The sequence below is a fragment of the Chenopodium quinoa genome, unplaced genomic scaffold (genome assembly GCF_001683475.1).
Source record: "Chenopodium quinoa cultivar QQ74 unplaced genomic scaffold, ASM168347v1, whole genome shotgun sequence".
In the NCBI taxonomy this organism is placed as follows: domain Eukaryota; kingdom Viridiplantae; phylum Streptophyta; class Magnoliopsida; order Caryophyllales; family Amaranthaceae; genus Chenopodium; species Chenopodium quinoa.
In genome coordinates, this window is record NW_018742798.1 from 3892452 (window position 1) to 3964540 (window position 72089).

General features: G+C 34.5%; 1 protein-coding gene across 1 annotated transcript; it reads left to right on the forward strand.

Moving 5' to 3' along the window:
- Positions 1-13536: 13536 nt before the first annotated feature.
- Positions 13537-38370, forward strand: LOC110724981 (WAT1-related protein At1g68170-like). The gene is made up of 8 exons (XM_021904463.1): positions 13537-14294; positions 14562-14576; positions 21583-21636; positions 22259-22375; positions 25515-25761; positions 26245-26403; positions 37630-37781; positions 37998-38370. The coding sequence occupies exons 1-8, from the start codon at positions 14101-14103 to the stop codon at positions 38218-38220; spliced, it is 1161 nt and encodes a 386-aa protein (XP_021760155.1). The 5' UTR covers positions 13537-14100; the 3' UTR covers positions 38221-38370.
- Positions 38371-72089: the final 33719 nt, after the last annotated feature.

Below are 72089 nucleotides of genomic sequence, written 5' to 3' on the forward strand. Positions count from 1 at the left end.
CACCCACGTTTTTCAACCCGAATGGCATTACCGTATAGCAATATGTACCCCATTGTGTAATGAATGTGGTTTACTCCATGTCTTCTTCGGCCATTAGTACTTGATTATATCTAGCGTAGCCATCCATGAAGGATAGTAGAGCATGGTTTGTTGTGTTGTCGAACAGAATGTCAATGTGAGGTAGAGGGAACCCATCCTTTGGGCTTGCCTTGTTGAGATCCATGTAATCAACATACATTCTGACCCTTCCATCTTTCTTTGGAACTGGAACCACATTGGCTATCTACTCTAGATTCTTGGAAACTTTGATGAAACCTGCAGCCAATTGTTTTCTGGTTTCTTCCTTGATTTTGAGACCCACATCCGGTTTCATACGACGTAGCTTTTGTTTGACAGGCTTCATACCTGGAATGAGTGGTATTGTATGCTGAGCTATATCCCTGTCAATACCTGGCATATCTTGGTATGAACAAGCAAATATATCAACAAATTCACAAATTCATCGAACCCGATTTTTTTTCTTTCTTTGAAACTATTTTTTTTTTCATTGAGCAACCTTCAATTAGAACACTTGATCATTGAAATATTTTTTTCATCTTTTGCTCTTTTTTTTCTTTTTATCTCACCTTGGAATTTTTTTCCAACTTTTGAACACTTTTTCAACTTTTTTCAATCAACATATAAGAACAAATAACTCTTCATATCCACCCACATTGTGCAAATTATGTGCACACTGCAACTCCCTCACCTCACTAACTATTAGCTTCCCCAAGCCAAGCTTGGGACTAGTAACCAATGGGGCTCAAATAGGCTTGTAATATGGCTAAATAAACAATAAATAGTCAAGGAAACAACATGGGTAGCAAGAAGGGAACAAAATATATCTATTATCATCTGAAGGCCACCTAAAGAATAAACGCCTTCGTCCTCCTCAATGTGCATAATAATGAGTCATACAAACATTACTCAAAGTTAAAAATCAATACTCAACTTCATTGACATACCAGTAACTAACATACATTCCTCACCAAATCAATTAGTCAAGCACTATATTCACGTGGTAGAGGTTCATCCATAGATTTGATGAGTAGTGACGAATCAAAGGAGATTTCATCTCCAGTGACAGCTAAAGCATCAGAAAGAGGACATGTTTGAATATTGGGCTTCTTGCCCCCAGAGGGGCAGGAAGCTTGTTAGCATCAATCAAGTCTTGGATCGCATCCTTTAACCTCCAGCATTTCGCAATAGTTTGACCTTTGCCTTGGTCAAACTTGCAATGAGCATTAGGGTCATAGCTAGTAGTTATGTTCTCTGGTATGGGTTCTGCAAACGGCCCAATAGGCATGATCAATCCTTGACTGTAAAGGCAATCAAAAGCAGCGTCATAGCTCATTTTCAAAGGCATGTAAACCCTCCTTTACCTTTGGAATCTTTGAGTAGAAGCACTAAGAGCCAACACATCATTAAGGTTAACGTTGTTAGTAGCATTATTGGGCTTGGAAGACAAAGAAGAAGGATTGTTGTTCTTCTTGTTTTTCCAAGTGTTGTTGTTGTTGTTGTTGCTACCAACAGTCTTCATCAACTCATCCTCGATATTGATCCCAATATCGTACACAGCTTCAAAGGTGTTCAAAGGCATAAAATTAAAATGCTGCTTGTACGTATGAGTCAGATTTTAAATAAAGAGGAAAACCATCTCCTTCTCTTTGGAAGGATCCACCAAGAGTGTAGTTGTTTCTCTCCACTTGTTCAGATTTATAGTGAAGCCTTCATTCTCCTTCTGTTTGAGAATGGAGAGTTCACGTTAGAGGTCTTAGCTTAGATTTTACACTTGTAATGAATCATAAAACTTTCAATAACATCCTCCCAAGTCGTAGTATGCTTGGAATCCAAAGAGTAAAACCATTGTTGACAAGCGTCCTCCAAGGAAAAAGGGAACACAATATGGAAGAGTGCTACATCTACTCCCTTGAGAGCCTTAGTTGCATAAAAATTCTTTAAGTGAAACATAGGGTTATCAGTAGGCTTAAATTTTAGGATGTCAGCAGTGGAAAACTTCTTAGGAAGCTTGTCCTTGACAGCCAATGAAGTGGCAGGTTTCTCCACGTAGGTGAAATTTTCAAAAATTTTGCTCACTTGTTCCTTGATCTTGTCCATCGCAGTCTTATTGACATTAGTTTGCTCCATGGTGTAGACCTTAGTGGTGAGCGTTTGTACCATAGCACCGAGTGCTTCAATGGTCTTGTTGAGGCCCTCGACGTCTTCCTTAATGGCCATTGGAATGAATTTAAAATGAACTGGAGATGAAGGTGAATTATGTGGAGAAGATCGCGGTTTTTTTCTTATAAGCCTCTTAGGTTTAAGAGGTTATTGGGGTTGTGAATCGAATCGTAACAATCTACCTCTGCTTCTCGACCAAGTGTTGTAACATTGAAACAAACACACCTTTAGTGACTAGACTTAACCTTGACCCATCCGTAAAAGAAAAGGCAAGAAATTTTTTCGAATTTTTATTTTAGAAAAATAAAAGTATGTATAAGAGGATACCTTCCGACTTACTCCTAAAAAAAGGGAAAAAGACGACACAAGACCATCCTAAAGTATGGTTATAAATGACATGGTGCGTTACTCAAGAGGTGTTTGGACTCAATCATGACTTGTGAGTGATTAAGTGAGGTTATAGACGCATTTTATAACCGTATAGCTAGACATGAAACCAAACCGGACATACGAACCACATAAGAACACACAAAGACCAAAAGTTGACTGACAGTAAACTTTTCCTAGGCATCGTGTCACGATGCTGACTGTCGTGACACGGTGCAATATACCGTCAGACAGTACAAAGCATTGTGTCACGGCACTGCACACCGTGGCACGACAGAGCTGTCGTGACACAGTGCACAGTTCCAGGTCTTGTTTTGTGAATTTTCCAGATTTTATTTAAGTCTGTACAAATTAATATGTTGAAATAAAAACCCTCGGTCTTCGGTTAGTCCGAAAAAAAAATGAACACACACATGTGGGGTTAGCACCAAATAAACTACATAGCACTTAGTCAAGATGATACAAAAAAGTTTGCAACCTAAGGTCAAGCTAAGATCTATGTTCAACTATGGTCAAGCTTTTTGGTGTCAAAGGGTACCATAGCAAGGGTACCTCCCTTGAGGGTGTATGCCAACAGGCGGCTCCGCGAGTTCGTGATGAAATCAAACTTGAATCCATGGTTTGGGTGGATTTAATAACTCGAAGAACCCTTATTTCCATGAGTTTTTTTGGGTTAATAGAGCTTAAATCCCCCGGGGATAAGACGTATGTAGAACACACATGTTTTTTTCAAAAAAATCAAAGGAATGAAGCTGACTGTTAGAAGGGAAATAAAGCCACCGGAAAGATTTCAAGACTTCCGCAACACAGAAGAATATACCGTTTCATGGTGCTAAACACCCCGTGACGGTGTCCTGTGCCATGACACGGTAGGCTCTGGCGAGGCGTGGCAGCCAGGATATTTGATTGGTGCCTCTAATTTCTTTGTTCACGACTAGGTTATCCAATTTTTTCCTACTGGACGGAACTGAAATACGACACTAAAACGTCTATGCATATGCAAAAATGCTAATTTAATCACGGGAATAATTTCATGAATCTTTCAAGTCTCATCAACTCATCTTAATTAAATACCGATTACTCAAATCGATAAATAACCAAGAATCCTCCCCAGTGGAGTCGCCTAATTGTAGGCGTCGTTTGAAGTGCGCCTACGTTAAAGCATGTGTGAATATTCCTGGCACTCATAGGATGTGGGAATTGACATAAACAATAGGGACAAGGAAAATAGGGAGCCGCCAACAAGTTATTAAGGAACTTGTAAATCATTCACGGATTATAAAAGGCAACCACGATAAAGGGACAACGAAGGAAACAAAGATTGACCCGTGGAGTTTACACCCCATTCATAATCCATGAGATTACTAACTCCATTTGGTTTGGAACCATGAAAGGAGGATCGAGGATGATTGTACAAAGTGAGTCATGGAGTCACATTCGCTTGTATTGGCCTCTACTCGATTCTTATTGTAAAAAGTGATTCCTGCGATCTCAAAGGCACACAAAAAAAAAATTATTCAATTGCTTCAAACTATCATTAGGATAAATTGGTTGAGTACTAATGCAACATATAATTCTACAAAAATTTGATCACTTGATTCAATAACAAGATTAAAAAGGAACCTAAACCGGTTGTCTAAATTATCTTATTAGGCGTGATTTTCAATGACATATTCCCTTTAAACATGCAAAATGGTGATCATAATAACAATAGACTTATCATTAATAGTGGAAGCAATTTAACAATAATCCAACAATATAAAATCGTTAGAAAAATAATAGAAATAAAAGGAACATGATTCCTTGCTTTGATTTTGCTTGCTTGCAAATATAAAATAATAAACAAGTTAGTAACTTCAAGGAAATAATTAAAACAATAATTAAAATTAAATTAAATAGAGTTGATTTGGGGCAAAACCCTCAAATAGTTCTACCTTTCATGCCTTGGTTTAAGGACAGAATCTCGGGTAAAGTACGGACTCCTTGGAGTGCTTAAAGTATTTTTAGAGAATAAGGTAGGCTAGTGTTTAGGCTGCTAGAGCATAGAAGAGAAAATTAATTGATGCCCCGAATTGCAGAAATGAGGGGGTATTTATGGGGAAAATGGGTAGAGGGAACACACGGGACCTTAAAAAGATAAAACCCTAAAAATAAATGTCGCGACACGGCAAAATATGCCATGACACGGGAGAATTTAGTGTGACGCGGGAAAGAAGCATCCATAAAAAGGATAACACGCATTCAGGTTTACGCAAAGAAAACACGGGAAATTCCCGTGTCGCGGCATGTGTATCGTGACACGACAAACTGTGCCATGTTGCTTGAAATTCCACCATGGCGCGGCACATGATGCCGTGACACGGTGGACTTTTTTCCATTTTTACGTCCAAATTCATTTTAACCCTAATTACGCTCAGCATTTTCTATGTGATGTTTCATAATTTTGGGCTATTTAGGTTTATTATTTATTAATTAGACTAAAATAATAAATAATATGAAATAAATGAAAAAAAGGTTTGGGCCGAAATATAAATTGGACTATGCTTTGACTAAACATTAGGACTGATCCGTTGACCATTTTACGAATTGAGTTTGATCGAATACGAATTTTAAGCACACCCGGGATTAAATACTCAACCTGACCAATAATGGTGGTGAAAGGTTTTCATCATCAGGTTTGGTTTCGGGGAGACATTTTTAGGTGTCAATAGTGATGGAAAAACTCAGCAGGTTGGCATTGATTGAGGTGAGACTTTTAGTCTGGTGGTGAAATCGGCTATGATCCGCACGGTTCTCAGTCTTTCTCTCTCTAAGGCATGACCAATTCATCAACTGGATGTCAAAAATGTCTTCCTTCATGGTGAATTACAGGAGATGGTTTATATGCATCAACACTTGGGGTACAGGGATCATGACCATCCTAATTATGTTTGTCTTTTGCAAAGTCCTTATACAGGCTTAAGCAAGCACCCCATGCTTGATATAAGCCTTTTAATGATTATGTTCTTTCTATTGGTTTTACTAATTGCAGGAGTGAGGATTCTTTGTTCATTTTCCGTAAGATATGGCTTACATTTTATTATTTGTTGATGACATTATACTCACAGCTTCTTTGGATACTCTGCGACGTTCTATAATGGAAAGTCATAGCTCTGAATTTGCTATGAATGATCTTGGCCTTCTTGTAGACACCTAAAAATTTCTCCCCAAAACCAAACCCGATGATGAACAACCTTTCACCGCCATTATTGGTTGGGTTGAGTATTTAATCTTTGGAGTTCTTAAATCCATATATACATTTCATAAACAAACCAATTCCTAGCCCATTTCCCCAAACCGTCACTTAATTTCCTCTTTTCATGCCTTTAAACCCAAAATAATTCATTTCGAGTCCCATAAAATCATTCATTTCGTGTCCTTTTTATAAAAACGTTTAGTCTAGTTTATTTTGGTCCATAATCTGGGTCCAATGATTGAATAACTGGATGGGGCTTTAAAATATATTTCCGACGATATATTATAAGCCCAAATCCGAGTTATAACGAATAAGTTATGACCAAAATATTAAACTGAGCCCAAACCGAACCTAAGCCCACCTTACCTACGACCCATTGATCATGTGGAGGGTCCAAATTATTAATCCCATTCCTAAATCAATTTGGATTAATTGGAGGCTTCTATAAGTTTCTAAAAGATCTTAATTATCCTTTTTAAAAAGATAAGATTAAAGAGTTTGAAATTGAATAAAACTCCTCTTTTTGAAAGTCCTAATTCTATCCGAATTGAAAGACGTTCAAAGATAGAAAGATATTATTTTTGTGCCTCATAGTTTTTATCCAAATTTTATATGGTTGGATATCCCTTGAAATTATATTTTCAATGATATATTATAATATCAATTCCGAGCTAGAACGGAAAAGATATGAATAAAATATCAAACTCTATCCAAAACTGACACTGTCCCACTATTTCTGCCATATCTTTTATTCTACAAAATATTTTAATCTTATTAAAATTGGGATAGAAAGTAGATTTCAAGATCTTTTCAACGACATATTATTTATCTTATTCCGATTTCTGAATCAAAAGATATGATAAAAACAATAACCGCAAAAACTGCAGTCTATCGAGTTTTATCCGATTCGAATTCTTATCTTTTCTTGATTATTCGACCCTTCTTTTTACTCCATAAATAGAGGTCATATCTCCCCTTTTTCAATCATCAACAAGCTTGATCATCAAATCATTCTCTCTTCCTCTCTTTTACACCAAAAATCATTCTCTTCTCTCTCTCTCATATTCTAAGCCTTAAACCTATATTCCTAATTACATCATACTTCCCTTAAGCACTCCAAAGAGTTCATACTTAACCCGATGTTCCGTCCTTAAACCAAGGCGTGAAAGGTATAATTAACTGATGGTTTGGACCAAATCAACTCTAATTTTATTTAATTTAATTGTTTCAATTTTATATTTTTATTGAAGTTACTAACAGTTTATTCATGATGTAGCAATTCAAGGAAAAGCGAAAAGTGAGTAATTAATCACTTTATTACTCTTATTTTTATTCATATTGCTAGTATCATGATTAGGTCATTTTATATTTGATTTGACTAACAATTTATTGTTGAATTGCTTCCAATATTAATATTTGTCCTATTATTATTTATTGATCACCATATTGCATGTTAAAGGGAATATGTAATTGAAAATCACACCTAATAAGATAATTTGGACAACCGGTTTAGGTTCCTTTTTAATCTTGTTGTTTAATCAAGTGATCACAAATATTTTAGAATGATTTGTTGCATTAATATTAAACCAATTTAGACTATTAATAGTTTTGAGCGAATTGAATCTCTGTTTGTATGCCTTTGAGATCGCAGAAATTACTTTTCACTATAAGAATCGTAGAGGCCAATACGGGTGAATATAACTCCATGACTCACTTCGTACCATCATCCTCGATCCTCCTTTCGTGGTTTTGAACCATATGGAGTTATTAATCTCATTGATTATGAATGGGGTGTAACCTTCACGGGTCAATCGTTGTTGCCTATCGTTGTCCCTTATTCGTGGTTTCCTTTTATGATCCGTGAACGGTTTACAAGTTCCTTAAAAACTTGTTTGTGGCTCCCTACTTTCCTTGTCCTTAATCGTATTATGTCAATTCCCACTTCCTATGAGTGCCAAGCATATTCACCACATGCTTTAATGTAGGCGCACTTCAATTGACGCCTACACTTCTCAATTATTTTCTTGGCATTGATGTGCCTCGACATAAAGGTGGTATGTTTCTTTCCCAACATAAATATGCCGAAAAAATCATTGAGCGTGCAAGCATGTCATCTTATAAATTGTCACCTACACCCGTTGATACTAAATTAAAGGTTGGTGCTAACTTTGGTACTACTTTTGATGATCCTACTCTTTATAGGAGCCTTGCGCGGGCTCTGCTATATCTTATGTTTACTAGGGCGGACAAATCTTATATTGTCCAATAGGTGTGTCTTCATATGCACGATCCGAGATTTGCTCATATGTCTTCTCTCAAACGTGTTATTCGGTTCTAAATTTTGGGGGTTGTTTATAATTTTTAATCCCAAATAGGTCAACAAAAGTCAATGACCTATTATATCAAGTCACTTGTCACGTGTTAAGCCTTGATTTGTCTAAAAAAATATAAAAAATAACAAAAACAAGAAAACATCAGCCCCTCCTCCCCCACCGGTGCATCCTAACCCCCATTCCTACTGCCTAACCTGTCGCTTTCTCTCGCAAGCCCTCCGCTCTTCTCGACTGGTTCGTCAGTCTTCTCTCGCCGTCGTTTTTCCCCATCCCCTAACACAACCACCACTGAAATCCCTTCTAACTCCTTAAAACCCCAAATCACTCATTTCCCACCTCAAAAACTTAGCGGCTAGGGTTTTCAATGGTGGGGAAGAATTGTTTAGGATGTTTTGAAGCGGGGGAGGTTGTTTTAAAGGAGTTTCGAGTGGTGGTGATGACTGGAGTTAGCACGGTTTTAATGGGAGTTTGAGTGGTGATTTTAATTTCTAGCAAGAGTACGTAGCTTGTGGTTTTGTTTGAGGTGCACAGTTTTAGTGGAGTTTCGAGTGGTGGCCTATTTATTGGCGTCACTAGGCTTGTTGCATGGCTGCATCAGCTAGGGCTACAGGAATTGGGCTTCGGTCTGCGTTGTAGTGGTTGGTTGCTATAACGGCAGTGACGTGGCTGGGAGCAGCCAGTCACGTACCCCTGTTTTTTTTGTAAAAAAAAAGTTTTTAATTACTTTTTAGTTTAAACTTAAAATTTAGTAATAGATAATTATTTTTGAATTTTGGTTTATTTTTTACAAAAAAAAAATTAACACCTTTAACTAGTCATCGGTAATTGATATTGAACAAAGTAAGCAGCTCCCAAAGTTTGGATTATTCTACAATAATCCAAAATTAAAAAGAAAATATAGCAAAGTTGGGATTATTATTTACAATTTTTCCAACTATATATTTATAAATATTATTGGATTAGAGTAAGAAAAGTAGAGCCTAAGGGTCTGTTTTGATTGACTGAAATTAGCTGAACTAAACTTAATAGAATGAACTTATTGGAGTTGAACTTAACTGAATTGAACTAAACTGAACTGAATATTTTACGAGCGAAGGAAATTAAGAAGTGAACTGAACTGAATTGAACATATTGAAACTAAACTTAACTGAAAATAATCTGAAGAGAACTGACCCTAAGGCCCTGTTTTGTTCACCTTAAAAAAATATTAAGTAAAAATAATTTATGTTCAGTAAAAATAAGTTCAGTGCTGTAAAATTAATTTCAGTTCAGTAAAAATAATTTCAGTGTAGTAAAAATAAATTCAGTAAAAATACTTTTACTTCAGCAAAAATAATTTCAGTTCAGCAAAAATAATTTCAGTTCAATAAAAATAATTTCAGTTCAGTGAAAATAATTTCAGTTCAGCAAAAATAATTTCAGTTCAGGAAAAAAATAATTTCAGAAAAGTTAAGTAGGATTATTTTTAAGTAGGATTTTTTATGTAAATTAAATTTTCCATATATTGCAAAATATTGTCATACAAATGTTTTTTATATACTTCACACACACACACATATATATGTATTTTTTATTTTTTTTTTGTCCACACCATTATCATTAATAGGGAATGAAGACTACAAGCGATGTATAATTATATTGTACGAGTAGTTTAGTATGGAGTAGCATTATATATATATATATATATATATATATATATATATATATATATATATATATATATATATATACATACATATATATATATATAAAGAAAAAAAAAAGATAAGCATACAACGTCAAAAGAAATATAACGAAATTATTATTATATATATATATATATATATATATATATATATATATATATATATATATATATATATGTAAAGAAAAAAAAAGATAAACATACAACGTCAAAAGAAATATAACGAAATTATTTTATTCAAATTATTACGAAGGACCAAAGTTTTTATTAAAATAAACACTCATTTATTGAAGCATAAACATAAGGCATAATAATCTCCACCACATTATTTTTTGTCCTCATCATTTATTTCATCATCAAATTGGGGAGTATAATAGTCTCCAGGAAATTGTATACCCCTTGACTTCAACCAAAGCAATTTCTGATGATTAGTAGCAAGTGCCATGAAAAATTCCCTATTGTGATCTTGAGTTAAGTACTCTAAAACATGGATATAAAAATCATCAGTGTAATCTTTCATTTGAGGGATCTCTTTAAGAGTTGCAGCAAGGAGATTGAACTTTTCTTGTACTGAATTGCTTTGTACCTTTGATGACTGAGCCTGAATGTTGATTTCACAACCTCCATACTCTTATCAATGTCATTCATCCTTTTTTTATTAATTTTACTAGTTTCCCCCAAACTCTTACGCTTTCCTAAAAGAGGTGATATTGTAGAAGGCTCCTTCTCAAGATTTATATTGTTATCCTCGGGGGTTAAGTTTAAATTTAAATTAAATGATCATCTTGCTCATCATCATTGTCTCCTGTGGGTTCTTGATCTTCATAATAAAAAAATAGTGATGCATTTTTTCCATTGAGGGGGAGATAGCCAATTTACTGGTTGCAAATGTGGCCTTGAATAAGCATGCATCAGATCTTCATTAGCTAATGGCCTCTTCAAGAATTGTATGGGTCTTCCTTTATATTTCCGTATTACCAGATAATTACATTAACTAAAATTACTACCATACATCATTAATATAATTTGAATAATAGATGACAAGAAACAATTTTTTCCCAATCTAGCTTTGAGTTTCCATCGATTTTGTGTTGGAGAAGAATCTCCAAAAAATTTCTAGTAGTGTCATTGGTGAATTTGATTCTTGAACCCATGAAGTTTTGAAGGCTACGAGCTCAACTTGGATGAACTAGAGCTATGAAAAAGAGGTTTTTATAGGCACTATAGAGTACTTTGACATATAATTTATGATCTTTATTTTTCCAAAAAAAAAATATATATAAAATATTGTGAAATCATACACACATTATTCTTACCATATATATATGTACTCATTTATTTCATCATCCATATTAAGGAACAAAATATTAACATTTCTTAATACGAGTGTTATTTTTTGTAAACACTATTTTTCTTCTGGTATATACTTTGTCATACATGTAATTTTACCAGATATGTATTTGATGAAAATGTTATATAAGTAAATTTTACAATATATATAACCAAGGTAAATATATATGTTTCCTAATAAAAAAAAGTTAAATATATATGATATATACGAGATATTGGAAAAGATATGGGCAAATCAATCTCTTGTCTCTTTCCTTTGCATTATTTGTATATATGGTAAAACAAATAATACCCTTGTATTGCATGTAGTTTTATATATATATTTATATATATACACACGAGATATTGGAAAATATATGGGCAAATAAATCTCTTATCTCTTTCTTTTGCGTTCTTTGTATATATGGTAAAACAAATAATACCCTTGTATTGCATGTAATTTTATATATACCTACTTGGGTGGGACGAATTGGAAAATCATAAAATTTGAGATCTCACTTCTTGTTGTTGCTTTTATATTGTAGAATGGACAATGAGTTGCTTCAGAAATGCATACTTTTTTTTGGTACTATATGAATTGTTGAGACTCCTTACCCCAATTCATCGCTTACCTTTAAGGATCGGGGGTGAAAGTGGATCAGCATATATAACAAGGTTGTCAACAGTTGATCCTGGTTTGTTTAAAGAGCAGCTAAGATTAGATAGAGATATGTTTGTGAGATTAGTCCAATTGATGATAGAAAAAAATTTATTATCGGACGGAAGGTTTGTAAAAGTGGCTGAACAAATAGGAATTGGTCTATTTATTTTGGCAAGAGGGGCATCTCAACGCCAAGCTGCTGACATATTTAATCACTCAATATCAACAATTAGCATATATTTCAGAAGGGTGTTGTGATCATTGACAAGATTGTCATGTAATTTAATACATCCTTATCAGGATTTGGCCGATACACCACAGAAGTACAACAAAACTCATTATATTGGCCTTTTTTTTAAGGTTAGTATGTTATTTAATTTTTATATAAATGCATTTATAAAAGCATAATTTAATAAAAAAAATAATTTTCATGTGTTAGGATTGTGTTGGTGCTTTAGATGGAACTCATATTGATGTAGTTGTGTCCGATGTTGAGGGTCAACCGTTTCAAGGACGTAAAGGAACTAAAACTTTGAATGTACTAGCCTCATGCTCTTTTAATAGGTTATTCACATTTGTCAATGTTGGATATCAAGGAAGTGCTCATGATATAACGGTGTGGAGAAATTGCTTAACTGATCCTAAATTTGAATTTCCACACCCTCCTCTAGGTATGTAGGTCATTCTTTATTATAATTTTCTTTTCGCAGGAAAATTTATTCTAATGAATTTTTTATTTTCTTATCAGGAAAATATTATTTAGTGGATTCAGGTTACCCTAACACACTCGGTTATTTGAGTCCAATTAAAAACAAGTAAGTAAGGTATCATATGCCGGAATTTCACAATGGTCCACCTCAATGAATGCAGGAACATTACAATTATCGTCATTCATTGCGTACTACGATTGAAAGGTGCTTTTGCAATGTTAAGGGGCAATGGAAAATTTTAAAAAACATGCCACAAATGTCTCAAACATATCAATTATCAATCATCATATCAACGTTTACGCTTCATAATTTTATCCGCTTGTACACATTAGGGATACCAATTTCAGAAAGAGTTGCAAATGTTGAGCCTAGAGCGGAATACTCCATATTTGATGAAGGTAGGAAAGCTCAAATGAATGTAGTGCAAAATGAGATAGCAGAGGAAATTTGGCAATCAGCTAGGGACATCGAGGAAGAAGATCATCAAATGAACACTGATTAATAAACTCAAATAGTCATATGCAATAAGAAGCAATCCTTGTAACAATTTATGATTATAATAAAGCTATGATTTTTTTATTATTATTTTTAATATTAATACTATTATTATTATATAAGCTCTATTGGTTTGGTATGTTTGGCAGTAAAATTAGGCAACAAAAGGCATTTTAATTACTACTATGGCCGGCCAGTAGGATAGAAAAGATGCCTAGACTTTAAATACGTAATATAATATACAAGTATATGTAAATATATCATGTATATCAAATGAAATTATATATGCCAACTATATAAATTACAAAAAAAGATTATTTTACCTAATATATCTATACATTAAATCAGTAGATATATTATGTAAATCAGTAAAAATAAGTTCTGATCAATAAAATAATAAGTTCTGATCAGTAAAAATAAGTTTTGTTCAGTAAAAATAAGTTCAATTCAGTAAAAATAAGTTCAGTTCAGTAAAATTAAGTTCAGTTTAGTAAAAATCATTTCAGTTCAGCAAAATTAAGGTGAATGAAATCGAGCCTAAGTCTACAATAATGAAATTTACATATTATAAAATGGGGTGTACTATATACAAGCATCCTTTAGAAATCTTGATTTACCCAAAAAAAAAAAACATTAGTTGGACCAGTACACAAAGTGTTTCATGATTTACCCAAAAAAAAAAATCATTAGTTGGACCAGTACTATATACAAGCATCCTTTGACATACCGTATGGCTTGACTTCCAAGCCACAAAGTGTTTCACTTAACATTTGGACATCAACCTTAGTAGTTATATACCTTTTTTTTTTAAGGGAACCTCAATTATATATTTACATACGACTTGAATTGGGGGTATCCCAAGAAGAAAAACAAAAACACTCTTCTTAAATTTCCATGCTCATAAATACACTCTAATATCAAGCTTCAATTCTGTTGCACTGCAAACACAAAACAAGCAAAAAAAAGGAATAAGAAAAAAAAAATCTTCTTTAACTTTGGGGGAATAGAAGTACAACTTTCCTCATTGTTTAGGGTTTGTTTTTAAAATGGTTGAGTTTTGGCAATTCATGAATGACATAAAATCAATAATTATGATGGTAACTGTTCAAGTTTCATTTGCTGTTGTCAACATTTTATACAAGCTTGCTGCAGTTGATGGCATGAACCTCAGGGTCTTAGTGGCATATCGCCTTCTTTTCGCGGCCGCCTTCATCGTCCCAGTCGCTTACTTTGTTGAAAGGTTCTTTCCCTTTTCTCTCTCTTTTTTGGCAACGACAATCATAACATTCGATAATGGTAATGAATTTGTATGCAAGTTTGTATAAAAATTGAAAAATCATTCTAACGAAAACTAGTTTGTCCTCCCAAAAGGCCTTAGAAATTTATTTTCTTTTTTTTTTATTGGTAAATGGTAATGAATCGTCCTAATAGGGTAGTATTACTATACTGAGTACAATTAACTTGTCATTTTAGATTCTTAATTTTTTTAACGGAGGAAGAGAATGAGCAATCTCACCTCAAAGTATACGGCCTAATAATTAATTAATGGGATTTGAACCCAACACCTCAAACCTTTTTTTTTTAAAGAAATCTAACACCTCAAATCTAATTGATTGGCATTCACCTCAAAATGTCTATTACCGTGCAAAATTGGTAATCGTTGTTTTTCATATACTACTTCCGTTGATTTTATATGCATATTTGGGATATTATATATTATTAGTAAGATAATTTTAAGGTTTCTTATAACAATTAATAGAATTAATACAATAGTATAATCTTAGATTTATCTGTAATTATATTTTTTTTTGAGAAAAACTTTATTACTATAATAATAAGGGTAATGCTATATGCAGCCCTTAGGGCTGCATATAACCATTTAATATACTTTATTTTTTAGTACTAATATGGGAATTTATCAACAATTCACGAGTAAATCGGTGTAATAAATGATAAAATCATGTTTATTCTTTGCACTTTTAGCTTCTTGTGTGCAGCCCTAAGGGCTGCATATATTTTTTCCCTAATAAATAATTATAAGTAGTAGTAGTAGTAGTAATAAAAATAATAATAATAATAATAATTATTATTATTATTATTATTATTACTATTATTATTATTATTTTATTATTATTATTATTAGGAATTTTTTGTTTTTTGGAAAATTAAATTATCAAATCTTTTTCTTTTTGTTTTTTTTTTTTTTTTGAAAAACTACTTTATATAGTACCTATGGCATGCCGCATTCTAGTAGTTTGATTATTTTTGGGTATTGACTTTTCATTTATTGTCTTTTAACTTTTTAATTAACTTCATCAATCCGACCTTGCCTATTTTCCGGCAATTGTTGTTTTCATACCTGAAATTTTTACTTATAAAGGAGATAATAAAATTCAAAGTAGAAAGCATAAAAATATGGAGAGTGTACTATTTTAGTATTTTTCTCCACCATAAAAATATTACTAGTAGGAAAAAAAAAACTCGTTCGAAAAATGCATGCATGCATGCAAGGTTGCTTGCTTTGGAAATAAATGAGCCAATATCTTAAGAATGGTATTTCAAAATGAAACATTAAATACCATTCAATTGCATTATAAACTCAAATAATTACGTGACTCAACCAAATTTGTGTTGAAGACCAAAATCTTTACAGCTGTTGGGAATTGGGATGATTCAGCAATTATGTTCTTATTATCACGAGTCCCAACACACACAAGTGACACAACAGCGAAATTGAAGTAGCAAAGTCGTAATTCTATTTGTTTTTTTTATTATAGTAGAATTAAATTAAAATTGTAACTAAATGCATTAAATGTGTGACGTTTATTTAATTATTATTGTTCGTGTCAAGAATTCCATTAAGGAGAAAAAAAATTTCATTTAGCATTGGTGTAAATTTTCCTCGCGTAAAGTAATCAAATGGGCTCAAAATTATACGTAGTATTGTTGGAAAATGGTACCCCATATAAATCTAGTGCGTGTCAATGTGTCATAATGAACGATGTTCCAAATTGTATTCTGAATGATTTTGGTTGGATAGACATGTGTTTATTGGAAAATGTTATACATAGTCGTTAGGGATATACATAAATATTAAGTTTACACTTGAAAATTGTAAAAAGTTAAGAAGTTATCAAATATAAACACTAATTACATTGATTTACGCGTGTTTTGTCATGAATTCCTAATTTTACACAAATTTCTATAGCGTATTTAATGCTTATATTTAGCCCTTAAGGCTATATATAGCATTAACCTTATTTATTTATTGACTGTATTATTTTCTAACTTTCTTAAATAGATAAAGTTGGAAATGTATGAAAAATTCACGGACATATCGTGTTATACGGAGTACTACACAATGATTATTAAAAACAAAACATAATTATAAAAAAAAAACAACTAAAATTACTTGCACAATACTTAATTTGTTTGCAAAAATATTACTCCGTACATCGATGAACATTATCAAATACTCCCTTCATTTCTCCACCACTATTTATTACGTAGTATTTCTCGCTTCACGATCATTTTTACGAATTTTTCACCAAATACCATTGAGTTTTAACATAATTCACCAAATACCACCAACATTTTTCAAATTCACTATATAACATTCAGTTTAACAAAAATGTCACAACATGCCATTTTCGTTAACTCAGTAAGTCATTAATATTAATTACGCCACGTGGCAGCTTTTAATTGGTTTTTATTAAAAAAAAATTGAAACAATTAATAATTTCATTTATTTAATTAACTTTAGAGAAATTAGTTTAAATTTTAAAAAAAATCCACTAACTTAGCCATCACCGCCACAACCCCAGCCCCGACCTCCACCTCCGGCAGGCCGGCGACCAACCCCCCCTCCTGCGCCGGCTACATTTTCGACCCCAGCCACCACCTACAAATTCTCCTCTCCCTGTCGAATTCCCCAGACCACCTGCGAACTCCCCTTTCCCTCCTATAATTTCCAGCCACTACCTTTGTCGGTAGGCCAAACCCTCTCTCACATCGTCCCCGCCCAATTTGCTGAAAACAACCACCCGAAACCCTAAAACACCAAAATTGAAACCCTAGATTTTGGTTTTAGGGTTTCGACGTACGTGGTGGTTTAGTTGGGGTGGAGATGACACCAAGAGGGGTGAAATCAGTTCGCCAATGCGGGGGAGGTGGGTTTGGACACCTACTGGTGGTTAGGGAGGGTTTTTCGAGGGTGATAGGTTGTTTCGCGGCTGGTGGTTCGGTTGATTAATTTCGTGGACACCGTATTTCAAGGGAAAAGGAGTAACGCCGACGGGGGTTCTGGTCAAATTTCGGGCCGGTACGGGGGTGCTGGTCGGATTTAGTGCCGGCGTAAGGGTTCTGGTCGAGTTTCGTCGGCCGGTGGTGGCTGGCTGGAGAGACATGGGTGGTTGGTTTTTTTTCTTTTTTTTTAAATTTTTGATAATTAATTAAATAATTGTTTTTAAATTAAATAATTTTAAAAAGGGAACCAATTATATGTTGCCACGTGGCTTTATTAACCTTTATGACTAACGGTGTTAACGTCTGTTAGTCATTAATGGCATATTGTGACATTTTTATAAAACTGAAGAGTATATGGTGAATTTGAAAAATGTTGGTGTTATTTGGTGAATTATGTTAAAACTCAATGGTATTTGGTGAAAAATCTGTCATTTTTATTATGATCATCATTATTCTTTAATTCTGTTGGTTGATTTTTCCCCTTTTTTTTATTGGTCAAACCTCTTTTTTATAATTTTTTTCTTTTATCTAAATCATTTTTTTCCCTGAAAATTAATTTTCGATTTTTGGAAAATTAGTTTGTAATTTTCATAGTTATTTAATTAAAATCAGTTTTTATTAAAATTAAAAAATAAAATTAAACTAAAAAGTAAAAGTTCTTCATTGTTCCTCAAAGTTTAAAATAATCTTCATTCATGGATAAAATTAACCGCCACTTAATGATTCTTGTCACATAAATACACTCTCACATCGATGAAGTTTAAAATTATGCCCCGATCAACAGTATATACGAAATTTTAAGATTTGATTTCGAAAATCGTGTTTCTAATGATTCTAGATTTTTTTTTTTAAATCTAGCAAATCTGGATTGGTAGCCTCAAACTTGAAAATCCGTAGAAATTTGGGGAAGAATTGAAAAAACATTGAAGATAATAAGACAAATTCAACCACCAAATTCCCCAAAGGGTAAAATTAAATTGTTTCAAATTTTTTAATATGAACCTAGAAAACCCTAGAAATTGGGGATAATTAAGGATGAGAAAGAGAAAAAATTAACTGAAGAACTTTAGATGGTTGAAAATTTGAGACACCTTACGAAGGAAAGAAGAATCAGGTAATGATTTCCCACCAATGTAACATAAATAAACACTGTACAGAGCTCGGATTTCAAGGAAATGACGGAGAAAAATCATCTTTAATGGAGGAATGAATGTTGAAGAATGATGAACAGTTTTTTTTTTTATTTTGATTATAATTTAATCTGATTTTTCTTTTAAATTTTAGTAAAAACCGATTTTAATAAAATTATTATAAAATCAGAAATTGATTTTCCAAAAATCAGAAATTAATTTTTGAAAAAATCAAATGAATTAAAAAAAAAAAGAAATAAATAGAAAGAAAGAAATTTTGACCAATTAAGCATTAAAAAAAAAGAATAATCAACCAATCAGATTAAAGAATGGAAGAATGACCATAGTAGAATTTTTATCCAACTAACCCCACTTGATGAAATATTAGAGTTTTATTTTTCTCTTTATAACCCTATTTAGGCCTTGTTCTTTTCATCTTGAAATAATAATATTTAGTAATTAATTTCGTCAAAAATATGTTTAATGTAACAAAAAAATAATTTCAACCAAGTAAAATTAATTTTTAATAAATAAGAATCGATAAATTTTAAGAACTAATATAATAAAGAATCAGTAAAATAAGTTTTGATCAGTAAATAAGTTCTTGCACAAAATAGGGTAAAGAGAACAAGGTCTTACACAGTTACACTACCTTTTTATTATTTCCCTCTCCGACTAACTATACGTTATATTTTAGAAAATGTCACTTCCTAAAATTCTCATACAACACTATGCAACGTCTAGTATTGTGATTATTCTGAAATATAGGGAGTAATAAGATAGGTTTAAGAAATTGTCATCACTAGTCAAATTCTCTACCTTCCATGTATAAAAATATATTATTATTAGTCGGTTATAAACGCATGATTTATCTAGTCAAGATGACAAGACTTTTAATTCACATTTAAGTGATTTTGAGTTCAAACCTTTTGGTAAGCATTTTATTAGATGATGCTCATAGTTGAAAGATGATGTAAGGTGGAGTGGAAAAATTATTTTTAGGAAGACTGTCTACATCACATGAGTAGATTGAAAAATTTTATCCATTTAAATTAATGAAAAGGTTTTATGTGAATGTTGTAAAATAGAATACTAAAATATTCTTTGTGGTTGGAGGGAATGCAACCAGCGGTGTGACCGGTGTCAATATTTGTTTATGATTTGTATATAAAACTAAAGATGTGATTAAAATAATGTTGTTTAATGGAGAACATGCAAATATGTAAATAACAAAATTTTTAAAGACCAAAAAAGTAAAGCACACATTTTTTAAATGGAAAAATGGAAACTAAAAATCTAACCTTTGCCCGGTTTTTTCTTAAAAATCCAACATTTCATTAATCTCATAAAAATCTAACCTTTATACCCCACGTTCTTCAACAGATCCATTACCTGTTGATGACCGACTTTTGTAAGTTATATGCCACGGGTAAGCTAATAAAAGGTCAATTACCTTTTTTAATTATTAAAAAACAAATATAATTTTTTAAAAAAATCAGAAACCCCTTTTCCACCACCACCACCACCTTCCCCTGCCACCACTCCCTCTCCCCCTCCCATCGGAACCCAATGCACCTGCCACTAACAAAACCGCACAGCCACCGGAACCCAACGCACATCACCACCACCTTCCCCTCTCACCAACATACATGCCCAGCCACCAACTCCATTTCCTAGCCACCAACTCCAAACCCAAACCCTCCCAAACCGCCCAGCCACCAACTACAAACGGAAACCTTCCTCGACCTGCTTGAAACACAACCACCATTAGGGGATTTGCAATTATTTCTAATTTCTTGGATTCGCAAGCTCAATGTCACCGAGGGTTGATCCATGGAGGAGGAGGTGAGAGAGAGATGGAGAGGGAGAATGAGAGTGAGGAGGGGTTAGTTGTGGCAGAGGTGGTGGTGGCGGCGGAGGTGCGTGCTGCCTTAAGGAGAGAGGAGTGAGAAGGGAAAGTGAGAGATTAAAAATAAATAAATAAGAAATTTAACTTGTTTAACGTGTTATAGGTCAAATGGATATGTTGGAGAACGTAGAGTATAAAATTTGGATTTTTATGAGATTAATGGAATGTTGGATTTTTAAGAGAAGACCGGACTAATGTTGGAATTTTAGTTTTCATTTTTCCTTTCTAAATTGGTAACTTTAAATTGTTAGACAATTATCTACTTGTTGATCTTTGTAATTTATCTTTGTAATACTCTCTTGTTGTCATTGACATATATATACTTGCATTGTATGTTTCATCAAAGGAAAAAAAAAAACATATACTAGCTTTACGTAGTAAACTTTGTTTGGATTGATAAAAATTGTGGGAAATGAAAGGAAGAGAAATAAAGGGAGGTAATCATTTTGGATAACAAATGAGGAAGGAAAGGAATTGAAGAGTAGATAAATTGAGAGATAAAATTGTAAGAAATTGATTTCTCCTACCACGGAGAAATTTAAAAGGAAAACTCATCTTTCTTCTCTTCCCTCCCTTATTCTTCCCTCCCCTTCTTTTCTTTCCTATTTCATTGTCCAAAAAAATCATAAATGTTTTAATTACTTGTGCGAGTCTTTTAATGATCATAAATAATTATTATATTTTAGGCCTTACTCACTTTAATCACTGTTAAAAAATACTTAGAGTCATATCATCAATCCAAAACCAATTAATTACAAAAAAAATCAAGTTATGAGTAAAATATATTCAATATGGGTAGATATTTTTGAAACGCCCAAAATAGTATATGGGACTAACATTATGAATTGGAGGGAGTAATTAAGTTCCATAAAAAATAATTATATTTTTTTCATCAAAAAAATAAAAAACATTATATTTCATCAAATATACTTTAAATTCTGTACAAATAAGTACTCCTTACTTCATTTTAATCAATAGAGAACAATTATAGTTAATCAAAATTTAGTTCATTAGTAAATATAATTTAAGTTAATTAAATCATGTCCGACGGGTAATTTATCCATCTTTTTTTATTACTCCGTAGCAATCTTCATTGAGCCAAAATGTACGTGTAATTTACCCATTAAATTCCCCCCCCCTCTCTCTCTCTTATTTTTTTTTTTTTTTTTTTTTGACATGTTACAAAATGTAATAACCTGCTAATTACCATGTGTATTTTTGGTTGTCTTTCTTAGGAAAACCAGACCAAAGTTAACATGGACGGTTCTCGGCCAAGCTTTTCTGTGTGGACTATTCGGGTTAGTTGTTTCTTGACACCCAATATTTTGGATCTTTTAATCAGACTTCTGTTTATATAGAATTAATTAATTAAGAAATTTCTTGTATTTCTACTTTTAGGTCCTCTAACATGTAAATATGATCAATGAATAACTAACCCCCCCCCCCTCTTTTAATCATAAATGATGCTAAAACAAAATACTAAGTAGTAGAAAATTTTGTTAGAACCTACTCTGATCCATACTACAACTATTGTAAAAATTTACGTCTTATATTTTTTTTAGGGCTTTTCAACATAGTGCTCCTATGTTATTGACTTTTTCAAGTTATGTCCATTGTTTTTCCACATTACACACCGTAGCCCTTAGTTATAATTTTTTAACAAACCATGCATGTCCTTGCCTGGTTAACCTGACGCTAAGTAGTTCTGTTAGTTTTCAGTTATTCCTTTAGGTTTTGAAAATAATTTGCTAGTATGTAATCAAACCAAAATTTGCACAACTCGACTTAAGACAAGTAGACAACACAGTAAAAGACTTCTAATTCTAAACCTACATAATTCAAAATTTTCATGGTAATTTAATTACTCATATGTTCAACTTGCGTTAACTTTCTAATACAACCCTTAATAAATTAATGCAGGGGAACATTGGTTTATAATCTATTTTTGGAGAGCCTTGTATTAACCTCTGCCACCTTTGCTGCTGCTATGTTAAATCTTATCCCTGCTATTACCTTCATTCTTGCTGTTTTTTTCAGGTATTTTACTATATATTCTCAATTATTACGTCATTAGCTTATTTCTTCCGTTTTTCTGTTACAAGTAGTTGTCTTTGTATAAATATATATATACATATACATACATACATACATACATACATACATACATACATACATATATATATATATATATATATATATATATATATAATTTTTTTTTGTGTTTATTTAAATTTTTTATTTCATGTTGTAAAAATAAAAAACATTCAACGTTTTTAAGAGAAAATTAAAGTTAGGCCCTATTCACTTCACCTTAAAATATGATACTTCCTCCATTCTTTTTTTATTGCAACATATAGGTTTAGTACAAGATTTTTTGTAGTGGAAAAAAGGACGAGAGAGAAAGGTAAAAATACAAGATTGCCCATGTGATAGTATACATAAACAGAAAAATGAAGTATGAAAAAGCAAGGTTATATTTGGTATTTGTAGTGTGAACACAAATATTTCTTTTCCTAAAATAGAAATGGTGCAATATTTGTGATATTTCCTAAAAAGGTTAGTGGTGCAATATTTTAAAAACGAAGAAAGTATTAAGTAAAAATATGTGCAATAAAAATAAGTTTAGTTTAGTAAAATAAGATTAGTTTAGTAAAGATTTGTCCATTTCACTAAAATTTAGTAATTTTATAAATAAATTATGAGGGTTTCTAAAAAACAGAAAAAGGAAGAATTATAAGGCTCTTTTGACTACCTCACTTTAAAAAAATAATACTCTATCCGTTTTTTTTATTTGCACCACTTTCCTTTTATGGGTGGTTTTTTTTAATGCGCAACTTTTACATTTGGTAACTTTATACTATATTTTATTATTTTTCTCTCTTATTTTAACCCCATTCAAATTTTTTTTATCATTTCTCTTTCTTCCACGGTCTCCATTTAAATAATAAAAATATCTGTCATATCTAGGGGTGTACAAAAACTGACCCGGACCTGAAAACCGACCTAAACCGAACCTGTTTGGACCAGACTAGTGAATTTAGGTCCAATCTTGGTCCTTAGAAATCTAAGATTTTGGGTTTCAAGTTCGGACCTAAAATCGGTAAAGCTACGTTTTTTATTTAATAATCCTAAACAGGCCTAAATAAGTCCATAAATAGGTGTACAGGTCCATAAACAGGTCTAAACAACAAGTTTATAAATAGGTGCAGCAGTTTTATTTTATTTAAAAAAAAAAACCAAAATTCAATTAATAGGTCTATTCATGTCCAAATCCGGATCATACCTGATTTTTCAGGTATGGAGCGGAACCGAACCTATTGATTCAGGTTTGATCTCCGGTCCTTAAATATCAATAATTCAAGTCCCGATTCAATCAGGCCTAGGTCAAATCCGGTCCGGTTTTGGACCAGTGTATGGCCCTAATCATATCTCACATACTTTCTCTTTCATGGTTCGATCCCCATAGCACTTTTAATGTAATAATTGATTCACCCAGTCCAATATTATAGTATTACTTTCCTAAAACTATGTAGACTCCTAAATGCTGAAAAAAAAGGAGGGAGTATTAAGTAAATATAATTTCAATTCAGTAAAAATAAGTTCAGTATTGTAAAAATAGTTTTAGGCCCCGTTCTCTTCACCTTATTTTTGCTGAACTGAAATTATTTTTATTGAAACAAAATTATATTTTTCGATATTAAATTATTTTTACTGAACTGAAATTATTTTTGCTGAACTGAAATTATTTTTACTTATTTTCTATTATAATTCTTCTGTAAGAAAACTGAATTTTACTAAAATGAACTTATTTTTACTGAACTGAAATTATTTTTATTGAACTGAACTTAATTTTACTGAATTGAATTTATTTTTACTGAACTGAAATTATTTTTACTTAATATAATTTTTGTAAGGTGAAGAGAACACGGCCTAATAATATTCAGCAAAAAAATTCAATTTAGTAATATTCAATAATTTTAAAGAAGATATATAAAAGAAAATCAGTACAAATAATTTTATTTCAGCAAAAATAATTTCAGTTCAGTTAAATTAATTTCAGTTTAGTAAAAATTATTTTAATTCTACAAAAATAACTTCATTCCTGTCAAAATAATTTATATTCAACAAAAATAAGGTAAACTGAATGGAGCCTAATAGAAATTCACTAAAAATAATTTCATTTCAGCAAAAATAATTTCAATTCAATAAAATCAGGCTCTGTTTACTTCACTTTAAACAAATTAATTTTAAATAAAAACAATTTCAATCAGTATAAATAAGTTCAATTTAGTTAAAATGATTTCATTTTAGTTCAATAAAATTTGGTATCTTTAAAGAAAAATTATATAAGTAAAAATAATTAAGTTCAGCAAAAATCATTTCAGTTCAGTAAAATTAATTTTAATTCAGGAAAAATGATTTCAGATTGGTAAAAATAATTTCAGTTCAGTAAAAATATGGTGAAATGAACCGGGCCTTAATTTCAATTTAATAAAAGTTTAGCAAAAATAGTTTCAGTTTAGGAAAAAAAAGATGAAGTCAACGGGACTTTAGATTAAGTCTAATTGACATTGTTAGTAAATCAAGGGGCACACTTGGTGCAAATATTTACAAGAATACAACATAATATGGCAAGTTTGGCATATAAGCTTGATTTATGAGAGTCTCTTCCATTTTTAATCACTCGAATTTAGTAAAAAAAATTATTATATTACTAGAAACATAAAATTAAGATTTAGTGGGGGCACGTAGGGTCTGTCTATTTCATTTTATCTATTTGAATTTACTTATCTAAATTTTTTATTTTAACTAATATATTTTTTTTGGTTTAAGCTTTTTTTTTATTTTATTATATATCTATCATAACTATTTTTATTTGACTTATTTATTTTGTCATTTTTTTTTACATTTTTTGAACTTATCATGTCTAAATTTATTTTGATTCGTGAAATTAGTATAGCTAATTTTGTTTCTTAAATCGGATAAAATAAGTTTAATTAAGATGAAAAATAATTATTAGAAGTAAAGCTACTCCAAAAAGTGACATAATAGATAATACTTCCTTAGTCTCAGCTAAAAACAAAAAATAATTATTTAATTAACTCATTCAAAAATCCCTTGAATAATGCTTGAATAAATCTTAATTGATGAAGTTAAGATAATTCGATTTTCATAGGTTGGAGAAGGTAACACTAAAAACATTTCCGGGAAGAGCAAAGGTTATGGGAACTATAGTTGGGATTTTAGGTGCAATGATGCTTACATTTTATAAAGGTGCTGAAATTAAGATAGGGTCACCAAAGGCTCACCTAATGAAAGACGCAGCTCATGGACCAGTAATGCATGATGCGCGAGAATGTCTAATTGGGTCCGTACTTGCGCTTGGTGGTTGTTGTTCATATGCTTCTTGGTTGATTGTGCAGGTAATCATTATTTAGAGAAAGTTCTAATACATCACCGTTAGACACAAGCAAAATTGCATAACCTTTTATAGTACTGAAAGTCCTAATAGTACTACTAAAATGTTTTTTTAAGTATTACTAAGAGTGTCTTTTTTACTACTGGAAACATATATAGTACTAATGAGATTGTTTAGTAGTACTATATTACCTCTCAGTACTACTCTCAAAGTGTTATTATTTATAAAATTGTCATTATTATGTATTTGTTTGTGTCTAACAATGGTATATTATAGGACACCCTCCATTATTCAACCTTTTACACTTTTATGTTTTATTTTGTTCTGAACAAACTTTGTTTTGATCCTAAAAAAAAAAGCATTTCGGCTAAGATATGAAAATTAAATTAGTATTAGAAACTTAAATTTTATGAATGCATGTATTTTGTAGCATTATTTCTTAATAGTATTTAAAACATTAATTATCCATAATTTGGGGTTGTGATAGGCGAAGATGAGTATCAACTATCCAAGTCCTTATTCGTGCACAGCTTTGATGAGTATAATGGGATCAATTCAATCTGCCGTGTTCGCGTTTTGTATGGATCGAGACTTGAAATCATGGAAGCTGGGTTGGAACATTCGACTTCTCACTATTTCCTACTCCGTAAGTTTGTTATTACTCATTCATTTAAATACTACGTATAACATTAGTGTTAGATTTTGTGAAACTCCTCAGATTGGAGTGATTCCATTGATAAAATATATATAGGTAAGGTAACCCAAAAATACACAAGGCGTGGAACGAGGTGCTAATTTGTGAGGAATAGTAGCAGACAAGTTTGGAAAGCAAAGACACCCAAAAATCCGAAGGTGACTATAGGACGGTATTACCCCAAGAAGTGCTTGAGTTGGATTGATTTGATTGAGAGTTTTTTTTAGCAAGATGTTAAGCAAATATGTTGCAGTTTTGAGAGTGAAATACCACATATTTGTAGGAAGGGAAGCATGGAATAGAAGAGTACGTTTAACATTGTTAATCGTACTTATCATTCTTTCGTCTTTGTCATTTTGTGAGGATGTTTGAGGACATGAAAAGCAAAAAATCAATCCATTTTTGACACATAAAGTTTTGAACGGGTCATTATCAAATTCGCGATCATGATCGCGTTGAAAAGACTTAATAGGACGTTCAAATTGAGTGAGAACATATTGTCTAAAATTAAGAAAGGTTTGAAAACACTTGAGACTTGTAAGCAAGGGGGATAGTCCACACATAATGAGTGAAATCATCCAAAAGCACTAAATAATATTTTTGACCTTTGTTGCTACGAATAGAATAAGTCCACAAATCGACATGAATAATGTCAAAAGCAGAATAAGTATTGCTTTTAGAATGATGAAAAGGCAAGCAAATATATTTTCCCAATTGACAACCAACACAAGTACTGGAGTCAAGCTTCTTATTACAATCAATCAAATTACTTGTTCTTAAAAAATAAAAAGTAGGTGCCCCGGGATGTCATAGACGGTTGTGCCATGTAGATGGAGACAAGGATGTGAGAGAGGTGGCTAGACAAGAAGACGGAGTACTAGATAAAGGTCCCCAGTACTATTTCATTTGGTTATTATTTTCCTCGTTCGAAGATCCTTCACAGAAAAACCACAAGGATCAAATTCTATAGACATAGAGTTATCATTAGGAAATTTTCGAACAGAAATTAATTTTTTGAGGATTTGAGGAGCTAAATAGACATCACGTAAAGTGAGAGATTTATTAGCAATAGTAGAATGACCGTAACCCGTTATTGGAATGAGTTGACCGTTACCCACTTGAATATAATTATTAGTGCTTAACTAAAAAATTGGTAAGAGACTACCAACTTGATTTGTCATGTGCGATGTGGCACCAGAGTCCATGTACCAAGACGGATAATAGTTTGGGAAGCTCATAGTCGCAAAAGCATTGCCTAGTTCAATTGGGGTCATCAAAGAACCGTACTTTGAACCTTGGGCTTCATATTAGGGCTGCTGTTGCGGGGGGCCTAAGTAGTAAGCTTGCAGCCTCTGCTAGGTCTGCTGTTGTTGCGGAGTGGATAGCCTCGGGGCTGCCCACTATTGTGGGTGTGGGTAGGGGGCATATCCCCATTGAGGGGCCTACTGGCCCGTTCTGCTAGGCCACTACTGCTGCTGGGCATCCCCCACAATGGTGCACCCTCCTGCTACTGTTGAGGGGGCTGATGTTGTTATGCTTGGCCACGGCCACGACCAGGACCGTACCCCTGCCCTGGCCATGACTCTTACCATAGTCCCGACCACCAGTGCTGCCACCTCTGCCGATGGACTGCTGCTGTTGTGTATGTTGGTGTGGAGGTGGTGTTGTGGAGGTCGAATTGCTTGATTGAGCCACAAACAAAGTCACGAACGTTGTTGTATCATTGGCACGTCTTGACTCCTCGAGTAAAAGACGGGACCGAGCAGTTTCAAACGATGGCAAAGTGTCCATTTGTTGTATCATGGCAGCAACAGTGTCGAAATCAGTATTTACGAGACCCGAAACCATTTGAATCACCATCTTTTGCACCGACACCGGTTGATCAACATTGGCTAATTGATCTTTTAAGTTCTTCAATTCACGACAGTATGAAGAAATATCAAGAAAATTTGAGAGATGCAAAACATTAAATTGATTTTCAAGATACACTGCCCTAGTTGTTTTATTATCCTGGAAAATTACTTTGATCTTGTCCCATTGAGTTTGTGTCGTATCCCCTTTGCACAAAACCGTGTCAAGCAAATCAGGGGAGATTGTGCCATAGATCCAATTGTTTACAACCAAATCAAGTCTTTTCCACAAAGCATTCGACAAATTCGTAGGCTTAGGAGTTTTTGGGTCAATATGGTCTACCTAGAACGTTGTCAGCATGAGCATGACATTCAAAGAGTTCAACCCAATTCGAGTACTGTACTTTTTCACGATTAAGAATTTAGGGATAACATTCTTGATGTTGTTAACTCCAAAAGCAAGGTGATAGTTGGAAGAGGACGCTGTGTCAGTGTCCTTGGTCACGGTGGCCGGCTAGTGGTAGAGACGGTTAGTAGGGGTGGCAGCTAAGGCTTGGAGGAAATAAAAGAAGAAATAAATTAATGCAAAAGCTAGGTTGGATCAAAACCTTGGTTGTGATACCATGTTAGATTTTGTGAAACTTCTAATATTGGAGTAATTCCATTGATCAAATATATATAGGGTTACAAGAGTAAGTCCTGAACATGTTAGGATACCTCACAAGATAATTACATAATATTAACAAACTATATCCTTCTATATAGAATAATATCGAGAATATTTATCATATTCTATCAATTAGGTTTAATCTTCATGAAGTTAGGAATTAGGGCACGCCGTCTTGTGCTTGATGTCGTTATTCAGTTTAATTTCAGTTCAGTTTAGTTAAACTCAACTCCAATCACTTCACTTCAGCTAAGTTCAGTTATTAATTTTCTTCTCTCATAAACAATTCATTTCAGTTCAGTTCATCCCCAATCAGTTGAGTTGAGTTGAGTTCAATTTATTTTAGTTGAATTGTTTTCAATAAAACGGAAAAGGCCCTTGGTGGCTACATTTTTTTTTTGGCTTTTAAACCATTGTTGGTTTTGTTTTAACCTACATACAGAGGAAATTCCATTGTTATTAATTAAGAATGCAACATTAATCTCTTTAGTAAATTTCTACATTTTGTTTTTTTTTTCCAACATTATTAATGTAGAGTATATGTTATAAAAGTAAATTAAGAAAACCCTTGATTTCTATTATATATGCCAAGGGAGAAGAGAGTGATGTTCCTCTGAAAAGACTTAAATACCCTTACTCTTTTTTTTTTCCTAATTTATTAAAAAAAAAGTCTAGTTTTACTTCTTTTTTTTTTTTTTTTTGGAGACACTAGTATTACTCTATTAAAGGGGCCAGGTAAATGGTATTTACCAAGTCCTTTTGGTGATCATTATATTGACAACTAGTTAAGTGAAACGTTAAACATCGCCCGCAATTTACCATATAAAGCCCACAAATATGTTATGATTTGACCATTATGCCCTTTTGCTAAAATTGAGATAATCTCGGTGTAAAAAATGTGGAGCCGTACTGGCTCGCCGGGGGTGACCGGATGGCAGGCCGGAGATGCGGGGGACGCCGGAGGTACGTCGTCGTCGACGGAAAACGAGGTAAGTGACCGCTAAAATTCACGGTTTACCGTCGTAGTGGCTCCGGCGCCTAGGGTGGACGCCCAAACCGTAGCCTGGACGTCCAAGCCGGACGCCAGAACCACCAGAGTGGCGTCCAGGCTAGACGCCCAGACCACGAGAGTGGCGTCCAGCCCAGACGCCCAGACCACCAGACTGGCGTCCTGGGCAGACGCCACTCCACTGGGTGAGGCGGCCCTGCCAGGCGCCAGTCCAGTGGGTGTGGCAGCCCTGGCAGACGCCACCTTTAATAATTAATTTTTATTTTTTCCTTTTTGATTTTGTTGTTGTTTTTTATTTAATTTTTTTGTGAAAATAAAAAATCGAAAATGATTTTTTAAAAAAATTCGAAATGGGTTTTTTGTAAATTAAATTTGAAAATTCGAAATAGGTTTTTTTAAAATTAAATTTGAAAATTCGAAATGGTATATTTTTAAATTTAGTTTGAAAATTCGAATTGGGTTTTTATAAAAATTAAGTTTGATTATATATAATTATGTTTTTTTTTGTGTTAATTATGTGGAAATATAGAAATTAAATGTATTATCCGTTAAATGTATTTATTGTAATATATAATTGATGCAGGAATATGGTGGAGACGGAAATGATTACAGTGAGATATTTGGACATGATGGTCCATTCGAAGAAGCTCAACAGGCGATTGATTGGGCAAAACAGGTTGCAATTGCAGCTGGATTTTGCTTGGTAGTAGCAACTCATAAATCTCAACGGGATGGTAGAATGGATCACATTTTGAGATGTGACCGTTATCGCAAAAGAGAAGAAAGAGATTTTCGTACAGCCACTCGGTTTGACACAAAGCGGAAAGGTTGTGGGTGTGAGTTCAGAGTAAAGGTTCGACAACTACGGAGTCGTGACGGTTGGGAAGTGATAGGTTACTCTAAATGGGGGTATCACAACCATGAGATGATAGTATATGAAGAGGGTCATCGACAACTGAGCGGCTTAAGTCCTGCTGCGAAACTAGTTGTGAAAGAAATGAGTGATGCTCAAGTGAAGCCTGCTAAAATATTAGCATCTGTGTTAGAGAAATTTCCAAAAGACCATCCAAACCGAAGACACATCTACAACGTCAGACAGCAACTCAGGTTTGAACGGTCAGAGGGAAGGAACCCTATACAGCAGCTGCTACACCAGGCACAATCACGTGGTTACCTGTTCTGGTTTGATTCTGATGAAGATACAGCGGAGGTGACTCATCTTTTCCTTGTGCATCCTGATTGTGCTGATATGATCAAGTCTTGGCCATTTGTGATTTTGATCGACTCAACGTACAAGACAAACAAGTACAAGTTCCCTCTGGTTGAGATGGTTGGGATGGCTCCAACGAACCAGAACTTTCTGATTGGTCATGCAATCATCAGGGATGAGACGGCTCCAAGTTATTATTGGGTTTTGGAGAAGCTGAGAAACTACATCGGGCCTAATGTTCATCCAGCAGCCATCGTCAGCGACTGTGAGGGAGGTCTCTTTGCCCCCATAGCAGAGCTGTTTCCCGAATCGAACCACTTATTGTGCACATGGCACATCAACAACTGCGTGAAAGTGAAAGCCTACAACCTTTTCAAGAAGAATTTGGAAATGGCATAGAGATTGGTGAATGGTAAGTGGCGGAAGATCCTACAGGCTACCACAGAGGAAGCGTATGAGCGAGCATTGGCTAACTTCAGGGATTCGTACAAGTGGTGTCCGGCACTGGTGGACTATGTGATGCATTAATGGGTCCCTCATAGGGAAAAGTTTGTCAAATATTGGACAAACCAGGTACTTCATTTTGGGAACTCTACAACATGTAGAGTTGAGAGCGCTCATAGAGCTACCAAGGACTGGATTGATTCATCGACCGCTGCTTTGGATACACTGTTCGCTAGACTGAACAAGTCAATTGAAACTCAGAAGAACGACATCAGGAACTCTCTAGAGGACTCCAGACGACGACATGGTACGATGTATAGCCATTTTATATTTAAGATTCTCCATGGTCGTGTGTCGCACTACTGCTTGGGGTTGATTCTCACTGAGCTGAACAGGGTGAGGGACTTGGCTGACGAAGTGTATACTCGGTGTGGGTGTACTATTTCAGTAACTCATGGATTACCTTGCGCATGCACCATTCATCGCGTTATTACAGAAGAAAGGGCGTCGTTACATGTTGATCAGGTCCATTCATCCTGGAGGACGCTTGTTATTGGTGAGCATGCAGACAATCAAACGGCCGACCGTGAACAGGAAGAGTTGGAGCAGTTCCGTTCGATGTACGACCGAGTGTCCTCCAGCCATCCTTCTATTATTCGTGACGCTACTCATGTGCTTCATGACATGTTCCACCCGTCTAACTTAGATTATGAGGAACCCGAAAGTGTTGACCGTCCTTGAGGTCGACAACGGCGGAACATGAGTGCGTTTGAGTATATCCGTGGTCTTGGTCGTGGTCGTTCTCGTGGTCGGACATCGTCATCTAGTCGTAGTCAATCTTCATCGTCTGTGAATATGCCCCTGAGAACTGGTACGTTTTGGTTGTTTTTATTGCACATAGTTTTTAAAGTGTTACTCCTGTCTTCTTAACTGTCTATAATTAATTATTTGGTGAATAGGAAGAAACGATGTTGATCAGTTTCCGTACAAGGAAAGGATACCTGCGATCATCATGTCGTACTTGGAAGGGTGGAATGATGTAATCGGAGATGGTAACTGCGGATTCCGGGTCGTGGCTGATGTTTTTCAAATGGGCGAAGACAACTACGGTTTGGTGCGTGAGTTGATGTACAGCGAAATTGCCTCTAACCGAAATGTTTATCGTCATGTGTACCAGGATGACTTGGATGGCACTCTCCGGCGTATCCGGTGGGGAGGTGGACCTTGCGGCGAAAATCATTATTTTGACGCGCCCCTAGATCTGTTTGCCGTTGCAAACATTTACAAATGCGCAGTCATGCATTTCGGCCTGGGAGTGCATAGTCAAGCTTATTATCCTTGTACCACGGTTCTCCCTTGGCGGTCGCGTGAGACTGTCACCACACCGGTCAGAGAGCTAGCTATTGCGTTTCTTGGGTCGTCATACAGACATTTCATCCGACTAGACATGTCAACCGATTTTCCGGTGCCACCGATTATACCTCGGTGGTACAACATTCGCACAGCGAGCGTAGAGGGTTGGGATGCGCTATATAATGACCGGATCCACGAATGGAACACCCTAGCTGCATTTTAGTTTTTCTTGTTTACATTCTTTATTTGTAATCTTATTTGTACGTTGCTCTTTTAATGAGAACATTAATATTTTATATTGTATTGCTTACTGCATTCTATATGTTGCATGGGTAAGTTGCGCGGATCCACGAACGGTTATATCAAAATTTAAAAACAGCACTGATAATATGTTTAAGTTGGAAGCTAAAAGAACAATCTAAAATGTTACAATTTTACAACATAATGTCCAACATAATGCTCTATAAATAAAATACAATAACCATCAGTAATCCCTCCTCGACGACGACTCCCACTGCGCAAGGGTCTGTTCCAGACTATCAACAACAGCTCTCCCTGTTGCACTCATGCTGTCCTTCTCAAGAGAGAGTTTCTGAACGTCTTGCATTATCTTTCCCATCCACTGCATACAACAAAAAACAGAAGATGAAATACAATAACAACAAATAAAACTTAATTAAAAGACAACGATAAATATAATAAAAGACATACCGCTTCCGTGGCAGTAGGCGGTGGCACATAATCATCATCGCTGTGGTCGAGATCAGCGATCAACCTCGGGTGCGAATACCGGTTGAACCATTCCATGTAGTAATGGTCACACATGGGAGTAACCCCAGAGGGCGGCCGCTGCAACTCCGCTGTCCATAATCGAGCCACCATCGGAAACTGGTCCCACGTCCCGGTCATGATATCCGGCCATTCCACGACGTACTCCCTCGACGATGCAGGTCGGACCGCCTTCATCGGGCACGCCGGGGGAGGAGGGACAACTTGGACAAATCCAAGCTGGCGAAGACAACGCTGGGGCATGTACGCCTCGACGATGTCACGATACTGAATGAGTCCCGTGTACAGGGTCCTGGGTACCCTAACACTAGGGTTCGGGCCGAAAGGCATCCAGTTCACCTGTACAATTACAACATATAAAATATAATAACATGAATATAATATGTGCAAATAATAAAATGTAGACTCTATAAATAAACGTTACCTCTAAGGGGGACAGCCTGTCAAGCAATAACCGTATCGATCGGAGGCGGTCAACGGACTTCTTCTCCGAGCGCGGACTCCACGCACAAGCACGCGGCATCCCCTCATCAATAGGAACTGGGTCACGATGTGGTCGCAATGCAGGAAAGTACTCGTATATCCAAGTCTGCAATAGAGTCAGACACCCAGTGATACCTGCCGCGTCAGCCCGACTCGCAAATCCTAGTTGGCGATACAAATACGCCAACGTAGCCGATCCCCAGGAAAACTGGCCTACACTGTCGGGGTCACACGCCTCTACGATGTCGCTGGCCTGAGCTTGTTTCCGCCGCTCTTATCCGGAAACAAGGTACATCCGAGGAGTAGAAAAACATAAGCACTCAGCTGTGCGTCGGGCGTCCTACGTGCACTCGGGTACAAACACCGCTGCAACACGGATGCGATCTTCACACCTCCGTGTTCCCAAACACCTAGCGCCTCGGTGTACAGTGCAGCCCTGTCCACCGCCAACAACTCCGCCAGCGAATCTGCCTGATCCGCATCAGCCACAGCACAAAGTCGTTTACCCTCAACACGAATCCCCAGAATGGCCTCGACGTCATGTAACATGATCGTCATCTCACCGAACGGAAGGTGAAAAGAGTTTGTATCCGGCTGCCGTCGCTCAATGAAAGTCGTGATCAGCGTACTGTCAATCTTATCGTGCATGGTGGCAGGAACGTGCTTCACCCCAGTGCCCTCCAGTCGCTCGAACATCTCGCTCTCCGCCGGCCAGGCCTCAGCCCATGTACGCAAAAAACTACAAGTCTTTTCCCGGGTATGACATTTCAACAACCCCGTAACTGAAGGCCTCTCCTGGTCCTCCCAAATACGGGCAGCTATGTGTCCTAGAAAGCTAGGAATCACACTCCCGTCAACAGGCCCACCGGACACCTCACTCCTAACAACCCAAGAATCATTACCCGCCCTCGACCGTTTCCTGCTTGCCCCAGATACAATGGACGCAGATGATGTGCCAGATCTACTAACAAACCTACCACCCCTACCCTTACGCACCTCCACCATATGCGTCTCGTACATGTCATCAACCCTCTGACTGAATGGACCGTAATCATCATACGGTCCACTGCCATCGTCCACATCCTCATCCTCATCTGCGCCCTCCTCCTGCTCCTCCTCCTGGTCACCCTCCTCAGCATCATCATCGTCATCGTCATCCTCATCCCGACGGTGGATCCGTTCTCTACGAACTGAGGCCGAAATACCACGGGATCTGACATGTCTATGCCCCGACCTCTCCACTGAATAACTTCTACTAAGAAGCTCTATATTCTTCCCCCCACCATGACGACCCTACACAAAATTTTAAAATATATAAACATACAAAAATTTATACGATAAATAATCATCATCGCAAATCAAATACACTAAAAACATACAAATAATTGTAAACAAAATATAAACGTAAAAAAAATACAACGAAATTGAAAAAATTTATAAAAATAAACAACAAAATATAAAAAACAATTCAAAATTATATTACAAAAAAAAAAAAAATTAAAAACAATTTTTTAAAAAAATTAAAAAAAAAAAAAAAAAATGGGGGGGGGGGCGCCTTGGCTGGACGCCCAGCCGGCGGTGGTGGCGCCAGATGCAGACGCCGCCACCAGTTGGCTGGCGCCTGGGCTGGACGCCACAGCCACGGCTGCGGCGCCTAGACTAAACGCCACAACCGTGGCGGTGGCGTCCAGCCCAGGCGCCAGCCAACTGGTGGCGGCGTCTGCATCTGGCGCCACCACCGCCGGCTGGGCGTCCAGCCAGGGCGCCCCACCGCGTTCACGGCGGTTTTCCCCTTTTTTTTTAAACAAAATATACCTTTCCTCCTTGGGACATCCTTCCCTCCGCCGCCGCCGCCACTTCCTTGCCTTGCCGCCTCGACATTGCCGTTATTTTGAAATTTTTTTTTTAGAGAGGTTGAAAGAAGATGAGCAATGAGAGTGTGAGTGTTTTTTTTTTTAAGGTCAAGGGCAATTTTGGGAAACCAAGTGAATTTTGTGGGCTTTATGTAGTAATTTGTGGGCGATGTTTAACAAATCCCATAGTTAATACCCGAGCTAGAATTTTCAATTAATACATAACTGGATTATTTTTATGCATAACATAATTTTTCAATTACTACATAACTGGATTATTTTTATGCATAGTATATGAAAAATAAATTCAGTATGCTGATTTACTTAGTCTATCAATATTGGAATTATCAATATGTAACAAACTCTATTTTTTTTATTTGGTCTAATTGAATATAGCATTGTGTATGTTGAAATTGAAATTTTCAATCTTATTTTTTTACCCTGATAAAGTTAAATTTTAGTTATGATTGCTTTTAAATATTAAGCTTTAAAACTAACTTGAAATTATTTAATTTTCAATGAAAAAAATGACAAAAAAAAAAATAATGCTTTCGGCAGGAAATTTTATTATGTGGTGTTGACATGTGTAATCTAATAATTTTTTCTTGAGATCACTTTAGTATAGTACTAGACTAGATTAGGCTCGTGTGATGTGCGATTTTAACATTATTTTATTTTAACTATATTTTTTACCTTATTTGTGTGTAATGTGTACGTAGTACAAATAATTTGAGCAAAATCTAATAAATTGAGAAATTAATAAAGGGTGGAACCCCAATTCATATAATATGTACAAAATATACGGAGTAGCAGAAAAAGATATTGTTTATAAGAAAATGATGAAATAGTCTAACCTTCCTTTTATTTCTCTAATGAAAATTGAATAATTAGTCAAATTAAATATAAAATATGTTAGGAAAATATAGAATTAATTTACCATTTTCAAATTTTTATTTATGTTGAAAAAAAAATGATGTCATTATTAGTTTTGGAGGAAATTTTTTGTATGAGAGGTTGACATGTGAAAAGTAATGATATCATCAGTAATTACTTTATTTATATATATGTTGAGATCCAATGAGAAGGATCTTATAATGAGAAGAATGAGAAAGATGAAATGTGCATTTATTTTAAACCAAATGTGCATATATTTTCTACTAAATGTGCGTATTTGACTTTGAACCTAATACTTTTTTTTGCAATTTCTGGAAAAACGAGAACTTATGCACATTATGTGCAAAAAATATGCACATTCAATTTCGGTCATTTTTTTTTTTTGCACATTTTATTAAATATATATATATATATATATATATATATATATATATATATATATATATATAATATATATATATATATATACATATATATATACATATATATACATATATATATATATATATATATACATATATATATATATATATACATATATATATATATATATATATATATATATATATATATATATATGTTTGTGTGTGTGTATGATGATTAAGTGATTCTTCACGTTATTGCAGGGTATTGTTGCTTCCGGTGTAATGGTGACATTAACCGCTTGGTGTATTCGTCTTAAAGGACCATTGTTCGTGTCCATATTCAACCCTTTAACAGTTGTTCTAGTCGCATTTGCAGGATATCTCTTACTGGATGGAAAGTTATACTTTGGAAGGTACATTTTCAAATCTTTTTCCCTTTAAGATATATATACCGAGAGAGAGCCCCAATTTATCTAGTGATAAATAAAAATCGTTTATCTACTGACATTTTCATAAATAAATCAACAAAACATCTCAGTCAGCATGCCATTTTTGTAAATAAATCAACATTTTCTTAATCTCTATTATTTTTATGAGATAACAACATATAAGTGGTGTACTTGTACCAGTGTACTAGGAGCAATATTAATCGTGATCGGGTTATATGGGGTAGTATGGGGTAAAGGGAAGGAGATAAAGAAGATAACAAAGCTTATGCCTTCAATGAGTTGCAAAGATTCAAATGAAGATATCGAAATTATTACATCTTCAGTACTTGACAAGGGAAGCAACGCTAATAAGGATATTGTTATGAACAATGCTTCAACAAGGCCAAATTTTGCAACAAAGTAAGATGATAATCACTCATTTCAAAACGACAATATTGACGTTGATGCTCAATGATGTGAATCCAAAAATGTTGTATGATTATCATGAAAATCGGTATGTTAATCATCTATTACTCCATGCTACAAGCTGTAATGTAGGTTTAGTAGTCATAATCGTTGCTAGTTATTTTACAATTTAGAATCTTGTATTGCAATCTGAGTTTTTTATGCAAGACGCAACTCCATTCTCTTTTCCTTGTGTTGTTAAATTGATTGTCGATTTTATGAAAATTGCGTACGAAGGAGAAGAATTATAAGATCGAAGATCTCATAATAATAGTTGCAACGTGTTCTAGTGTCCATTGTTTAAGAAGAAAACATGCCACTGCCAACACAAGATATTATTAATAAAAAATTTAGTACGTTCACTCTCACAATGACCGTCACTATACTTAATTCTCATTGGTGGAATTTGATTTAATTTTTAACCTTGGTCAAACCTTAATTTTGGTATTTTCCTTTTTTAATTCATTTTCTTTTTTTTCCAAAATTCAATTAATTAATTTCAGAAATTGTTATTTTAATTTTCGAAATTATTTTATCTAAATCTAATTTTAATAAAATCCAAAATTAAGAATTGTCACGGTCCGGGAGTTTGGACTCCGAAACGTGCGGCGCGCTCTAGCCTTTTGGCGGCAAGAACGCTAGCCTTGAGCGGAAGAGGGGCTTGTGAGCACAAAGCAACACAAGCAGGCAATTAAATTAAAGGAATACTCGCGTCTATTTGGGCAACGGAGTGCGGGTGGTCGGGGCTTGTGACGGTCGATAATTCAAGGCGGGCACAAGGGGGTCCGAACCACGAGTTCTTAGTGCATCAAGTTGGTTTGGAGGGGAGCTATTATGCAAGTAAGACACAATATCTATAAAGGTCTAACAACAAACAAACATAAGAGCAAAGCAACACTGGGTAGAACCATAGAAGAAGATGAAAAATAAAAATTAAAAATCGAAAATTTGTTCTTCATAGTTCATCGATGTTCTTCAAAAAATTTCATCAAGTTATGAAATCAACCACGATTTTATGTTCCATGTACCTAACTTTTAATCGCGCATCAATGGAAACCGAAAAAATATTCCATATTTATATAGCCATTGCGCATTGCTATGATATACATAATCGGTTTCTTCCATCATGTGGGTTGGTTATTAATCTTTGATTAATGGAATTAAAGGGTTGCGATAACGACATTTTTTTATAATCGAATTCAAAAATTATGAGTTTTTGCTAGGATTTTTTGACTTTTACCACCAAAAAAAATCACGAAATTATTTTTTACTACCAAAATTTTAAAAAGTTGTATTTAACCACCAAAAAAAATTCTAAAAATTGATTTTTTTACCACCTACCGTCAAGAAAACCGTTAAATTTAACGATTTAAAGAAAAACTCTTCGATTTTCGTGCGCAAAACATATTGTTCATAGGCTTAGGGGGGAATTTTGGCACTATGAGTTCAATTTGAAGTCAGAATTGACAAAAAATGATCGAAAATGCCTCGTTTTGCGTGTTTCATGCAAACCGAGGTGTTTTCTAACACACAAAAAGAAGTATTTCCGATCATTTTTTGTCGATTCCGACCTCAAATTGGATCCATAGGGCCAAAATGCCCCCCAAATCCCCTAAATATGATGTGTTTAGCACAACAATCGAAGAATTTAATATATTCTGTTAGGTTTTTTACGGCAGGTGGTAAAAAACAATTTTTAATTTTTTTTGGTGGTAAAATAAAACTTTTAAAAATTTTGGTAGTAAAAACAATTTTGCGATTTATTTTGGTGGTAAAAGTCAAAAAATCCCTTTTCCTATTATGGATTCATCATTCAAATCTGACAAGAAACCGTTTCATTTTTTTCCCGTAACCCCATTTGATCCAAAAAAAACCGCACATGGATTTTAAATATTGTTTGTGTATGCGGTATTTACCCAAACAATTATAGGACATTACCTTTTGCAAAACAAGTTTATTAATATATAGGAAATTTTGTCAACAACTACTAATTATAGCCTTGGTTTTGAAAACAACTACCTTTTAAATTTTTTTTTAAAAAACAACTACCACAAAATTTTTAAAGTTAGAGTAGCACTACCACATTAGTATTTCCGGCTAGAATCTCCGGTGAGGGGGGCCCACATTTTACCTTTCCCTCCAATATGACCATCTGCAATTACCTTATTACCCCTCATTTAATCCGGACCCAACTACCTCCCCTTCTCTTCATTAATTTCCCGCTTAACTCTCTCTTTCATCTCCATCTTCATTTACCTCCTCCAATGTTCACAGAGAATATTCTCCATTTCTCACCTCACACTATAAGCTAGCTTAGGTCATTGAATTTGACCTAATTTTTGTCATGTTTTCTTTATCTTTTCTTTCTCTTTTGCTGTGGTCCAAAGTTTCCACCCAAAAAAGCAGATTTAGGAGTTGTCGTTTCTACTTTGGGAAAGAGCTGGAGCTTTAATGTAGAAGGGGAAGATGGTGACAGGTGGTAAAGGACACATTCCACTTAAAATCAGGTACATTATGTAATTATAACTCAAATCTATAGGCTTTTGTTTGCGTAATTAAAAATTAATTTAAACCTTAATTTTTTAATCTAAAATGTGAGAACCTAAAATAGAATTAAATAAATTAACTTGTATTTAAGCAATTGGAGTAATCAATGTGAGTAATTAGTTAAATATTGTAGTTGTTGCTACTTTGATTTTGATAAAATTGTATTTTATCTCTAGGAGCATGTGTTTTTGCTTTGCATGTGTTGAAATCTGCATAATAAACAATGAATTGAAATCTAATTATACCTTATTTTATTGTAGGCCTGTTTCTAAGTATATTAACATGAATGTATGGGTAGGGGGTGTGTTTGAATATAAAAAGGGTAAAACTGAGTACATTGGGGAGGAATGTTTATGAAGTTGAGTTTCTGGTTGAAGGAATTGACTGTGAACAATATAAGGAGAGTAGTGATACAAGCTTATGACTTGGTTGTAAAAAGAGTGCCAATGAACTTTAGTGTATGGTATAGGTTGCATGGAAGAAATTTGACAAATGGGAGGAGGAAGCTAGAATCAGAAGAGGACTTTATGAATTTGGTTAAAGGGAGGGATTTAAATGACAGGGTTATTATGTGGGCTGTATTTGAGCCTGATACTCCACAAATTAGGCCCAACAACAATATTAGATACAAAAATCCAACATATGTTCCACCTAGACCAGCAACCCCAATTGTATATAACCCCACCAAAAAGTCATCTCCTACCCATTAAAAAGGAGAGTGTTGAGATAAGTAGAAGTTGTAGGTTATCTCCAGTCAAAGAAAGTTGTTCTAATGTGGATATAGAGGTTGTGGTTGTCAGAAAAGAGGAGTTTGAAGAGCACATGGCTTCACTTGCTAGACAGAGCCCACTACTGCCTCTAACATCCACCAACACTGCCAGGGCATCTAACCCTCTTTTACAGTGCATTGCTTATTCTCCTAAACCCATAGCATCTCAAAGTAAACCTTTACCAACCCCTAAACCCAATCTATCATCTCAGAACATTAACTCTCCCTCTAAAAACCCTAAAAATACATATGTATCCCCTCTATGTAAAGGAACACCTAGAAGAAGAGTGTTGCTGTGAAAAATAAGAAGAAGAAGGCAGGGAAGGGAGTACAGGAGGGGAAGAAAGGGCAAGACAACAAGAAAACAAAGAGGGTTCTAGATTTAGGATGTGGCTCTGATTATAGTGAGGAAGGGCAGTGGTCAAGTGATTCAGAGTTGTCTGACCTTGATGTTGATTTTGATCTATGTGAGGAAGATGATGGTAAAGAACACGGAGAGGAAGAAATACTTGTAAGGGTTGCAACTAGGTCAAATGGAGAGGGTACATCTCAACCCACACCACAGGATGACAATGTGCCACAAGAAAGCAAAGGTAAAGTAGACTGTGTGCCACAAGAAAATGTGCTCATTGGTGATGTGCAATAGTTAAGTATGATTCAGAGGAGTTGAGAAGCTTACATGAATCTGATGATGAGGTAGACCCATACCCCAACTTCAACCCTGAGGTAGATTTTAACAGTAAAATTAACTTCACAATTGGTTTAAAATTTCCAAATGTTTATGCAGTTAGAAATGCAATTAGGAATCATAGCATTGAGAATACTTATGATTATTATCTGTTGCATAACAGTAGCAAAAGAGTGATTGCATATTGTAGGAATAGGTGTTACTGTCCATGGGATAAAAACATGGGAATTAAAGGAGTGTAAGTGTCATGATGAAAATAAGTGTAACTTTAGGATATATTTAAGACAGTTGAAAGGTGAATCAACTCTTCAAGTGAAAACAATAAATTTGAAACATACTTGTGGGTTTTTTCATTCAAATTCAAAAGTGAACTCAGAGTGGCTTGCATTGAAATACTTGGATGATTAGAGATCTGATCCCACATGGAAGTTGGTTAGATTTAGGGATAGGGTGTACAAAGATTTGGGCATACATATCAGGTATTACAAGGCTTGGTATGCTACGGCTAGAACGAAATTGATATTGTATGGAGATGCATCAAAAGAGTATGCTAGGATATTTAACTATAGGTATGCAATCTTGAAATACAACCCTGGTTCAAGTGTCATAGTTGTCATTGAAGGAATTGAGAGACCTCCCCCTTATTTTCAAAGAATGTATGTTTGCTTGGAAGCTTGTAAAGTGGGATTTAAAAGGGGTTGTAGGCCATGGCTTGGTGTTGATGACTGCCACCTGAAAGGTGCTTTTCCAGGCCATATTCTGATTGCAGTAAGGATGGGAATAATAATATATTCCCAGTTTCCTGGGCCATTGTGGAGGTTGAAAACAAGTATAGTTGGACTTGGTTTTAGAATCGATGTTGAAGGATACTGGCTTTGAAGATGGCCTTGGAGTCATACTAATGTCATATAGGCAAAAGATAACACTTGTAATGTTTTTATTTTGTCATTCTATATGTACCTAATGAACTTTATACTGACATTGAACTACATACAAGGCCTGATTGAAGCTATTGCATTGGTGGCTTCAAAAGCAGAAGTGAGGTTTTGTGCCAGACACATCTGGGATAGTTTTAAGCTCAAATTCCATGGTGATACATCAATGAGATATTTTGGTAGGCAGCCAGGTCAGCAAACAAGGTAAAGGATTGGTTTTGTGAATTTCTAAAATTATCTTGTTCCATGATAAGTATTGTATGTGCTGTTAAGTGGGATTTAACTTTGTAATTGTTTGGGTCAGGCTGATTTTGATGCTCAATTGGAATTCATAAGACTGTTAGATCAGGATGCATTCAACTAATTACATGCTATCCCACCACAACATTGGGCAAAACATGCTTTCAGCACTTTCAGTAAGTCTAACATGCACTAGGTGAAAAACTAAGATTGGCACCGCCCTAAGGCCACCGGTTTTTCAAAACTGATGGGGAAAGTAGGGAGAAAAATAGGCGGGATTTTGAGGGGTGGTTTTTGCCACCGGTTCAAACCAAACCGGTGGGAAAAACCATGATTCCCACCGGTTTGAAGCCTTTTATTAAAAAAAAAAAAACAACAATATTTAAACCCCCTAACCCAGCTTCTTCATTCACGAATAATTCACTCCTTCTCTCTCCTCTCCATCTCTCAATCTTTCAATCTCTTGCTCTCTCCTCTCCTTCTCGTCTCACAACCACCACCACCATAACTGTCGCCGTCTCTCCTTCTCTCTCCTCTCCTTTCCCACGTCTCTCCTTCTTTCTCATCTCCTTTCCCTCTCCTTCTCTATCCTCTCCCTTGTCTCTCCTTCCCTCTCTCCTCTCCCTCGACTGGTCTCACCATCACCACTAATAACCACCGCCGCCACCAAGTCCAAACACCAACAACACCCTCACTTATTGTGTGCATGTTTCTGGGTTTAATTATTTGAGGTTAGGGTTTCTGGGTTTGATTATTTTTGTTAAATGTTTTGATTTGTTTAGGTTTGATTGTTGTAATATTGTTTGGAATTGATGGGTTTAATTGATTTTGGAATTTTTTGGGGTGATTTTGAAAATTTTTGCGTTTAATTTTTGGGTTTAATCGATTTTAATTCGATTTTTTAAATTTTAATCTATTTTGGGATTTCCTGGGGGTGATTTTAATCGCTTTGAAGTCAATTTTTTTTTATTTTAATTGATTTGATTTCGATTTAAATTCTGGGTTTTTTTTACTAGTTCTTGGTCATCAATTTCTGGGTTTAATCGATTTTGATTCGATTTTTTTATTTTAATCTATTTTGGGTTTTTTGGGGTGATTTTAATCGATTTGAAGTCGATTTTTTTTATTTTAATCGATTTGATTTTAATTTAAATTCTGGTTTTAACGAGTTCTTGGTCATCAATTTCTGGTTTTTTTTCTGGGTTTTTAACTAATTTGTGGGTTTTTTTCTGGGTTTGATTTTATTCGATTAAAGGGTACATGCAGATCGTTCTTGTTTTATTTTTTTACAGTTTATTTATTTTAATAGATTTATTTTTTTGTTTTAATTGGTGCAGGTATATTGATTTAAATCTTAAATCGAAGAAACAAGCCAAAGAATCAAGATGCAAGAATTTTGATTTTGATGTTGTAATACTTTTTTATTTATTTATATTGTACATTGTTTTTAATTTATATGTTGTAAATGTTCGATTTTTTTTGTAGGAAATACTTAATCGATTTTATTGATCTATATTGTAATTTTTTTATTTTATATTATAAATTTTTGATTATATTTATCGTTATTATTTGATTTGGATTTAGATGTTCTAATTTTTTTTAATTTAATTGTTCTATTATATTTCTTTTTGAAAAAGGCAAAAAAAAAAAAAAAAAATAAAATTATATAACATGTACATTGCCACAGGTTAACCGGTGGCATTTATATTTAATACAAAAAAAATAAAGTGGCAATTATTTTGTCACCGGTTAACCGGTGGCAATACTTGATTTTGCCACCGGTTTTGAACCAGTGGCTTTTCAACTGAGTATTGCCACCCCCCAAATGCCCACCGATTCAAAACCGGTGGCATAAGGGGGTTTTGAACCGGTGGCCTTTTGTGTTTTTCTACTAACCTCTGTGAGACCTTCAATGTTGTTATCAGAGATGCTAGAGATAAGCCCGTGATAACATGCCTTGAATGGATTAGAAGGTATGTTATGCAAAGGAACACAGAAAAGTGGGAGAAAGTTCAAGCTCAGGAAGGGAGGTTTATGCCTTGTGTGAATAAGGTGTTTAAATGGATTTCGTCATATGTAGCTAAGTGTACAGTTGCGCCATCTAGGTAAGATTTTTGGGAGGTTGATTTTGACTGCGATAGGTTTGTAGTCAACCTAAATGATAATTGTAGGAAATATTTCAAGCATCCCACACTTGAGCCCCACTGTGATCATACACTTAAGTATGGTGGCGTCCAAAGTGAAGGAAGCTAGAGCAAAAGAGTCGCCAACAAGTTTTAGAAACTTGTAAATTGTTCACAGGATGAAGGTTACACCCCTTCACGATCTATGAGATCGCTAACTTCATAGTGGTCTGGAACCATGACTGGATATTCGAGGATGAAAGTACAAATCCAACTTAAAAGAGATTGAACCTGCCCTAAAAATAGGCCTCTACTTTATTCTTCTCATATTCATGTGCGTTTTCTGATTGACATACAATCATTATATTAACCCTAAACCTATTTAATCTATGTTGGTTGAATATTAATGCACAAACAAAACTATTATTGGCGATCACTTGAATTATAATCAAATTAGCTTAAACAAGATTATTAATTATCTTATTAAGCGGGATTGCACGCAAGTAAAAATTCCCTTTAATCATGCAAGAGAGGGCGTGACCAAGCAATAATAATAATATATATCAAGCAACATAATACAATCATCATCATCATGATAATATTCTCAATAAAGCATAATAATATTAGCAAGATCCTAGGCATGATACTAACAAGATTAGTAACAAATCCTAGCATATCACTAAGTAATAAAGATTAAAGCTTTATCCCTAACATGATACTAACATGATAGAAGGAAATAGGAAGTAACCTAAACATGATACTAGAAAGCAATAAAAAAACATCCTAACATGATACTTGATGGGTGTCATAAATGGCACCCATTTGATGAGAATTTAGGTTGTTTTTACCTTCTTTTCATAGCTTTCCTTATTAATAAATGCTTAGTTTTATGCTTTTGCTCTTTGTTTTACCTTTTCCTCTCTTTGTGGTTTTGTGCATTTTGATGGTTTTTCTAGTTTATTCTCTTTTATTTGCTCTCTTTTCGTGGTTGTAGGTATTGTACGAGGTTTCGGTCTTGATATGGATGGATTACTAAGGTGAAAGATGCTTTTGGAGCAATCTCATGGCAATAGGAAAGCTCAAGATGCAAGGAAGTTGGTTCTCCAAGTTCTAGCTCTTGCGGTCTCAAGTCGTGCTCTCATGAAGATGGGATGTTGAACCCACTGTCAAGTGCTTTTTGGAACTGCCACTCTTAGTGTTCATCATCATCATATTGCGCGTTCATTCGAAGACCTTAGCGAACGCACGAAACCACGAGAAGAGCCCTAGAAACCCAGAGAAGCGCTGGCGCGGGCTCGCCACCAGCCAGCGTGGGAGCACTACCTGCTGGCGCGGGCGCGCCTCCTTGCCCGCGCGGGCGTGCTCCCCTATGTATTTGCTTGCTTGGTTTTTGCTTCGCGCCTCCTATTTATACCTCTTTGTAACCCGATTTTGTAAGAACGAAATTCACAATTTTAGATCATAATTGTAGCTTAGTTGAGAGCTTCTCTCTCTAGTTGTAGGGTTAGTTTAGGAGTATATTTTGAAGAGAGAAAGTGAGGAATTTCAATGGTGATTGAGAGACTGAAGATTCAATGGTGACAATTGTGTTGAAGATCTTCGCTATTATCAATTAGCACTTCTAAACTCTATCTCATTTATTGCTTTGATTAGTTAGTTCATATTTGTTTGATTTGATTTTGATGTTTGATCTTTGGTTAGTGTAATTGTTCTTAATAGATTGTTAATTCTTGTTTTCTTTAGTTGTTTGTAATTAGATGATGATGTTTGAGTAGTTGTTTGGCTAGGGATAGGGTGGAACTTGTATGATTGATTGATTGTGCTTAATTTAAGGATTGTGTTGTTAAATTGTTGAGATAAAAGTGATTAATGGAAGTTTGCATGTGTGTAATTTGATTAGGCCTTGAGAATTATGCTAGATTGCATTGTAGTTTCTAATGATACAGACCATGGATTAAGGAACTGCAATAATTGTTGAATGAGCTTGATTAGTGATGCTCCTAGTTAGAGTCTCTCATAGTTGGCGCTAGTTTGACCTCTAGGAGATAGCTTGTTGACTTTTTTTTATTGAGCTTTCCATTAGTCTTCACAACCATTGACTTGCATGTATTTCCGAGTTTCTACAATTATTATGATTACTTGTTGATCCCCGTTCCTAGTGCTTTATTTGTTTGGTAGTTGGTTAGTGTTCTCTCTTTATCTTTGTCTTCGACCTAGCTTAGGCGCATAATTGAGAGCGCTTCAACATTACTGTTCCTTTGGGTTCAACCCTTGATTTGCCTCTATACTAGTATTTAGGTTGGTTAAGTGTTTATAAATTTAGTATTTAGGTTGGTTATGTGTCTATACTAGTATTTCTAATTGCCATGATCTTGCTCCAAAAGCATCTCCCACCTTAGTAAATCACCAATATCAAGACCCGAACCTCATACAATACCTACAACCACGATAATAGAGCAAATAAAGGAGAAAAGAGTAGAAAAACCAACAAAAGCTACAAAATAAGAGAGCAAATGTAAAACCAAGACTAAATGCATAAAACTAGGCATTTATTGAGCATGAAAGCTATGAAAAGAGGAAGAAAACAACCTAAATGCTCATCAAATGGGTGCCATTTATGACACCCATCAAATATCCCCAAGCTTACCTTTTGCTCGTCCTCGAGCAAAACAAAACAGAGGGAGAAATGATGAGCTTATTCAAAAAAACAAAAGAAAAGGAGAAGAGACAAGAATATACACTAACTCACTTTTGTAGGAATCACAGTCAATTTTTAGCAACTAAAGACAAGCCATTTAAACCCCTAGATCGCCTTTGAGGACGAGTGATGCTCTCGTAAAGGTGTCCTAAGAGATTAACCTATAACTCTCGTAATAATACAAACAAGGCAAATCATGAAGGAGAAACCAAAATACAAGAAACCTAAACAAATGTTCATGAAAGGACTTTTCCAAATGTACAAGCAAGCACAAGTGAATGCAAATCTTTCTAAACAAGTAAGTGAGAACACGTTCTAACATATCTAAGGTTGATTGAAACATAGGATATGCTAAGCATAGAGAACTAATCGAACGCGATTCACTTTCATCTCAAAACATTTTAGCACATTCTCCCAATTAGCTTCAAATCTAATTTTTAGTGAGCGTCTCTGTAGTTCCTCGAAGGAACCGGGAAAACAAATAGATTTGAGGTTTCTCGACATCTTGACTTTGCATCCCCTTTCCTTAGGCTTTAACTCTTAATGCCTTCCCTCGATAAGTGACTCAACCTCTAGGTCGAAAGGTCTTTCCCAATGGTTGTAACATAAGGGAAAAAAGAGTGAGGGTAGGCTAAAATTTTAAAATTTGGTGGTATCTCTAATAGTGAAGCAAAGAACAGGCCCTTTCTTAGAATAACAATCAAGTAGTCACCAAACAAAAACAAACTAACACCCCCAAGCTTATTCAAATCTATACTCACAAACATATATACAAAATGCATAAACGCTTCTCCTCCAACCTCAAATGAAGCATTGTCCTCAATGCTTAGAAAGGGAGAATAATTCACATCAAAAATATATTTGAATTTTCTCATTTTCACTTTTTTTGTTGTTTTCATTTTTTTTAAAGCAATTGTCCTCGCCTCTTTTAACTATGGACGGCTCTTACAACTTTGCATTTATTATGTCCTTTCCTTTTTTAACTTTGGACGTATTTTTCATTTATTCACTTTCCATTATTCACAAAATATACAAAAAACACAAGCTTGCTTACAAAAGGAACCAATATCCATACTTATATACCACAATCTCCAATAAAAGTGATCATTTGCTTCACAAAAACAAAAAATGGAAACAAAATGAAACAAAAGGCTCAAAATTCTAAAGATGTGGCTTGAAAGGAAGGGATAAGGCTCTAATGGTTAGCAAGTAGGCAAATGTAAACCCAAAAATAAAAAAATGATTAAAACTATCCTAGAAAATAAAAATACCACCCCGAAAAGATGCCTTTGTCCTCCCTAAATGGTTTGGTCTCGTGTTTAAGAATTATGAGTGAAGATTCAAGATTAGGTCCGCAATAGCCAAGGATCCATGCCGCTCATGCAAGATATGTAGAAGGCTTGAAAATCATGAAACCAAGGTTGTAGCAAAAACTCATTATTAGCTTCAAATTCACCAAAAGGAAACAATTGCAAATTTTCAAAAACAAATAGAATCCAGCTTTAAGGTCCCAAAAGTTCTAAACCACTACCTTATCATACTTTATCCTAGAATCAACCAAACATACTCTCAAACCGTGCACACCATTACCATTTAAGAAGAAAAGCATTCAACTATACAAGTCCAGAAGTATTATGTCCAAAGCAAGAACAAAACAAAACACATTGCAAATTTTCCTTAATAGAAACAAATTGTTTTCTGGAGTTTTTCAAAATATAGAACATGGAAATGCATATACAAATGTGCATGGCATACATGAATCAAAATCCCATCAAACATGATAGAATACCCTCCCCCAAGCTTGAATGAGACAATACACTCAAACATAAATCATAGAAACCATGGGAGGGAAAAACAAGGAGATCAATCTAACAAACCAACATATATCCAACAAGTCATCATCCACTTGAGAAAGAGCAAGGATGGATATTACCAGATATTAGGTGGGTGTAAATACCTGCAAATGACCTAATTAAATCTTTCAAAGCTAATTTCCTCAAGAATTGAACCTTGCCTTCCATATGCTAGCAAAAATAGGAGTCAAACTTCCTTGATTCTTGATCCAAATTTGAAGCACCAAAGTATATCAAGTTATGTACCTAGAAAAAGGCACACAAACATTTCCATGAGAGAAAATCTATTCTAAAAAGTATTGCAACGAACGCAAGAGCTTGTCAAATGCACTACTAATCATTTCATAAGATAAACGGTAGTCAAATGACGGGATAAGAACGTGCAACAAGATTGTTGCACGCAAGTGAGAAGGGAGATGCTAAAAGAAATAAGAAGAAGTATCAAAAGGAAATACAAGAAAATAAGAAGAAGAAAAAGAGGGAAAATAAGAAGGGAAAGAAAAGGAAAAGGAAAATCCTCCTCACAAAATTTTTGGTTGGCATATTTCCTCTCTTCCTCGACAATGATGAAATGAGGGACATGAAAATCTTCCATAGAAATGGGCTCCCCAATAGGCTCTTTGAGATAGGAAGGGAGAAGAATAGGGCAAGAAGGGATGTGGTCAAACCTTTAAGAAAAACGGGTATGAGAAATAGGAAAAGGGGTAGCTACTCCCTTAACACAAGATCTCACATCACCAATGAGGGCATGAAAATTTATCATAGAGTCCTCAAATGAAGAACACTCACAATCTACACCTCCCTCAAGCTCAAAGACTCCAAGGGGATAAACCTCATCCTTATTTCCACCACAATAAACAACCTTTCCTTCAACTATCTCAAAACCTAAGTCCTCAAAACCGTGCATGAATGGAGGTAGAGTCATCGTAAACTCATCTAAATCCCAAAAAGCGTTCTCGCTGAACTCATCCAAGAATCTATAAATCTTCATATGACTCTCACAAAACAAATGGGAAATTATCTCAAAAGAGTCTATGTATTCATAGATTGAAGGCTCATAAACATACACTTGAGGCTCATCAAGGTGGGAAAGAGGGTTAGGATTTTTAAATTCAAATCTCTCTTCATTCTCAACTCTTTCACCATCCCTCATATGCTCATCAAAGGGATCCTCACACTCTCTTAGTTGCTCTAAATTATCATTATCATCCTCAACACACACATTGGATTTGAAATTTTCACACACAAGCATCAAAGACGACAATTGACTTTCCAACTCTTCTCTTCTTTTCAATTCTTTATTCAAAACACCCTCACGCTCTCTAATTATCTCCATTTTTCTCCTTAAAGTTTCCATCATTTGTCTCTCCAAGGGCCTTAGGTTAGGATTCATCTCTAACTCCCTCAAAGATTCATCAATTTGACTATAGGGAACTAAAGACTCGTCATAAGAGTATGGAGAATGAGAAGGTGAAGAGGTTTGAGGATCAAGAGTAGAAGAAGAGCCACAACCAAAGGTAGGATCATCATCATTACAAACATGAGCATTTTCATTAAATAGGGGAGTGGGGGCACAATCAATCATATGAGATTTGTCAACTTGAGCATGCACCTCATTATCATGAACAAAAGAGGAAATAGAATTGAAAGCATTTGTTCTAGACTCAACTATGGGATCATGTGACACATCATGGGAAATCTTGCTAGCATTAGAAGAATTAACACATTGCACATCAAAATTAGAAGCATGATTACCCCCATTATAAACTTCCCAAGCAAACCAAACATAGAATTCCCAAGCATCATCAATAGAAAATGCTCTAAATCTATCATTATCCATTCCTTCAACTATGTCCCTAGTTTGCTCATTCAAACCAAATAACAAATCTCACAAGCCTCCCAAATACTACAACGATTATAGTCAAGAAATCCCTCAAGTCCATTGAAATATTCACAAAAAGGCTCATTGTCAAATTGAGAGAACGAGAGATATGCCATTTATTTTTTCACAAAACAAACAAAAATCAAATAAAAGAAAAGTATATACAAAGACCTAGACTCAAGCAATAAAAAACACTCAAACATAGACACCGTTCCCCGGCAACGACGCCATTTTGACTGCGGGTGGAACTAGATCGTTGAAACTAATCCTCCCTCGTCAAACTAAATTTATAAACACTTAACCAACCTAAGTACTAGTATCAAGGGTCGAACCCAAAGGAAAGGTAATGTTCAAGCGCTCTCAATTATGCGCCTAAGCTTGGTCAAAGACAAAAATAAAGAGAGAACACTAACCAACTACCAAACAAAGAAACCAAACAAATAAAGCACTAGGAATGAGGATCAACAAGTAATCATAACAATTGTAGCAACTCGGAAATACATGCAAGTCAATGGTTGTGAAGACTAATGGCAAGCTCAATCAAAAGAGTCAACAAGCTATCTCCTAGAGGTCAAACTAGCGCCAACTACGAGAGACTCTAACTAGGAGCATCACTAATCAAACTCAATCGACAATTGCAATTCCTAAATCAATGGTCTGTATCATTAGAAACTACAATGCAATATAGCATAATTCTCAACGCCTAATCAAATTACACACATGCAAACTTCCATTAATCACTTTAATCTCAACAATTTAACAACATAATCCCCAAATTAAGCACAATCAATCAATTATACAAGTTTCACCCTATCCCTAGCCAAACAACTACTCAAACATCATCATCTAATCACAAACAACTAAGAAAATAAGAATTAACAATCTATGAAGAACAATTACACTAATCAAATATCAAACATCAAAATCAAATCAAACAAACATGAACTAACTAATCAAAGCAATAAATGAGATGGAGTTTAGAAATGCTCATTGATAATAGAGAAGATCTCCAACACAATTTTTACCATTGAATCTTCAATATCTCAATCACCATTGAAATTCCTCACTTTCACTCTCTAAAATGTACTCCTAAACTAACCCAAAAACTAGAGATAGAAGCTCTCAACTAAGCTAAAATTATGATTTAAAGATGTGAATTCCTTTCTCCTAAAATCGGGTTACAAAGAGGTATAAATAGGAGGCGCAAAGCAAAAACCGAGCAAGCAAATACCTAGGGGAGCGCGCCCGCAGGCAAGGAGGCGCGCCCGCGCTGGCAGGTGGCGCGCCTGCGCTTCTCTGGGTTTCTTCGGCTCTTCTCGCAGTTTTGTGCGTTCGCTAAAGTCTTCGAATGAACGCGCAATATGATGATGATGAAAACTAAGAGTGGCAGTCTCAAAAAGCACTTGACAGTGGGTTCAACACCCCATCTTCATGAGAGCATGGCTTGAGAGCGCAAGAGCTTGAACTTGGAGAATCCACTTCCTTGCATCTTGAGCTTTCCAATTGCCATGAGCTTGCTCCAAAAGCATCTCCCACCTTAGTAAATCACCAATATCAAGACCCAGACCTCGTACAATACCTACAACCATGAAAATAGAGCAAATTAAGGAGAAAAGAGTATAAAAACAACAAAATGCACAAAAGCTACAAAATAAGAGAGGAAAGGTAAAACCAAGACCAAATGCTTAAAACTAGGCATTTATTGAGCATGAAAGCTATGAAAAGAGGAAGAAAACAACCTAAATGCTCATCAAATGGTTGCCATTTATGACACCCATCAATACTAGGAATTAAAATAATCAAAGCATGATTTATACATCAAAAGAATAATTAGAGTAATTACTTACTTTGATGCCTTGTATCTCTTTCTATCAAAACAATACACGCGTTAGTAACTTCAAGGAAAATATTAAATCAAACAATTAAATAATTAAAATAGAGATTTGGGACCAAACCCTCAGAAATGATGAACCTTTCACGTCTAGGGCGAAGGCAACTTCGAACTTGGCTAGGTGTGTCTAGAACTTGTGAATGAGAAATATTATTTTCTAAAAAGGGCTAGGCTTAGAAAAAGAATAGAGAGAGAATAAGCTTTAACTTAGAGAGAGAAGAGAGATGATTGGTGATTATTGATGAATATAAATGGGGAAATACTACCTTATTTATAGAGAAAATAGTCCAGAAACGATATAAAAGAGTTAGAATTCGAATAGGAATAGAATTGGCTCCTGTCGCCAACGACAGGACCCAGCGTGAAACGACAGGAAACATGCATGGAGACAGAGTCTGTCGTCGTGCGACAAGGCTTTCGTTTGGCGCTGGGACAATTTTTTGTGGATTTTGTTTTTATCATATCTTTTGATCCAGAAGTTGAAATAAGTCGTATAATATGTCTTTGGAAATCTTGTGAAGTCTACTTTCTAACCTGATTAAAATCATTTGTAGTTAAAAAGATATAGCAAAAATAGTGGGACGATGTCAGTTTTGGATAGAGTTGTGTATATCTTTCATATCTTTTTCGTTATAGCTCAAAATTAATATTATAATATATCATTGGAAAGATAATTTCAAGATCTATCCAACCATATAAGATTTGGATAAAAATTATGAGGCACGAAAATAATATCCGATAATCTTCCATTTCGCACAGAACAAGGACTTTCAAAAAGAGAAGTTTTATTCAATTTCGAATGCTTTGATCTTATCTTTTCAAAAAATGATAATGAAGATCTTTTAGAAACTTATAGAAGCTTCGAATAAAATCTAATTAGTTTAGTAATGGGATTAAACCTTTCAACCCTCCACATGATCATTGGGTCGTAGGTTAAATCTGGTTTGAGCCCAGTGTAGTATTTTAGCCATAACTTCCTCATTATTCATCAGAATTGGGCTTATAATATATCTTTGGAAAGGTTTATTCAAGCCCCATCCAACTACACTATTATTGGACCCATATCATGAAAAAAAAGAAACTATATTGGATATTTTTCATAAATAGGGTACGAAAAGGAATATTTTTAAAAACAGAAAGAAGTATTTTTATCAAAACAACCGCATCACAAGACTTTTCACATTTCACCTCGTTCGATAATCAAATGAAGTGAAATATATTCATCACTCGGTATGGTTTTTGGGGAGACACATTTAGGTGTCTACAAAAGCCCCCACTTTGACTGAGTTTGGAGAAACACAAATTTCGAAAACAAAAGTCAAAGTAGCGATAGGGACGGAGAATGATTCAGAATGTACTGCGATCCTAAATCATTCTTGTAACGCCGATACCTGCAAACTAGCGTTAGTTAAAAAGATAAAAGAGTTAAAAACACGTGTATCTTGCACTGTCGAGCACACATCTCTAGAGTAACCAATTTTGTTGCTACGTTTTTTGTGACAACCTCCACACTGCCTCGTGAACGCCATCATCAAAGATCGCTGCTTGTAGCTATCCTAGATTGTTTTTTACAATCCGCACAGTACCTCGGGAACATCGTCGAAGGTGACTGCTTGTAGCCATCATCAAAGTTGTGGAAGTACCTCGCTGCCATAGACAATCTCCTCTATATCTTGGGACATCGTTAAAGACCGCTGCTTATAGCTATTTTTAGTTTTGTTGTGACAATTTTCCACATCCTAAGGATCATCATCTATCATTGTTTCTACTTCACCAGCTATTTTTTTGAATCAAGGTGACAACCTTCATAATCATAGCGAATGTCATTGAAGACTGCCTCATCACGAATCGTTCTTCTCAAATCTGGGTCACAACTTCCACAACCTTAGCGAATGTCGTTGACTATCGCCCATCTCGTGCTATCTTCTCAATTATTGGTGACAACCCTCACAATCTTAGCGAAAGTTGTCGAATATCGCCCATCTCATGTCATCTTTTCAAATCAAGTGACAACTTCCACAATCTTAGTGAAAGCCGTCAAAGATCGCCCATCACGTGCCATCTTCTCAAATCAAATGACAACCTCCACAATCTTAGCGAAATCTATCAAAGATTTCCCATCTCGTGCCATCTTCTCAAATCAAATGATATCCTCCATAATCTTAGCGAAAGCCATCAAAGATCGCCCATCTCGTTCCATCTTCAGAAATCAAATGATAACCTCCACAATCTTAGCTAAAGCCATCGAAGACCGCCCATCTCGTGTCATCTTCTAAAATCAAATGATAACCTCCTCAATTATAGAAAAAGCTATCAAAGATCACTTCATCTTGAAACGTCTTTCTCAAATCCAAGTGAGAGACCTTTTGATCTTAGAGCCCCCCTCTCAAAGACTTCTTCATCTTGAGTCTTTAATTTTTCTTGTCCTTACTCCAAGAAGTAATTGACTTTTCTAACTCTGGAAAGTTTATCTTAAGAACCATATCTAAGATTCATAAAGTCTTCATATTGATTCGTAGAAATCTTCCATCCTAGGAATCCTTTTGTGATCACTACTCAAATGCTCTTAATCAATTTTCAAATCTGCTTCATTCAATCGTTTCAGGACGATCATCAATCAAGTTGTAATCAGGATGACTACTAATCAAAGGTGTAATTTAAAAGCAGCTCATTTGACACGATCGTCGTCAAGCCGATCCTCAATCAAGTTGCAACCGGGCCGGTTACCAATCAAATAAGAATCAAATGCTCATCAAGAGGCTCAAATGAAGTAGTCGCGGACCAAACTATCGAAGTTGTAAGACCATCGAAGGATGAAGTGGGCTAATCAGAGCCATCGTGCAACAGCAACACTATCGTACAATGACAGGTCTGTCGCCATGGTGCATCGCGCTGCGTCAAGATGTATCATGTTGCGTTGTTTTGTTTTGCAATGCGCTTGAATCCAAGTCAGATCTTTTTCCACTCGTTTAGCTTTGGACTTAGTGTACCTACATCTATATTTTAGACTATAGGAATTTGCTCATGTTTAGGGTTGACCTACCTAAGACTTGGTGTTATTTGACTCAATGTGATTGACTGACTTGAGGTTCAATCAATGTGTTTTGACACATGTGTTAGACTTGACTCAAGGTGCAAATTCGACTCGATGATGACATGACTCGGCGTAAATGACTCGGGTGTGCATTATATTATGATGTGCATGACTCAAAATGCTGAAAAGCAAAAAAAATTCGTCATTTTTGTAGAGGATACCAACTTTTTCCCGAAAAAGAAAGACACAAAAAGGAATCGAAGCAAGTGTTTGAGGTGCATGTTTGAATGAGCTTGGTCAAATGTATGCATCTACATTGTATCTCATAGTGTAAGGATTAACTCATCCTAGGCTATCTCAATTGTCGACTCGATGATGAAAGTATTTGGGTAACTTAGGCACGGAAGTTAAGTACTTCATACTTTGTGATGCGATGACGATTACAACGATGAGTGATTTTGATATCAAGGCATGCTTCAAACGTTGGTTTGAAATTTCATGACAAAAGGTTCATAAGGGAAGGAAAATTTGTCTATGTATCTGTGATGTGTGTGAAAGTGACACTAAGTCTAAGCTGCAAAGGCTAAGTGTATGGAAAAATATTTTGAGAAGAGCTAAATGATGACGACTCTTAGTCTAGTTAAGCTAATAATGTAGGGATCAAGCTCCCAAGTCTAGCTCTAAATGGATAGGGATGAGCATTAAAGATCCCTTGATATGATCATGCATGAATGTGAATGTATTTTTATTACGACCACACCTCAATGTGTGGTTGCCTACGTATCCGTTAGGGATCAAGCCGAACATAGCTCTAGCCGAACCTCGCATAAGTTTGTGTATGCCTCAAAGAGGTCTTTTTAGGGTTGTAACGTAGTTAGGATATAGGTAAAGAAGAAAGGGGATAAAGGCTTAAGACCCTAGATAAGCCCCCAAGGTGTGCAACCTTGCTTTTGAAATCTTTATATTTTATGATTATGGTTTTCTCACTTTTTAACTCTTTTTTGTTTATATCCCTTTTTTATAAGCGTGGGAAATCTCGATCATGTGGTCTATCACTCACTTGGAATTCATGTTTCTCAAGCATGGTACCGAGCACTCGATAAGAGATGCAATCTGAGACGTGTTCATATCAAAGACATGTTCATATCAAAGACAACGGAACACTTGCCCTTATGCACACTTTTATATTTTTTTTGCTTATTTTGAATTTGTTTTTGATATCTAGGTAAAATCACTCAAGCTTTTTATTTGCATAAGTTGCACACCATCCCTTCCCAAGGTTAAGTAGAAACGGGTTGAAAAAATAAAGGTCTATCGTTAGACGAGGCTCAAAGTGGTTTGTTAAGAAATGATTGTATATTTGAAGGGTGCCTCAAATCATTGGTATACCTTGTGCTTAATTCGACATTTTTTTGTTTTTGAATACAATGCAATGATCATATGTAAGAAAATAAATGCTCATTTTATTTTTTGAAAAAAAAGTGAAGGGTAAAAAAAAACTCTAAGAAATAAATTAAAGGAGGATTAAGGGTGCCTATGCTAGACTTGTTGGGAAAGGGTTTGAAAAAAGAAGAAAAATGAGGTCACGAAATCTTGTCGTTGAAGCTCGCCTCATGTCTTGTGCTTTATCATCATCACTCAATCTTCTTGCCAGGAGGTATGGGAAGCTTTTTATTGTCGATCAAATATTGGATGGCTTTTTTTAGCTTCCAACAGCTCTCACTAGTATGACCTATACCTTGATGCTACTTGTAATGTGCGTTTGGGTTCCAACTAGGCAACCTCTTTTCAAGTGCGGGATCTTGAATAGGTCCAATGGGAGTAATAAGTCACTTGGCATGGAGTCGATCAAAGGCAGTATCATAGCTCATCCCAATAGGAGTGAACTCTTTCCTTAGTTGCTTTTTAGGTCCTTGATTATCCATGGATAAGACTTTATTGAGGTCAAAGTTACTAAAATTGTTACTAGAGTGGGTGTTTTCGGAAGAAGAAGGATTGTCGCTCTTTTTCCCTTTCCATCCACTGTTGTTACTATTATTAGAAGCTTTTTTCTTTGCAAGGTCATCTTCGATTTCAATACCTATGTCATAGATGGCCTTGAAATTATTAAAATTGTGATGATGTTTTAAATGTTTTGAATACTTTTCTTGGAGGTTCTTGATGAACCTCCTTACAGACTTCTTTTCAGTAGGAACTTCAACCATATTAGCAGAAGTTTCCCTCCACTTGTTGAAGAAAGTGGTAAACCCTTCGATTTCTTTTTTCTTTAGCATCTCAAGTTGTCTATGGTCAATTTCAACTTGAATGTTACATTTGTATCTATCAATGAAAGCGTTTACTATTCCATCCCAAGTAGAGATTTTCTTTTTATTAAGAGAAAAGAACCATTGTTGGCAAACGGTTTCAAGAGATAAAGAAATCAAAGAGTGAAAGACTTTCCTATCAATCATCTTAATGTTCATTATGGTTTCAAAAGCTCTTAAGTGGAAATAAGGATTGTCAGCAGGTTTGAACCTAGGGATGTCATTGGCATTGAACTTCTGCAAAAGAAGCTCCTTGTCCACCGAGACCCCTTGTGAGCTAATGTCTTGGAACTTGTAGTCATTGGAGAGATTTTTCAAGCTTTCCTCCATTCGTTGCATCTGTTGCTGTCTCGCAGGGTCATTAACTTGAAGAGCCATAGTCTTCACCATTTCAGTTACATTAGCCAAGTTTTGCTTAAGTTCATTGTCTTCTTCTTGAGTTGCCATTATCCTCTTAGCTTTTCTCTTTTGACGGATCGGTTTATCAAAAAGTAGTACTTGGATGAAAGTGTTGTCTTTGATTAGCTGGCCTTCTTTCCTTGACCAAGTGCTGCGGAAAGAGAGATTGGGGATACTGTTTGTTAAGTACTTGACTTAAACTTGATTCAATCATGCATGGATAAAGAAAGATCATGAAATAATGAGGGGAATGATATGTATAGAGGAAGTATGTGGAGAGTGGAAAGACGATGTAGGTGGAGAGATGTGGAAGAATTTAGGAATTAAGTGGACCCCCAACTCAAATGACAGAAAGAACGACTTATGCATGAACCTAAGACATGGTCATGGTGTGAAAAGAGTATGTACAAAGTGCGTGAATACTTGTAAGTGTAAGTGATATGTTCAAGACTCGTGTCATGACCATGGGAGAAGACTATGTGACTAGACTCAAACAAAGACTAAGCTAAGACTTCACGTATGTGCATTAAATTGGACAGGCTGTAGTATTTTAGTCATAACTTTTAATCTGTGACTCTGAATTGAACAAAACCAACGCCAAATGAAAGATAAAACTCGGGGCTACAGATCCATAGGTTTTACAACTCTGGCTATGACTAAATCAAGTTGACGTTTGTGTAGTATACGGGAATAAAAATTTGGGTTGACTCAAAGGAACTATGACTCAAATTTAGACATATTTATTAGCTCAAATTAATTAATCAATTAATTAGGTAAAGTGTTTTAGTCATTTGTTAGTTTATTGAAGCACATTCATAATCATAAGTCAAACTAAATGATTAGTTTAATCACATGTAAGTATGCACAAGCAAATAATGCACAAGTAATCAAATAGTCATAATATGATGCAATGAATTTGCAACCTAACCATGGCTTTAGTTCTCTAAAGTTCAAGGATAAGGTTTAATCAAAGAGGGTCCATGGTTATGAGTCCGGATGCACTGTAAGAAAGCCTTACCTTTGGAAGGGTTGGCGCGAGTGGATGGGACCCCGCAAGTTAAACTCGCTTCCACAGTTTGGTGAATTCAATAAACTCGGATGTACCCTTTGTTGCCATGAGCGTTCAATTGGGTAGATGGAGCGTGAATTACCAGAGGGTTATGGCCATATGTAGAATACATATGGGTTTATAAAAGTGAAAAAAAAACTCAATCAAAAAGTAGAACCAAGCGAATAGTACTAGAATCGATTGAAACAAAGAAGGTAGATTTCTGGCTCGGTATTGGAAGAACATGACGCGAGACAACAGGGCCTGTCGCCATAAGAGAGCTCTGTCGCCAGACGACATTGCTGTCGCGCAGTGACAGATCCATCACATGGCACTGGCTCTGTTTTCTCAACGCCGGTACCTACATGCCTCAGCAGCTTTCGGTTCTTTAAATTTTTCCGATTTTTTGTAGCGTTTTTTTTATCCTAGTTGTGAAAGATATTTCCCAAATTTCCTACCTTTAAAAATCCTATGTTTTTTACGCATTACGGATGGTCTATCCAATGCAAACATTTTCTATGCATATCTCAATAATGTCAATCAAAATTACGCACATGAATAGTTAGAACTTTTTGAGTCTCATCCACTCATTCTAAATTATTGAAAAAAATAAATTTTAGGAATTAAAATAGAAATACTCTCAAGTGGAGTCGCCAAAAACTGCAGGGAATATTTCAAGCATCCCACACTTGAGCCCCACTGTGATCATGCACTTAAGTATGGTGGCGTCCAAAGGAAAGGAAGCTAGAGTAAAAGAGTCGCCAACAAGTTTTAGGAACTTGTAAATCGTTCACAGGGTGAAGGTTACACCCCTTCACAAACCATGAGATCGCCAACTCCAAAGTGGTTTGTAACCATGACTAGATATTCGGGGATGAAAGTACAAATCCAACCTAAAAGAAATTGAACCTGCCCTAAAATAGGCCTCTACTTTATTCTTCTCATATTCATGTGCGCTTTTTAAGTGACATACAATTATTATATTAACCCTAACTACGAGAAAAATATCTTCTCGTAGCTATTATTTTGTAGCGATTGTACATTTGTTACAATATGCAAGTATGTTTGTGAAATAATTAAGGAAATCGTATCTTTTTACAATCGCCATGGTTTTCCCATATAAAATCAATACGGAAAACATCATAATAATACATATCCACACTATTTTTGCATATTTATAAAATTATGAGAAATCGTATCATTTACAATCGCCACTAAATCCCAAAAATTAATACAAAAAGCCTTTTCTTCACTAGATATATTAATATTGTTTGATAAAGAATACATAAAATATGTCATAGGTTATTGGTAAAACATTTAATAAAGAGTTTGAGGTTGCATGTTCGAATCACGTAAAGATTATACGTATGATTTTTTTTCTTGAAGAAAATAAGTTCAATATTTATAGAAATTATAATCGATACAATAATCACCACGATAGGATGTAGTTTTTTGTATCGATTATTGAGGCCAACCCCAGAGACGTTGAAAACCACTACTAAAGGCTAAGGCAATGACGTATATTGTATCGAATGGCCATTCGTTGGGACGAAAGCTTTTTGTTGCAATTACAATCGATACTAAAGGTTCAAATAATCGCAACGAAAAGATTATTTTCTTGTAGTGATAAACTTGTTTAATCTATGTTGGTTGAATATTAATGCAGAAACAAAACTATTATTGGCGATCACTTGAATTATAATTAAATTAGCCTAAATAAGATTATTAATTATGTTATTAAGCGTAATTACAAGTAAAAATTCCCTTTAAACATGCTAGAGAAGGCGTGATCAAGCAATAATAATAATATATATAGGCAACATAATACAATCATCATCATCATGATAATATTCTCAATAAAGCATAATAATATTAGCAAGATCCTAGACATGATACTAACCAGATTAATTACAAATCCTAGCATGTCACAAAACAATAAATATTATAGATTTATCCCTAACATGATAATAACATGATAGAAGGAAATAGGAAGCAACCTAAACATGATACTAGAAAGCAATAAAAAAAAACATCCTAACATGATACTAGGAATTAAAATAATCAAAGCATGATTTCTATATCAAAAGAATAACAAGAGTTATTACTTACTTTGATGCCTCGTATCTCTATCTATCAAAACAATACAAACGTTAATAACTTCAAGGAAAATATTAAATCAAACCATTAGATAATTGAAATAGAGATTTGGGACCAAACCCTCATAAATTATCAACCTTTCACGTCTAGGGCAAAAGCAACTTCGAACTTGGCTAGGTGTGTCTAGTACTTTTGAATGAGGAATATTGTTTTTTGAAAAGGGCTAGGCTTAGCAAAAGAATAGAGAGAGAATAAGCTTTAGCTTAGAGAGAGAAGAGAGATGATCGGTGATTGTTGATGAATAAAAATGGGTAAATACGACCTTATTTATAGAGAAAATAGTCCAAAAACGATAGAAAAGAGTTAGAATTCAAATTGGAATAGAATTCGCTCCTGTCGTAAACGAAAAGACCCAGCGCGAAACGACAGGACCCAGTGTGAAACGACAAGAATCACACATGGCGATAGAGTCTGTCGTCGTGCGACAAGGCTGTAGTTTGGCGCTGCGATAGTTTTTTGTGGATTTCGTTTTTATCATATCTTTTTGATCCAGAATATAATATGAGTTGGAAAGATCTTGAATTCTAATTTACATTCCAATTAGAATCAGATTAAAGTCTTTTGTAGATAAAAATATATGGCTGAAATAGTGGGACGGTGTTTAGAGTTTTGTATTTCTTTGATATATTTTTCGTTATAGCTCGGAATAATATTATAATATATCATTGGAAAGATAATTTGAAGATCTATCCAACCACATAATATTTGGATAAAAATTATGAGGCAAGAAAATAATATATTATCATCTTCCATTTCGCACAGAACAAGGACTTTCAAAAAGAGAAGTTTTATTCAATTTTGAATTCTTTGATCTTATTTTTTCAAAAAGATTATTAAGATAGTTTAGAAACTTGTAGAATATTATAATAAATACTAATTATTTTAGGAGTGGGATTAAACCTTTGGACCCTCCACATGATCATTAGGTCGTAGGTAAAATCCGATTTGGGCCCAATTTAGTATGTTGGCCATAACTTCCTCATTATTCATCGGAATTGGGCTTATAGTATATCATTGGAAAGGTCTTTTCATTTCAAGACCCATCCAACTTCACCATTATTGGACTCATATCATAGACCAAACTAAACAAGATTGGAAATTTTTCATAAACAGGGTACGAAAAGGAATATTTTTAAAAATATAAAGAAGTACTTTTATTAAAACAACCGCATCATAAGACTTTTCACATTTCACCTCGTTTGTTAATCAAATGACGTGAAAGATATTCATCACTGGGTTTGGTTTTTTGGGAGACACATTTAGGTGTCTACAATAATACATGCACATGCTTTTCACTGGGAGTTGACATGTATTCCTTGTTCTCATGCTGGGGCATGTATTGTGAAAAAATGACTCAAGCCTAAAGATTATGTCCATGAGTGCTACACAAAGTAAACATATTTGGAAGCTTATACTCCAACAATCAAACCCATGCTTGGAATGAAGTAGTGGGAGAGATCCAAAATGGTTCAGTCCTTTGACCTTTAATGAAGAAAATGCCAAGCAGACCATCCTTAAAAAAGAGAAGAAAGGAGTCATGAGAGGGAAAACCGTCAAGGTTCATTAAGAGGCTAAAAAGACAGAACAAAGTCTCCAACTGTGGAGTTGATGACCATTACAAAAATAAATGCAAAAACCCTCCAAAACAACCATCACTTGACAAAGGTGGAAGACCCTTTTCAACTGATGCTTGGAATGTCTCAAGAAGGAAGAACAAAAGGGATAGAGTTTTGAGACAAGTATTGAGTACTTGAGGACTTTGTTTAACAAAGTTATAAATTTGGTCTTGAATATTCCTCTGTTGATGCAGGATGTACCAGCCCCAGGGACTTAAGCCATGGATCCCCAATGCAGTTAGGCAGCGTCTTCCAATGTCATTGTTGATCAAGCACAACATTCATCCCAAGATTTGACAAAAGGAAAGGGTAAACAAGCTGGGAAATCAAAGCAGCCTCAAAAACAGCAACCCAAAGCAAACTCCCTGTCAAGTCAGCAAGAAAAAAAAAACAAGCGGCCTAGATACCTTGATATTTTAGCCTTATTCTAGTTTGTTTGGACTCTGTTAGTATTAGGTTTATAGTGTTCTGTAACTGTGATAGCAGCAACAAAGTTTTTTGCTTCTTTTGACAATTAGTGATGTAATGAAGTTTGGTGTCATTTTGCCTAAAACAATTAACATTTATTGTGCTATGTATTCAACTTTTGTTACATTTCCCATTTCTGTTCTATGTATTAAACTTTTATTTGCAAAAGAGGAGGAAAGATAACTATGCATTTTCATTTCATATTCATCTCCAAATAGAAGAGTGACAATTTAATTTCATGGTCATCACCAATGCACATATCAATACAAGTTTGCCATTTACATAATACATATATTATAAAAATATTAGTGGCATTCATTGATTGTGCATGAACTAACTACAACAACTCAAAGCATAAAAACAAATGCTAAGTACATAAGCATCATCCCAAACACAACATAGAAACAAACTGTCATGCAGCCTTGTTTGGAAGAGGAACTTGATTAGTTCAATACCATGTATGAACCCTTTAATGTTTTGCTGAATTTTTCATTTTGCTCAACCAATCTTGCTTTTTGATATTGTAGCAAACAAACCTCTTGTTTCAAATTAGCAATTTCTTCCTTCATCAGCTTCTTCTCCAACACAAGCTGATTGGTGATGACCCTTTTCCATTACACAATATCAACATCAATCCATTCAAAAAATTTGCATCCATGCCTACCGATATATGCATCATAAAACTTACATGCAACAAATCTCCTTCCAAGATCCGTGCTTGTCTAAGAAGTCTCCACTTTGGCGAGGGGGGGGGGATTCCACAATAACACTTCCGAGGAAAAAACCGAGCTGATTCATAAGATGAATTGGACATGATTCACTTCGCAAACTACATGCAATTACATGGATAACAACCAATTAAGTAACCCTAATGTGGATATGAAATCGATTTAATTCACCTAAAAAGAAAAATTCAAAAAAGCAAAACCCTAATTTCCCTAATTTCCCCAATTTCAACTCATTAAGAACTCTAATAACCATACAATATTCTCAAATTGGCTACAATCTAAACACAATTACCTGATTGAATGCTCCAAAAATTATTCCTCTTGCTCAATTGATGAAAAAAGAAAGAAATTTGAGAATTAATTTTTTTGTAAGGGATCTTTGTTGTGAAACGACAATCAGCAGTTATATAGAGAGGAGAGATAAACAAATACTGGAGGGAAAGGTAAAAAGTGGCCCCCCTCACCGGATATTCTAGCTGGAAATACTAATGTGGTATTGCTACTCTAATTTTGAACATTTTTGTGGTAGCTGTTTTAAAAAAAATTAAAAGGTAGTTGTTGAAAAAATTTCCTAATATATACGTACCACCATACATTATTTTGGACATTACCAAACATATTATAATTCATTAACATCTTGTTATCTTATTAATTGATAATGAATATGACTGTGGTCTTCACTAGACAAACCGCACTTCATATTAAACCGCACTTCATATTAAATATCTAGATCATGATACTCTACAGAAATTCCATCGACAACTAATGTAATAGACGTTATTAACATTTATTTAAAGGGGTACAACATTATGTTTAACACTTTATTCACTTTGCCACATATACTTCATATTAATATTTAAGTGTAACATGTTATTCAATCAGAATTGTATCTTGTTTATGGCCCCAAAATGGTTAGGTAAAAGATTGTTATTGAAATTAACTGTAGTTATTAGTTTTTAGTTTTTAAGATGAACCTTAGCTATTAGTTTGTACTTTTTAAATTTCAGAGTAAAAGATTTTAACTCTAAATAGGTAATGACGTAAATATAAACAGGGTAAACATGATATAAGTATATGTAAAACCTTAGTCAATTAGTCGGTTTATGTTTCGTTTAATACTGCATTGAATTTCTTAAAATTAAATTCAAAATTTTTAAATGACCGCGTTTATTTTTTCGGTTATTTCACCAAATTCCCTTGACCTTTTGCAAAATTCACCAAATACCGTCAAGTTTTTCAAAATTCCCCAAATACCACTAAACTTTTTTATTATTCACACCGTGACCTCAAAATACCCCTGACGTTAACGGTCTGTTAGCAATAAAATTTAATTCACTAAATGCCCTAAATTTGTTAAATAATTACACAAAATACCTCTATTTTTTGAGGTACAACGACTAATTTGAAATTTAGGAAACTAGCTGTTAATTTTGATTCTCACCCTTTTCTGCATAAATATTCAACACATTGCAGTCCTCTTATTTGCTTAACCGGAATTTTAACATCATGAATTATATGTCCAAATCATCTCCCTCAATGTATGAGTACTCTTAGAAGCTCTAAGTATGTTAGCTCGCGGACAAGCCCATACCGTTTACTAGGTCGAGTGTGAACAAATTGTCAAGCCCGCATAAAAAGGGCTTATCGTGATCTACTTCATTTGACCCCTTTATTTCTCTGTTTGCCTAGTATCCAACACTTCTTTTTATAAATAGCGGTTGATTGCAACTCTCACGCACTAATACATTGAGGAAGAGGATTTTGACATATAACTCATGGTGTTAAAATTTGTTGTTAAGAAAATAAGAGGGTTGCTATGTGTTAAGTATTTATGTTAAAAATAGGGTAAAAACCAAAACTAACGATTAGTTTTCTAAATTTCAAACTAGTAATTCATTATTTGGTGAATTAAATTTTATTTAACAAAGTTAGGGAATTTTGTGAATTATTTAACAAACTTAGGGCATTTGGTGAATTGGATTTATTTTTAATGGAGCTTTAACGTCAGGGTATTTTGAGGTCAAGGTGTGAATAATAACAAACGTCAATGGTATATGATAAATTTTGACAAACTTGACGGTATTTGGTGAATTTTTTGAAAGGTAGGGGCATTTGGTGAAAAAACCATTATTTTTCACTTGTCACATCCAAAAAAACCACATATGAATTTAAATATTGTTTATGTATTCAGTATTTACCCAAATACGTATAGGACATTACCTTTTGCAAAACAAGATTATTAATTACGTAGGACCATACATTATTTTGGACATTACCAAACATATTATAATTCATTAACATCTTATTATCTTCTTAATTGATGATGAATATGACTGTGGTTTTCACTAGACAAACCGCACTTCATATTGACAACGTTTGTTATCTATAGTAATAAAATCTATATTCATATACTTCCATATTGGTATAAATATCTAAATCATGATACTCTATAGAAATTCCATTAGCAACTAATGTATTAGACTTTATTAACATTTATTTAAAGGGGTATAGCATTATGTGTAACATGTTATTCACTTTGCCATATATAATTCAAATTAATATTTATGTGTAACAAGTTATTCGATTAGAATTGTATCTTGTTTATGACCCCAAAATGGTGAGCTAAAAGATTGTTACTGATATGAACTTTATTTTATTACTTTTTACTTTTAAAGATGAACCTTAGCTATTAGTTTGTACTTTTTAAATTTCAGAGTAAAAGATTTTAACTATAAATAGATAATTACATAAATATAAATTGCGTAAAACCTGATATAAATATATGTAAAACCTTAGTCTATGTTTCGTTTAATACTGCAATGAATTTTTCAAATTAAATTCAAAATTTTTAAATGACCGCCCGTATTTTTTTTCGCTTGTTAGATCCAAAAAAACCGCATATGAATTTCATTTTTTTATGTATTCGGTATTTACCCAAATACATATAGGATATTACCTTTAGCAAAACAAGTTTATTAATATATATCTACGACCATACATTATTTTGGACATTACACCACATATTACAATTCATTAACATCTTGTTATCTTCTTAATTGATAATGAATATGAATGTGGACTTCACTAGACAAGCCGCACTTCATATTAACCAGGTTTGTTATTAATAGTATTAAAATCTATATTCATATACTTTCATATTAGTATAAATATATAAATCATGATACTCTACAGAAATTCCATTGGCAACTAATATATTAGACCTTATTAACATTTATTTAAGGGGGTATAGCATTATGTGTAACATGTTATTCACTTTGCCACATATACTTCATATTAATATTTATGTGTAACATGTTATTCAATTAGAATTGTATCTTGTTTATGGCCCCAAAATGGTTAGTTAAAAGATTGTTATTAAAATGGACTTTAGTTATTAGTTTTTACTTTTAAAGATGCACCTTAGCTATTAGTTATTACTTTTTAAATTTCAGAGTAAAAGAGTGTAACTATAAATAGGTAATGACATAAATATAAACAGGGTAAAATCTGATATAAGTATATGTAAAACCTTTGTCAATTAGTCGGTCTATGTTTTGTTTAATAATGAATTGAATTTTTCAAATTAAATTCAAAATTTTTAAATGACCGCCCTTATTTTTCGCTTGTCAGTTATTAATCTTCAATTTATATCTTGACCAACTCTCATTCTTCTCTATCTTAAAAATTACGAAAAATAAAATGGGGGATTCACTTAATTTCGGAGGTTCATCTTCTAGTTTTGGGGGATTCATGGTGAAATGTGGATGTGGTGTTCCCTCTAAGATACCAACTTTGAACAAGCGTAACCACAACAAGGGTAGAAAATTTCATGATTATGGTAAATATCTGGTAAATCTTATAAATCCTTGTGCTTAATTTGTAACCACAATATGGAACGAAAATTTCATATATTTATAATATCAAAAGTAAAAAATGGTGATACTCACTTTTTTTATTGCTCTAATTTCAATAAATATAAGTTACTATCGGAATAATATTTCATTAGGGTTCCAATTACCAATTAGTTTATATATATATATATATATATATATATATATATATATATATATATATATATATATATATATATATATATATTGAAAAAACCAGTTAGGGTTTTTAAATGCTTGCAAATTGCAGGAGGCTAACTGTGGATTTTTCAACTGGTTGTATGATGATGTCGGTGGATATGTCGAGTGTGAGATTATTTCAAAGAGGTTGGATGCAATCGAGAAATAAGTTCAATCTATAACTATGTAGCTAAACAAATTGAAGGTTAAAAGTCATAATTTGAGGAGTAAATTGGTGACTTGAAAAGCCAATTATGTCAATCAACTATGGAGAAGAACAAACATATTTCTTACACAACAGTAATTTTGCCAGCGTTGGTTATGTCATGGGTTGGGTTATTTGTGTTTTTGAATTTTTTAGTTGATGCTAAACATGATTGAATTAAATACATTGTAGAATTAAATCACTTATTAAAAAAAAAATTATTGCTAATTATTATTTGTTTCATTGTTTTTATATGATAATTTTTAATTAAAGAAATTAATACAGTAAATATAGTAATTAACCTAACAATTGAATATATATACTAAGCAAGAGTAAACACCTTAAAATGGTCTTGACTAATCCAAGTTCACTTATCATAATTTAATTTAACTAGAAAGTTAATGTTTTTCCATAAAGGACTTAATAGGTGACATGCCACCATAAACGTTTTTCCACAAAGGGCCAAATATTAAACCTAAATCACATAGTACAACCAAAAGTTTCTTAAAACTATTGTCGTCTTCATAAAAAAAAACCATCACTTTCGTGAAAGCGTACAATAATCAAAGTCTTTTTATACCAATAGTAGGATACCTAATAATCATTAAAGTCTTCTTTTCCAGAATCTTCATCATCAGTTGGATCTTCACCACTAGCACTATCTTTTCCCATAAAGTTTTTCCCCACATCCTCCTCACTACCATCTTTATATTCACAACAATTAACAAATATAACACCAATTAGTTTATTGAATTAATAAAAAACTAAAATAGGTAATATCCAAAAAGATGATAGTTCCATGCCAATTATAAAACGGATAATGGCAGGATCACAAAAAAAATGGAGGTGTATATTCACTTATTAGGACATTAGATACATAATTAGTGATGACTTTAAGGTCATCAATACAATATTGTACTTTAAAATACCTGAAATATCAACATACATCTCCACAATTAACAAATATAACACAGTTAGTTGTCTTAGAAGTAATTTGAAATGTTTAAATAGGTGTTAACCCTTATATAATATGTTATTTACCCAAATATATCAAAATAGTAATATCCAAGTATTTAATTAGTAATTAAAAAAAAAAAAAAAAAAAAAAAAAAAAAGAGAGAGAGAGAGAGAAGGACATGACTCTAAACAGAAATGGTAATATATAAAAACATATTAGGTCATTACAAATAGAGACAGTTATGATTTTAAGGTTATTAAGAAAGAACTTAAAGTTACCTGAATTAACACCTTAATGTCCATCCTAGACTTTGTTGTCTCTCGGACCTCAGTCATAACGTCATTAGTTAAGATGTTCGGCCTAATGCGCTTAAGCATATCTTGCACAACAATGCTCTCATACAAGAAAACTTTAAGGTTTCCATGCCCTTCTTCCTCACCGATATCATCTTCAATTTCTACATCAATTCGCTCTCGAACACGAGCACGCTTAACCGCTTTCCATACCCAGTTTTTTGCCTTCTCATCATACTTGTAACTTGATGCATTAGTAAGTGTATTTTCGTTAAATGGTGTTTTTAGTCCAGGTTGCACTACTTCATTAGAAAAATCCACATCAAAATACTCAAAAACTTTGTTCAACCACATCCCATAAGGAAGGAATTCACCTTTCTTTGTTCCCTTTTGAGTTGCAACCATGTATTCAATCATCATCCTTGGCATATTCATCCTCACACCGGCAAGTATAAAGTACATTACCAACATGTCAAGGTATGTTAAGGAAGACAGTCTACCATTGCGGCAATTGAACGTATAGAAGAGAATCAGATGCAGAAGATGAGTAGGCAGTGGCAGATCATTAATTTCTGGCTTCTTATTTCTACTAGTGTCATCTTCCATTAACACAAGATTAGGACATTTCTTTTGATCAAATGGCTAAAGAATACTCCATCTCTTACTTGGAAAAACGGCGTGCACCCCAGATCGCGAGATTTTTAAGATTCTTGCCAATATAGTTTCATCCAATTTTATCTCTTTTCCCTTTACCTAAGTGTATATTAATCCCTTCGTTTTGTTAGCGTGATCAAAGTGGGTGTAGAATTGGCGAACAAGGTCAGATTGTTGTTCTGTTAGCAACTTGTCCCATCCTTAGTTTTTAAACCAATGATGTATAAAACCAGCAAGGGCGGTACATTAGAAATGTCGTCTGATGAGGT

Coding starts and splice junctions, on each gene's coding strand:
- LOC110724981 (XM_021904463.1), top strand. CDS start 14,101: ATGGTTGAGTTTTGGCAATTCATGAATGACATAAAATCAATAATTATG. Junction 22,376..25,514: donor ATTCTTGCTGTTTTTTTCAG/GTATTTTACTAT, acceptor CGATTTTCATAG/GTTGGAGAAGGTAACACTAA. Junction 26,404..37,629: donor TTCTCACTATTTCCTACTCC/GTAAGTTTGTTA, acceptor ACGTTATTGCAG/GGTATTGTTGCTTCCGGTGT.